Source organism: Thalia democratica, chromosome 4 (genome assembly GCF_965202585.1).
Source record: "Thalia democratica chromosome 4, ktThaDemo2.hap1.1, whole genome shotgun sequence".
Classification (NCBI taxonomy): Eukaryota; Metazoa; Chordata; class Thaliacea; order Salpida; family Salpidae; genus Thalia; species Thalia democratica.
In genome coordinates, this window is record NC_139168.1 from 49,978,937 (window position 1) to 50,051,025 (window position 72,089).

Consider the following 72,089-nt stretch of genomic DNA (forward strand, 5'->3'; position numbering starts at 1 on the left):
TCATAATGAATTTTTTTGATATCTTGAATCTTATGATATTTAGTTAAAAATTTTTTTTATGACTTTGAAAACTTTTTAAACTTCTTTGTTAGTATTTTGATATAGCATGTATAATAAACATGTATTTGAAAAATAGAAAACTTCAAAACAAATAAAAATATAAAAATTGAGAATATTTTACTTTTAAATATTTAGCAAAAGTAAATAAGACTTAGTACTTTTTGGTGGAATTCAAATTTTGAATATATAAATTCTTTATAACTTAAAAAAACTAACTGTTTACTTACTGATGATATTCTACAGCAACAATAAATGTTACCAAGTAAAATTTACTAAAGACAGGTACTACTTTACTTAAAGTACTTTTATATTTTTTAACTGATTTAAATGTTTGATTTTTCACACAGTTTAAAATAGAATCTAATAAGTTAAACAAAAAATATTTATTTTGGTGGAGAAATACTAAGGCTGAAATTTATTTAAATGTCTAAAAACTTAAATTTTATAAACAATGAATTTAATTCACTTAAGTGTACTTCAACTAATTGATATTTGACTGAAAAAATACTTGATAAAAAATTTATACGCTTTTTATTTTTTGTAAGTTAGTTGTATTTCTTGAAAGTTTTATAGCTTGTAATGAAATTCGTAAAGAAATTAAAATACGATCATCTATTAACGGATAATTTTTTCTACACATTTATAATAAACATTGTTTTAGGTATACAAAAGTTTTTATTATTTGTTTTTAATATTTAAAACCAACTAAAAAGAATCGTATAAGCAACACAAATAATGACTAACAAAAAAACAAACCATTACTTAAAATACACAATGACAAAACGAAACAAGTTTAGTGTACAACTTGAGAGAGCTTAACACAATGAAAACATTTTTACGTCATAAATAAAAGAACTTTAACAAAAGGAATAATGTAGGTTGACTTAAAAACGACTAATACTTATTTTCAATGATTCTTTTCATAAGAAAAACTTTGTTTAAAATGAAATAAATTAGTGAACACTCTTCAGTTTCCTAATTCAAAAAATAAAATTTTATAGCTGGTCAAAACTTATTTTTTTATAAGTAGACTTTTTCATACTTTTAGTTTTTAAATACAAAATGTTAAACTAAACTTTAAACATGTTTTTATTTTTCAAATTATAATAGATTAATAATCGAATGATTCTTTGAAAGACATATACAAATTTTGTTGCACATAAAAATTCAAAACGTTTTCAAGAGTTTTACTCTCTTTGCTAATAAACTTAAAAATAAAAAAATTCAAGTAAAAAGTTTATTTCAAAAAAAGATTACCGAATATCAAGCTTTTGACAATACTGACGCAAAAAAAAAGTTGTCTGCTAGTGTAAAATTGCCTATTTTCTACCCACTGACTAACTAAGATCATCAACTTTGGTAAACCTTGATTAAGATAAACTGTAAACATTTTCATCAAGAGTTGAATACGAAATATATGTAAGTTTGGATTGTTTTATTCTTTATTTATCTTTGTTTTTTCTTACAGTAAAAACTTTATTCTAAAAAAAATAACTTTTATTAAGTACTTACGTTGTGTTTATAAGGAGTAAGCATTAAGAACAATGTTGACCTTAGTAATTAAAAACATTACTGGTTTAAAAAATAAGAAATAGCTTAATAGTAAGTTAAGTATTTTAAGTTTTTCCTTTCAAACTCCTAATATTAGTATTTCTTAAAGCCTTGTTCTAGAGAGATATAACTAAAACTTTTCATATATAAAATAATTGTTTAAATCCTTACAACTTAGCATTACATTTTTTCTCTTAGTTAAATTTTTTCTTAGATTATGTATATTACTACACTTAAAAATTGTAACTTACTTTAACAAAACACTAATGCTTTAATATTTATCTAATTAATTATAATTTTCTTTCATTTTTAGTATTATTTGATCGCTCTGTATTTGTTTTTAGCTTTTTGTATCTGAAGAGCTGCTTTTTAGCAAAACGACGTTATACATATAATATAAACTAATAAAAAAAAATTTAATTTTTTAAACTAAACTACCAATTAAAGGATTATACTATAAAAAACATATAACATTTTTAGCACAAAAAACAAGCATTTTTTAAATAAAAAAATCTAATTATGTTTATTAAAGAATCAAAGAATGTTAACTTTATTCAATTAGTTTATTTAAAAAAATACTCTTTGTTGCACGCTTTTGATTTACTTCAAGAGTAACTATCAAAAATCTAAACTTGAACCTGAAGGAGAAAATTTATATTATTTTTTACATTTAATTTTTTCTTTAGAATAACTTTTTAATGTTAGTAGCTCAAAGTATTTTATGTAAAAATGTTGCGTGTAGCTCGATAACCGAGAGGTCTTTTTATAAACCAAGACCATATTTGTGAACTAATTCGTTTTCTTGCCACTAAACTAACATGCAAGTACCACATTAAGGTAGTTTAGAACAGCTTACTGCAGCATGTGATGCTTGTTTAATAATTTTTTCCTTTTTAAAATCGTTTCGTTATTAAAAAAACTTATTAAGTTAGTTTCGATGATAGATTATTGTTTACTGATTATATATTAACAAAAAGTATATTACAAATTTTTTAATTATGAAATTATTTATTAAGCAATTTTTCACTGAACTAACAGATAATATTTATGAAATCCTCAATTATACTAAATATCTTAAAACGATTATAGGAAACATTAAGGCTTTACTTAAGTTTACAAACAATATTTATAAACATAACAGAAAACAAAACACTAACAAAAAAGAAAATTAAAGAATTTTTTGTTATGTAATTAAATAAAGTTTGTAAACCATCAAAACTTTTTTAGCGTGCGTTAAAACAGATTTAAGATTCGCACAAGATGTGTCTAAGCTTAAGAGTCCGGTGTTGGCGGACCGGATCCGGAGCAGCCGTAAGTCCCGCTCCCTTCTTTTTTTATTTTTTTGTAATCTTTTTGATCCTGACTTGAATATTGGTAATTTTAAACTGTTCTTTATTATTTATTCTTTATTGTTTATACTTTATAGAACTTTAACTGAAATACCATCTGCTTTGTTTGAATTTAAGTTTTTTAAATTTTAAATATTTAAATTACCGTTACGTTTAACTAGTAAAGTTTTTGCTTTAAATTTTTTCGATAACGATATAAACTTAAAGTACTTCTTTTTTATTTTACAGATCTGTAATTAAAAACTTTAGAAAAATGAGTATCAAGTTAAAAATTTCTCTCAATTAGTTTTTAATAGATTATTTGTTTGAAATTATTATCTTTCTTTTGTTTGTTGGTGATGTCATGTATTAGTTTAAAAATTTTGGATGGATTTTTAGTAAAGATTTTAAGCCCGTTTTGACTAGAAAGTTTTCTTTTTAGATTATTATAAGTTTACTTTTAAGAAACCGAAGAAGATGAAGAAAAGAGAACCAGAATGAATTTTATTTATTTTATTTTTTGTTTGAAATTATGTATTTTCATTTATTACTTGTTTGTTTTATTTATTGCATCACAGTACTTTTTAATTTATTATCATCATTTATTTTTATTCTATATGCACAGTTACGCATAGCCGATCCCGGGCCTTAAATTTCATTGTTATTAAGTTTGCTTCTATACTTTTTGTATTCTTGTTCTTTTATTGGAACTAATAGAAAATTTCATTTAATGGTTTGTATAACCTATTTTGTGTTTTATAGACAAATATGCTTTTGTATGCCTTTGGTTATTAATAGTTTTGATTTTAACTTTAACTTAATCTTTTAGTTTAAACTTTTTAGTTTAAATATTTTGTTAGTTATTTGTATAACTTTTTTCTATTTTATTGCTAATTTTTGTTTTAGTCATTTAATATTAAGTTATAGTTTATTGAACGACAAAAAACGCTCAAAATATTAGTCCTTGGACCTGGTGCACGAAGAGTCTCTTAGGTTATCGAGTCGCACACCAATTGGATACCTTTAAACGTCTTGCCCAAGACAGTAGTTATATTATTTATTAAACTAAAATTACATATTATTTATTAAACTAGTTTTAGTTTAATGAAATGTTTTAAATCATTGTTTTAAGTTAAAACTAAAAAATATTAAAGTAAAACATAACATTGAGTAGTTAAAACGTGAGTTTTTTTTTCATTGTTATAATTAAAAAAAGTTAATAAAAATAAAGTATTTAAATGTATGCTAGTAGTAATTTAATGCTAGTAGAACGAAATTAGAAAGGTTACACTAGAGTCAAAGAATAAAACTTGTTATAAGACAAAAGTAAAGAGCCTTATAACTTGATTTAAAAACGCCTAATAATCTAGCTACCTAATAATATTTTTTGAATGATACTTTTATCAGATAACTTGAATTAGTTAACTTCTTTAAAAATGTTTTTGAAATTAAAATTTAAAGTTTGTATATAATACAGTTTGTTTCAATACTATATTATTAAAAAAACTTTAAAAACAAAAAAAAAATTTTGCTCCTAAATTCACTTTTAGATACATAACAACTTTACATCGTGATGATAAATTTTGTTGATCATAGTTTTAAATTAATCAAAAATAACTAAGACCTTTAAGACATTTTGAAAAACTTAAATGAAATATTTTTTAAGATAAAGCCAATAAACCTATTACGGTCTTGTGGAACTTAAAATAGTTAATGATATATTTTAATGTTTTTTTGTATAAGTTATTATTCATAAACTATTACACTAAAGTTATACTTTTACTTAAGCAGCAGTTTTTATTTTAAGACAAAGTCAAATTTAATAACTAAAGTACTTAATAAATTACATAAGTTATAAGCAAAAATGAATATTTAATTCTAAGAAAATGTTATACATAGTTTTTTGGAGAAGTGTTAAACATACTGCATTTTATAAATACATTTTCTAAAAAAGGCAATATAGGCTTTTTAGTTCTTTTAAAAAAAAATAAGCTAATGGCTATAGTCAGTTTTATTTTGTTTATGTATCAATTTATTTTTCAAAAATTTTGCTTAGACTTTAATGTTATACTTTAAATAAAATTTAAAACATCTAATCAATTATTTTTCAAATTAAAAACAAAAACACTTTAATTAAAAATAAGTTTTAAAAGAAAAAAAACAGCTTGTTAGTTAAAATCAATTTTACTTTAAAGCTTATCAAAATATTTTAAGAAGTACTTGGAGTTAAATGGATGTTAGCGATAGATTTGTAGCTTTACATCACAAAGAACAACACAGTCGATCTAATAAAAAGCAAACATCATGAGTTACACTAATTAAGACAGCTTGTGTAAATATTGTTGTATACTGTTGCTGGACTTTATCAAAGTTTAGTTTTATTTGTAAACGATTTATGTAATATTTAATCAACCTGTAACGTTCAATTATTAACTTAAACACATATTCACAACATTTAAATTACTCTTTCAAAAAACTACATTACTTTATTTCAAATAAAAGTTTACTTAAAAAATACTAAATTAATAGTGGTTAATTCCGTAAATTTAATGTAGATATCATTATTTTGTAAAAAAATATAGTATTGACATCCCAACAGCTTTTGTTTAACTAAATAATGGCAGGTAAAATATTTGGTAAATGGAAGTTAGAATCGAGTGAAAATTTTGATGAATACATGCAAGCAGTTGGTGTGTGCTATTTTTTTGTTTATTGTAGTACTACATTGTAAAGTATAAGTTTTTTATTTCGGCTTTTCGTTTTCAAGGAGTATTTTTGGTTAACTTTTATTTAAAAGTCGATTAACACATTTATTAACTTAAATTACGTTATTGCTTCTCAATTATATACTTTAATTAGTTTTTTGCCAAAGTAACTACTTTATGGTATTTTGACTTAAATTTATCTAAAATTAGAACATTAGCCATTACAAAATACTCATGTAAACTTATAAATAGTTCTAATCGAATGCAAAATTTCATTTAAGATTTTAACATTAAAAATTTGTTCGCAAGTTCTAAAAGTAAACAAAAGTAATCTTTTTTATAATTATCGAAAACTTTATATGGATAAAAATAATCAAGGCAAATACGTAAATCAAGTACACAACTTTTCATAACTTATGAATATTCATATAAAATTTGTAAACACCATTTTTATAAGTTACTTTTGTTTTAATAACTCTTTGTATCTACGTTTTATATTCTCTTAAATCATTTTTTTAACGAATTTTAGGAGTTAATATAGTGCTTCGTAAAGCCGGAGCAGCTTTGTCTTCCATCTCAGAAATTAGTGACCTTGGAGATGGCAAGATAAAAATCAACACTCAATCCACTTTCAAGTCATCTGAAGTCACCTTTGTACTCGGAACAGCCGTTGATGAGAAAACGATGGATGGTAGACAATGCAAGGTTAAAGCTTAAATGCGTTATGATAAAAAAGAATATGTTTAACTATAGAAAGCTGACACATTTTTCCATTACTATAGTATAAAACGACAGTTCTTAATATTGTTTTTGAAGAATATATTGGTTTATACTGAAACAGAAAGTATGTAAAAAAGATCAGAATATTCTTTACTATTTTCTTTTGAAAACGTTTTTATTTTTTAATAAGCTAACTGTTTTAAAGAACTTTTAACCTTGTTTAAATTTACAAACACTAGAAATAGATAAAGAAGTAAAAAATATAAATAATAGTCAACATTGAATTGGGATGGAAACAACTTGATACAAGTACAAACTTGGGGTAGTAACAAGTCTGCAAATCAAAAATGGGTACACGATGAAGCAACGGACACCATGACACTTGTTAGCTATAATTATTTTTGATATTTTTGGAACTATAAACTCTTTTGAATTAGCCAGCTAAAAATTTATAATTTTTTTAGGTTCTCGAGCACAAAGGAGTGACTTGCAAGCGTAAGCATGTCAGAACTTAGCTTAAATTAGTTTAACTATTGAGCTGCGTAAATTAAACCATAACTTTCTTTTTGTTTATAAGTACTTTAATACTTTTTTTGTTTAATGAATACATGAAAACATAAATCAATAAATGTTTATATAATATGGAGGTAACTGTAATAATTTCTAAGGCACAAACTTACATTTTAAATTAGTTTAATTAAAATAAAAGATTATGAGAAATTTAAGTTTATTAACATATAATACACTAAGTACATAAGATAATTATTTTAATTACAAATATATAATTTTCCAATGAAGATAAACTTCATTATTAACTTTATTAATCTTGACCCTGGCATTGGTTTTGATCAATTTGAACATTGTTGTGTAACCCGTGAATTCCTTCTATTAAACATTTCTGTTTCTGTTAGGAACAAAAGTTTAATTTTTTATAAATATTTTACTGAAAAAGTATTTTAAAACATATGTATGTACGTTGAAGAGATCACAGAGCTGTAAGTTACTTAAGTTCAGTGTCAGTATAAATCTTAATCATGTTTGAAATGCTTATTAATAAATTTTTACTAAAAAATACGAACGGAATAAACTTGTTGAAACATGATAACATTATTTTTAGTGCTAGTTTTTTGAACAACGAACTTAAACTGTGCTAACTTAAAGCCAGTAATATTTTTAAGTGTTTTTTTCTGTAGTTTAAATATTTTTTGTTAAAAAACTGTAAACTAACTTGTCCATCTTCAACTGCATCAGCTTCAATTTTGAAACGAAATTCTGTATTTTCATTTGAAGTTACTTGACAAGATAAAATTTTAACTATTTTTATATGTCCTCGTTCTAGACTCTCAGAAGGCATTAAAAGCGCGTTCATCTGTTCCATTTCCTTATTTTCTTCTTTTATATCAGCATTTAAAGATTTTGTGATCAGCCACTTCAGTTTCTGTTGGATAAAAATAGAGTAATGTCTTTTTTACAATTTTACTTCTTTAAAAGAAATATTTAAAGTAAAGAGATAAAATATTAGAACTGTAATTTTACTAATTTTTTTTGTATAGTATAACGTCATCTTTGTTTATTTATTCATTTGTATAATTTCAATACTATTATCTGATCTAGTTTGTAAAAGTATTACGTATAATTATACATTTACTTATATATATATATTTATAATATAAAAAAACAACCAATTTTCAATTCGTTTACTTAGTTTCAATGCTTTGTGCATCTCCTCAGAACGAAATAAAGAACAAAGTAATATTTTTAAACAATCACACAAAAAAACGAAATGGTGTGACGTTTCAACTAAAATTGAATAATTTTAGTTAGCCTATTTTACAAACAACTTATGTACAAGTTAATAACTTATTTTTCCTTTGTTTGTTCTTGGATTTATTTTGTTGTTTTTTTTGTTATTATTTAGTGGTTTTTGTTCTTTTTAAATACATGTTTTGATTATGGAGGCAGGGTTGCTGCCTTTCTTTTCTTTTATTTAATGATAGATCTTTTTTAATTTTTTCAATCTCGTACTTTTCTAAGCAACATAAATGGCATGTTTTATTGTTTTTCGGTTTTGTTTTGATTCTGCAGAGTATTTCCCATTTTAAATTATAGTCTTTTTTTGCGTCTTTTAACTCCCTCTACTTATTTATATATGTATATTTAAAGGTTACAAAAAGTTCTGGTCGATAGTGCTCGAAAAATTAAATTGGAGCTAAATATTTATCTAATTATATAAAAACTATATTTTATACAGCTTAAAATTTTTTTCCAAAATAACATTTCTAAACTTTCCTAAAAAGCATAAATTAACAATTACAGCGTATTATTTCAAATTCAGCTAATCGTACAATAAACTGTTCCATTGCTACGTCACAATTATTATAAAAATTTTAAAATCTAAATTTCTGTTTACCATTATAATAAACTGTAATTTACAGAGGATCACATGAAGTTTTACATTTTATGTGCGAAACAGCTGTATAAATTATAGTTTTTAAAGAATTAGATAAATATATGTATATTTATGTATATATGTATGTAGCCCTTAGTGTGGGCTCTGTGTTGAAAAATTTAATTTATTAAGTTAATCAACTTATTTCTATCACAGATGTTCTTGTGCTAAAACTTTATTTCAACTAACGGCGTTTCACTGCTCTCAAATAAATTTAAGAACAGATCTACGGAGTCTCAAAAAGTTCTAAGAATATATGTTCAACTTATTTCTATATATTTTTTATATACATATATTATTTATAAAGAAAGTACAATTTCAAAAATTCCAGAACTTATGTTTCATAAAGACAAAAAAAAGCTGTCTTTATGTAACATATGTTCTTGAATTTTAAAAATCGCATTTTCCTAATAAATTGTTCAAAAGCCTTACAATAGGGCTCTGTAGAAAGTGATTAATTTTAAATAATCACCTTATTTTCAATATATACATACATATATAACTAAAATACACAAAATAAACTTTTGCTTCGGACAGCTCTTTCTGCGTTTAATACGCGTCTTCAGCCAAGTTATATTCGATGAAAAGCTAACTTGTAAGTACAGCAATAAAATTACAAAAAATTAGGTATTACGTAATAATAGAATAGTTAGTTGATTTTAGACAAAATTATTATCAGATTTTTTAGATAAATTGTTTTCGATAATATATGCAGCCAGTTTGTAATTTTTTTTTGTTTAGAGATTTAGATTTTTTAACTTTTGAAATTTTGACTTTTTCCGCATTGCACAATTTACATCCGTTTTTTAAGCTATATTTATTTTTCGTTCTCGTTAATATTTCCCACTATTTAAAAATTAACTTTGTTATTTTTTAGTTTCTAAATGTACTGCGATAAAGTTGTCGTATTTCTATGTTTTTCGTATTTGAAGCTGTACTTGTGCTTTGTGTAGCGATTTTTGAAAGATAGTCCAGTAGAGCCAACATAAAGCTTAGTCTGGTTTTCAGTTATAACTGTCGCTTTATATATAATATTTTCCATTAGGCAACTTCCATTTACCGGGCATTCTTGTTTTTTACAGTCACACATTCGCCTCTTTTTATCCTGCGTGTCTAACATCTTTCGATTGTATGCCATCATAAGTTGTTTCATGTTTGGCATGCAGAAATAGGACATTTTTAGTGACTTCCTGTTAAAAACTTTACAATATGGGTGGTTTTCAGTAAAGTTTTTGTCCAAAGCTCTAGGAAGCGCTTCCCGACCCGCGTTGCCACACTTTTGCAGAATGGAGCTTTGAAATATAAAATATTTCTTCTCCTTCTTTTCTTGTTTGTACCCTTATCGTTTTTGTGACTATAGGCTAACTCGTGATCGTACCCACTTTCTCTTATAGCTTCCTGGTATTCGTGGGTTGTTTCCTTGAAAATGTTTTGACTGCTAGAAATCTTTTGGAGGCGGTTATTAACTGCAACCGGTCTGGTCATGTCGACAAGACGATATGAATTCACTCCTCTTATTTAAACAACCTTCCTTTTTTAACGCATACATAACGGCTGTTGATTCTTTTAAGCACAGCCTACAAATAGGGTTATTATCATCTCCCAAGTTAATTTAAAATCAATGTTTTTACGCTTTAGGCCGCAAACATACTTTGAAAGCTCAGCCTCATTTTCGTATACACCACCTTTAAAAGATTTTTTATGGTTAGCATACCGAAATCTGAACTGAGTGGAGCATAAGCCGGTGTGGAACTTCTTTTCAAGGTCAGAGTTAACTGTTGCCCTGTAGATAATGTTCTCTGAACGGCAATTGCCCCCTTTCAAATCGTATTTACTGCCACCAGCGCACTTACACTGGTTTTTGATTAAATTACTTTTGGTTAAAATCCTTTGATTGTGTGACTTAATTATCTCCCCAAATTCGCCATGCATGAATAACTTATTCCGCATATTACGTTTGTTAAATATCTTTGATAATGGGTTATTTTTGTTGAAATGTTTTTTACTAGATTTATAAATTCTCTGCCGATATTTGTTTTGATTGAACTACAGAATGGGGGATTATACCAAATTATATTTCGCTTTCTTTTATTTTTATTGGTCGTTTTGTTTTTTTGCTCCGTTGTTTAAAAATTAAGTTTATTATTGTAACCGCATTTTTTCATTATTAATTCGTAATCGTGCTTTGTCTTTAAAAAGTTTTCTTCGTTGCTTGATCTTTTATTTAAACGTTGATTAATTACTTTTGGTATTTGTTTTATAATATTTTTTGGGTGACTAGAACACTTATTTATATACATAAATTCTGCGTATTTTTATAAGGCATTTAGGAGAGATCATACAAGTTAGGCTTCACATCTAGGTAGTCAGTCGTCAACATTGGTGATTCAACAGTGACTCGTAACCCTATAGACTTGAAGAAGGCGTGTGTTTGTTTTTCTAGCCTTTCAACTTTAAAGCCAGAAGAATTAGGCAGTACAGCTAGACCATCGTCCCTGTACAACCCAACTCTTAATAAACCAAAGATATTTTTCAACCCGTCTAACAAATGAAGTCCTACGAATTCACATAATTCTGCACTCATGAACGATCCCTGGGCTACATCAAAAAGAGAGCTGGTGTTATGTGCTAAAACTTTTGTTGAAAGGCTAAAAAAACAAACACACGCCTTCTTCAAGTCTATAGGGTTACGAGTAAATGTTGAATCACCAATGTTGACGACTGACTACCTAGATGTGAAGCCTAACTTGTATGATCTCTCCTAAATGCCTTATAAAAATACGCAGAATTTATGTATATAAATAAGTGTTCTAGCCACCCAAAAAATATCATAAAACAAATACCAAAAGTAATTAATCAACGTTTAAATAAAAGATCAAGCAACGAAGAAAACTTTTTAAAGACAAAGCACGATTACGAATTAATAATGAAAAAATGCGGTTACAATAATAAACTTAATTTTTAAACAACGGAGCAAAAAAACAAAACGACCAATAAAAATAAAAGAAAGCGAAATATAATTTGGTATAATCCCCCATTCTGTAGTTCAATCTAAACAAATATCGGCAGAGAATATGCTAACCATAAAAAATCTTTTAAAGGTGGTGTATACGAAAATGAGGCTGAGCTTTCAAAGTATGTTTGTGGCCTAAAGCGTAAAAACATTGATTTTAAATTAACTTGGGAGATGATAATAACCCTATTTGTAGGCTGTTCTTAAAACAATCAACAGCCGTTATGTATGCGTTAAAAAAGGAAGGTTGTTTAAATAAGAGGAGTGAATTCATATCGTCTTGTCGACATATGAAAAAGCTCCTCTTAAAATACAATAAACTTTGAAGTTTTTCAAAGTCACTTAACTGTGTTTTTTGTGAATTTATAGTTGTTTGATTAGTTAGATCAGTGCTTCTGAACCTTTTTCTAGTGGCGGAACCCTTTTCCAAAGTTCAACTTTTCCGCGGAACCCCTAATTTAATTTTACATAAAATGTTTAATATAATATTTCCAGCAAAACTAATATAATTTCAGTGAAAAACGAATTTTTAACAAAACTATATCATTGTTAGAAATCATTTGTAATAGTATTAAGTCGAGTCAAACTTAAAGTGCGCCAGAGGCATTAGGTATTTTATGACTCTATTATAGATAAACGAAAACAAACATGATTAATCGCAACGTCATAAAAATCTTTCCTTGCATAATAAAAACAAAATGAGAGCTACAAACAATAACGAAATGAAGATGAACCTAATCAAATTCACAGATTACTGTAATAAACGGGTAAGATGCTTAACGAAAAATAGATAAAAAGCATTTAGTGCGAAACTTGAACTTGTCTCTTAGCAACAAGCATGTCAATGCGCGGCTGGATTTTGAATAGACTGAGACGGAGACAGGCTTTGCTTCGTTTTAATGTTTGTTACATGCGAAAAGCCGGACTTGCAAAGATAAGTGGTGGTGAATGGTAAAAGAAACTTTACTGCACGCTCTGCTAAGACGGGGTACTCTGAAATTGTACATATCCAAAAATCTAAAAGCTCCTTACCTTTGAAACTAAATTTTAAATTGCTATCTTCAGATAGTTGCAGCAATTCGTTTTCTGCATCTCTAGGAAGATTCACTTCTTCTGAAGCAATATCACTCATAAAAGGATTCAAAATCCATAAATTTCCGATGCAAACATCTTCAGGAAAATAATGTTGAAACTTTATAGACAAAAGATCAAGGTGGTTGTATATTTCGTCAGAGAAGTTGAATTCTATGCATTTTTCATGGGCCTCATCAAACCGGTGAAACATCGCAAAATAACTATTGCTAACCTTTTTCTTCCAAAAGTTAATTCTATTTTTTAACGCCTCAATCTTGTCTGTCATGAAAAAAATGGAATTTTGCTTCCCTTGCATGCTTAAGTTCAAAGCGTTCAATTTTTCAAAATATCGGTGAGATAAGCCAGCCTGGCCAGAAAAAACATCACCTTCAAAGAACTTTACTAATTTTAAGCCTTCATCTTTAAGAAAGATGAACACCTGTTTCTATAATTCAACGAGACGAATTAGTGTCCGCCCCTTCGACAGCCAGCAAACTTCGTTGTGATAAAGAAGTCGCAGATAGTCAGCATCTAAACTTTCACATAGGTATTTGAAACATCTGGCCTTTGTGTCACTTTTATTTATAAAATTAACAGTTTTAATCGATGCTGAGTGAACTTCTTGTAAACAAGAAGGAAGATGTTTTGTTGCCAAATTTTCTCAATGTAAAAAACAATGCATTTATTTAGCTTCAATTGCTTTATCCTTCATTTTCCTCAGTACACCATTTTTGGACTCAGTCATAGACGCTGCACCGTCAGTACAAATGCCGACACATTTATTTCACTCTAAACCCTTGCTGATGAAATAATTTTCGACACATTTTATTACTTTAACAGAAGTTGTTTTTGTATGTAATTCTCCACAAAATAATATATCTTTGTTGAATCCTTCCTGCCCACAATATCTAACAAAATGAGTAACAAGGCTTTGCCGCTTACGTCAGTGGACAGTTGAAGTTTTATGATTTATGTTTTTTTTTTCTTTCAAATTTGTTTTTTAAATTTCGAAAGGCTTCGCGGAACCCCTGAGAGACGTCGCGGAACCCTAGGGTTCCGCGGAACCCCATTTCAGAAGCACTGAGTTAGATGGAAAGATCAATTTTTGTACTGAATTTTTGTTATGCTTAATATTAAGTCATACTGTTTTGTGTTTTTTTGTATAACTTTGCATCTCTGTTTAGTAAAGTGCTTGTTATTTAAAAATTGAACTAGCTGATGATTGAAGCGTTTAGCTTTATGAAACATATGTACTAGTGTTTTAAAATTGTATAAAAAAACCATTGAAAAGCCCATCAAGTGGGCTCTGTAGAAGGTGTTCAAGTTTGAATCAAACACCTTATTTTATAAAATTTTTTTTTTTCATATAATTAAATTAGAAAAGTCGATTTAAAAAAACTAGAACATACGTTTCACAAAAACAAAAAAATATTCTTAATATTAAGCTAGTACGGTTTGAAATAAATAGCACTTTGCTAAACAGTGATACAAAAGTTATACAAAAAACAAAAAGCATTATGACGTAATTATAAAATATTGTACAGTACAAATATAATTATGCGGGTATGTTTTTTTGCAAAAATGTTTTTCCAGGCTTCCATAATTAAGTTCAAACAGGGTTTGAAAACAAACTTTAAAGATCTCTTTTAATTAAAAGCATTGACTCTGTTAAGTCTCTAAGAAGGGGCTATTTGATTTTCTTTAACAGTATCTTTCTATGTAGTTTTAAATGGCTAAAGTTATGTTTTCTTGGTATTTTTTTGAAAATTTAATCTCGTTAGAATGATGGTTTTTGTTTGTTTTTATATAAAAATATAACTTGAGCTTACATTTTTGCAAAAATTTGTCTAATGTCTGTTCATTAAAGGTAGTTTATTTTTTTGAGACGTTTAATTTGTATCACATTTTGGCTTTTTCATTTCTAAACTATAAGGGGAAACTAAAACTGTATACAATGAAGATTAACTTGCTCATTATTAAATATCATATTAAAAGATATAGAGTTGCAGGCAACAAATGACGATATAAGAAGCTACAAAAGATAAAACTTTCAATTATAAAAAACTATGACAAGATCACAAAATTAATTCTGCTGACTCTAAACTAAACATATAAGTTGACATATTTCAACCAGAATATAAAAAAAAATTTCAAACATATGTTTTTGTTTTTAACAACGACATTCTATTGTTATTTGAGTTATATCTAATAAACTTAGCATACATTTAAGCATGCTGACATTTTTAATTTGTAAAAACTTGAGTAAAACTTTGTAAGATTATAGTTTGAATGTTAAGCAGCGTTTTATTTCAAAAAAATATTTACAGTACCTATTATTTAAACTATATATATGTTTTTTATTTTACTGAACTAAAACTAAGTTAAACAAATACCGTTGCTTCTTTGGCACCGCATTCTTGATAGTCGTCTTTTTTTTCAATTAATTTTCTTTTTTTTACGTAACTACCACTTCCCAAACAAATTACTACAAGAAATGTAGTTATTAACAAAAGTAATTTCATTTTTCTATAAAAAATACAACTGATAATGTTTTGGGTTATTTAAAAGTTATTTTGTTACACTCTTAATTTTCATGTAATTTAAAAAAACTTATACAGTTGCTCCTTTTTTTTCTAGAGCTATTAAGAGAAACTAAGTTTGAGCTTCTATAGTTAAAACTACAAAGTTTTGGTAGTTTAATTTTTAATACTAAAAGAGAAGTTTAGAAATAGCATAAATAAAGCATAAAAGCTTTTTACGAACTTAATTTTTATTCAAACAGTCTCTTTAAAAAAGTTTTCACACTTGTTTGCTGCTTAAATACGAAAAACAAAGAACACAACTTTTTAGAACTCCAAGAAATTAAAAAAAAACATAATAAAAACAATGTTAGTTGAAAAAAAACTTAAAACTACTAAAAGATCTTACAGTCACTTAAACTTTATGCATAGCAAATAAAGTATTTACTAAGAAGGAGTTCCAACAACTACGTATTAAGTTAAACAAATAATATTTTTTAAATCTGTATAATACATTATTCCTAAGAAACCAACAAATAAATTGTCTGTAACTATAAATAAAGAATAAAGTAAAAGTTAAAAGCTAAACGATATTTGAAAAATATGGTTAAAATAAATATACATTTATATTTTGGACTGTTGAATAACTATTAATTGTTTTTAAGATTTTTTTTTAAAGTTTTTTATGCAATCATACGTAGATTTCAATGAGTTTCTGAAAAATTGATTTGTAGTAATGATTACTTATTTCGAAGTAGTGGTTGATTAACAAAAAATGCTTATTTTTGACACAAAAGCTATTTAAAACCTCGGATTAAGTTATACTATTTTCATAAGTGTTTCGGTCGATTTTATTTTTCAATATTTTTGGCTCGATGATAGAAAAATTATTTTTCACATCATGTGCTTTGACCATATAATTGAACGTTTACTTCTATATCGTATTGAATAAACTATTTTTATTATATACTTATGTTATGTTTTTAAGCTTAAAAAGTATAGTAAGGAATTTCAAATTAAAAAAAGACCATTAAAGTTTATTTAATTTTTTTTTTTTCAACAGTTTCTTTAATTATCAGACAAACAAAAGCTTTAAAATATTACACAAGATAAAAAAGAGAAAAAGGAATACGACAATAAAACTCAATAAAGTTCATAGTTAGAATGTTAATGTAATTTATGTATTTATTTAGAAAAGTTAATAAATATTTAAAACTTACAGTTGTTTTATCTGACATCCAAAGAAAATAAACACAAGTTAATAAATAGTTTTGAAACAAACTAAATTTTATTGCAGTATCATATTTAAATTAATTATATATTTATATGTAAATGAAGAAAATATTGAAACTATCATTAAAGTATGATAAAAATAATTCAAAAAACTTACACTATATTGTATAGCAGTGGGGTTGTGTTGTATTTTTATTGGTGGTGCAGAAAATAAATAAAAAATATTGCTAAGTTGCCCGTGCTCAAGTTACCGGTGCATAAGTTCCAAGTGCTCGAATTGCCAGTGCTCGAGTTGCCTGTGCTCAAGTCGCCTCTGCTTGAGTTGCTAGTGCTCGAGTCGCTTCTGCTAGAGTTGCCTCTGCTCTGCTCAGCTTTGTTTTCAATTTTGTTTATAATAGCTTGTGAAATGATACTTATGCCTGTACTGTTTAAGAGGATTTTCAATTTAGCTTACATACCGCACGATATTGATTTTGTGGTAGTTCTTTAAGAAATTTTGCTCTTTTGAGTTCATTTACGGCAGACAGCTAAGATGGTCGTTGTCTAAAATAAAGTTTTATATGAGTCTTTGTTCTAAAAAATAAATAAAACGTTATAGATATTGAATTTTTTCATAGAAAATTATAAGATGGTGCAATTGCGGCAGTGCAACACCCCACGCGACGCCCCTGCTGTATAGTATAATACGCTAGATGACTAATGCGCAACATTTGGCTTAATTCTTTTTTAAAAGTTAAGTGAAATTTAAAACTGTTTGAAAGATTGTAAAACTTTTCGTAATTTAAAATAATAATGAGTTATGATAAAAAGTTATAAAAAGTTGGTTATTCAAACAAAAAATTATAATAAAAATTCAGTTAGTATATTGTTGGTAGGGCTATCCTTCTATTTCCAGATACGTGTGTGTTTAGTTTTGGTTTTTCTGTTTCGATGAGCACTGATTACAAACTATGAAGTTCACCTCGAGCGCACCTTTTGAAGACTTTGAAATTTATATTGATTTTAGATTCCTGACAATGTATTTAGTGATGCAAATGATCAAAAATAGCACTGCTTTTGTCATTACCTTTGTGATCAGCAAATCTTCTAAACATTTGACGCGATGTCTCCCAAACATATGAGATTTCCTATTCTACAGAGCAGGTATACTTCAGCATGAATTTGTGTCAAATATTTCTGAACACTTGTTTTTAATGCTGAAATATTCAGACACTTTATTGGTGGTATATGGTGGTAATACTTTTACATTGTTTACCCTAAAAGCAAAAAAATCGATTTTAGAAAAAATTGGGAGGTAATAAAAAGAGGACAGCAGATGGTAATAACTCTGTTTGTAGACTGTGCTTAGAAGAATAAACAGCCGTTGTGTATGCATTGAAAAAAAAAAGGTTGCTTAAAAAAGAGGAGTGAATTTGTATCGTCTTGTCGACATATCAAAAAGCTCCTCTTAAAATTCAATAAGTTTTAAAATATTTAAAGTTACAGTCACTTATTTGTAGTCTTGTGAATTTTATTTTTTTGTAGAACAGTGCTTAATCACTTATACGGACACGTTGGGCAAAATTTTTCTGTAAACGTGTCCGGAAAAGTACAAAAAATCAACTTTTTCCTATAATAATATTACTGCTGTATATAATGCAATGCATAATAAAAGTGTTATGGTAAAAACAAATACATAGTAATTGTAAATAACATATAATAAAATGATAAATAATAAGAGCTAAATTTGAGGTTAATTAATTTATTTTCCACGAGTACAGCATCATCGGAAAAGAGAAGATCACGTATTGTGTCAATCTGCATATTTTACTTTGCTCTCGGACTTACAAGGTTGGAAAATCGTTAATCAGTTCTTGTAAGGAGCTTAATACTAGTTGTTGAGGAACCAAAAGCATACTTTAATAGCATTGAAAAGAAAATTCCAAACAGAGTTGGAACAAGTACGCAGTCTTGCTTTACCCAACTTTTGATTTCAAATGTATCAAAAACACTACCATCATATTGGTTGGTTGCCTTTATGGTTGTGTGAAAAGATTTCACAACGTTAAGTAGATTAGGAGGAAATCATATATATATATGTTTATATAAGATGTAACGTTAAAAGGCGTTAAATCCTGGAGATCCTGAAAATATCCATATCAATAGTACTAATAATAGTGTAGATTATAATAATCAACGTATAACTAGAAGTATTTCTAAAATGATAAAAGAAAACTTAGAACAAGTAAGTAATAATAGCGCTAAAAGTATGGCAAAATGCATAACAATAAAACTATAAATAAATATTCAAAACCAATTAACCCTAATAGTTAATTTTTAAATTTATTTATTTACAAAGGCAACAATGTTTCACCCCAAAGGAATCTTCAGGCCTGCAAAATAAAATAAACATAAGATGATGGACAACTTAAGAAAATACAATAATGCAAAAAATTATAATTGAATTCAAATTAAATTAAAAAAATGTATTGTGTTATCACTAGATAATTAATTAACAAAATTTAAAATTTTATAGTAACGAAAAAGACTTTTTAAATTTTAAGTATGATTTATACTTACAATAGATGATTTGTTCTATATAGATTTGGATTTAGCTTATAACAACACAAAACAAAATGGCGTTTAACAAATAACTTTGTCTCCAAAACCAAAATTGTCGAGACCTGCTGTGCCCAAGGAATAACCCTTGCATATAACCCTAATAGTAATAAGTTAAGTAATATGCCTAAAACATGTAATTGCAGTAAATTAAATAAAGATAACTGCCCATTAAAAGGTAATTGTTTAATTAAAAATATAATTTATAAAGTTAAAGTTGAAAGTAAGGGCCCAGATAAAATTTATATCGGAAGTACAGTAGGTAGTTTAAAGGATAGATATGCTAACCATAAACATACTTTAAAAAATATAAATAAAAAACAAAGCACGCGTTTATCGGATTATGTCTGGAGCTTTTTTCACAGGTACGGTAAAAGGCCAAACATGGAGTGGAGTATTGTTTCAAAGATCAAGCATGCATCCAACGGAGTAAGAAGAATTTGCCAAACTTGCAATACAGAAAGAGCAGTAATTGCAGCAGAAGATAAAGACCTAATTCTGAATAAGCGGCAAGATTTATCGAATATTTGTCCCCACAACCGACGATTCTACTTTAAATAACTCTATCTACTTATGTACTAATTTATTTCACCACACTCACATTACAATCACAAACACTAGCAAGTTTAATACTTCATGTTTTTAAGCTGTATAAATTATTGACCAATTTGTTAAATTTATTATGACGTAACATTTCTGCACAACTCAATTTAATTTTCATTTTAAAAACTTGCCTATTCTTAGAACTTTTAGAGGTTTGTGCCCACTTTTATTAAATTTGTATTTTTTGTAGACAATTTTATAATTTTGTGTTTTTATCCCAAACTTTGTTTTTAAACCATAAATTTCATTTATAGTTACTACATACATAAACACTATACATAATTATACATGCTTTTTCTGCTTTTTTTTCTAATGTGTTTTAATATTTTAGATCTATTACTCCGTAGATCTGTTCTTAAATTAATTTGAGAGCAGTGAAACGCCGTTAGTTGAAATAAAGTTTTAGCACAAGAACATCTGTGGTATGTGTATATATATATTTATCTAATTATATAAAAACTATAAATTATACAGCTGTTTCATACATGAAATATAAAAATTCATGTACTACCCAGCAGTGGCGTAGCGTGGTGTTTTGGTCAGGGGGTGCGCAATTTTTTTTCTAAATCCCCTAAGTTGCAACTTCTGTAATTAGCTATAAAAAGATGTTTTATAAGTAATATAATTGAAATAAATTCATTAAGTAAAATAAGTTCAAAGCAACTGTTTTAAAAAATTGTTATTTATTACAAAATTAAATTATTAAAAAAAGAATAAACTTTATTAGAACTACTTATACTTATACAAATGTAAACTTACTTCGGGGTCAATTTTCTGGGAAATTTAAAAGATTATTAAAAATCTATCTTCTTCTTCATTTTTCAAGCAATCTTTATAAATTTTAGAAAATGATCCTTACTTTATAAAAAAAAAAAAAACGTAATTTATGAATTTTGATAATTAAAATAAATAAAAATTTTATAAAAAAACTTTAAAATTTATTTTTATTTTTCATAAAAAAATACATTGTTACTACAATTTTGTTAAATTCACAAGTAATGTTATTTTATTATTGTAAAAAGATTAAACTGTTAAAGTTTGAAGAAGATTGCTTGAAAAATGTAGGAGGAGATAGATTTTAAACAAAATAGTCTTTCTCGCTGTTTTAGTTTTCCCTTCCCATAGGGAACCTATTATGCGGCCCAGCTTTGACTAGTCATATCTCAAAAAATAATTCGAATTTTTTATAACAATAAAAAGCACCTTATTGCTTAGATAAATTTTTATAAGATAAGATCAACTTCTAAAAAACATGGCTTACCCCCCCCCCCCCCCTATGGCCTTAAACTACAAATAAATAGTCAACTAAGTATAACAATTAATGCCTCTAAACATTTTCTCTGTGCGTTTTCTAGATAATTTTCAATATCTATTTTATATCAACAAATAGAATTGTATTAAACTCAAAATAACTCATACTTTTAGTTTGTTGCAGCTTTTAATATACTATCTCTATCTTTTATATAAAAATGTTAAATCTTCAGTATTAAAATTAAAAGTCTTAAATTTTTAATTTATTTGTAGAAAAAATCTAAAGAGCTATTTTTTTTTTGTTTTAACTTCTACATTTTTGGCTATATTACAATATAAAACTGTAAAAATATATCTTAACAAATGAAGAAAATCTGAAATATAAACAAAAGCTAAAATTTCATACCACTTGAACTGCAGTCTTGAGTAATAGCAATATCTGGTGTTGGTCTGCTATTTTTCAATTCAAGTTTTTGAACTTCAGATAATTTTCCTATCTGACATATATTTAGATTTGCAAAATTCCATACAATACTACTTTGCATATTTTTTTAAAATAATAATGTAAAAATTAATGAAAACAGATTTTTACTTTTTATTTAGTATTATAAAACAAATTTTCAAAAAACAACCAACTTTGAAGATATCAGGACTGCCTTGCCACTCTTTGAGTCAAAATAACTGTCCTGAGTTAGTTTAAAAATATCATGGGTCATCATAGGCATTTTAAATTATTTTAAAGATATTTTTTATTGTTTTTAAACTAATAGAAACTAGGCTCTTAAAAAAAAAGCTTTTAAAACCACTAAATCTACCCTGAGTTAACAAAAAAACAAATATATCCTTAGTCAGCCTGAGCTTAAAAATACTTAATTTTATAAAATATTAAAAAAGTTATCCTGGTTTTAACTGAGTCATACTAAAGTTTTCCAAAACTTCATAGAATCTTGAGTTATCCTGAGTGTGTGGAAAGATTTTACTAAATGTTTCTGATACAAAACAAAAAGTTTAAAAGATAAATTTTTGAAGGTCAACCTTTTCCATGCTTTTAAAAATTCACAAGAAATATAGCTTTTCATTTATCTTGAAAGTGGTTTTTCTATAATCTTTAGGGAATAGCATTTTTTAAATACTACAAATAGTGGGAGAAAGAAATTTTTTTTAAATACCATTTAAACTTGATTTAAAATTAAAAAAATTTAAAATTAATCAATTAAGTCTTTAAGACTAAATATTGATTGTAAAAAATCTGTTTTACAAGTTGCTATAATATTATTCATGATGTGACTGAAGAAATTTTAAAACAACTAGCCACAAAAATTGATTAATTTTTAAACTTTATGGCTGATAGAATAGCAAAGTTTGATTTGTTTGTTATCTTAATAAAAAAAGAAACTACTTTTAATAAAAATTTTAAGTTTAGGGTAATTTAAAGAATACTTTTTGTACAGTGAGATTAAAACTGCAATCACAGTATGAACTGTTTATTTATTATTTGTTTTAATTTTTTTTTTTGTTATTTATCTTTTAAATTATGTTGCTAATATTTTTTGTTCTTATTATCAATTTATTTTTATTTTATTAGCAGTTATTAATTGCTATTTTTACTACTATTTGTTTATTCTTGAATCATTATCACTATAAAACAGGTTTAGCTTTATGGTTTGCTAACAAAATGTTAGCATTTGTCCTTGTAGAAAATTTTCTCATAAGGTTATACTACTGCGGTGCACTAACTGGTTGCGTACTGTTTGAGTGTAAATTCTTATGAAGTTAATGAAGTTATAAAACTTTTCCTTATGGAGTTTTGCATCAACATTGGTGCACATTTGAAATTACGCACCGAATCAGTATACTGGGTGATTTCCCTAACTTGTCACTAATTGGTATTTGAAATTTCGTTTTACTTTTCAGATACTAGAAAAACTTAGTTGAAAACCGGCAAATTAATCAGAAAAAATAAACAATAAAGAATAAAGATATTACATTTTTTTTTACTTCTTTTTTTTTTGGGTGGCATGCATGCGCCAGCGTCCCTCCCCACGCTACGCCCCTGCTACCCAGTAAGCTACAGTTTATTATAATAGTAAACAGAAACTTAAATTTTCAAGTTTTTTTTATAATAATCGTGACGTAGTAATGATACAGTTTATTGTACAGTTAGCTGAATTTAAAAATAACACGCTGTAGTTGTTAATTTGTGCATTTTAGGAAAGTTTAGAAAGATTATTTTTGAAAAATGTTTTAAGCTATTAGAAATTTTTTTTTGGACTGTTGGAAAAGTTTTATAAAATACTCGTGTTTGCCGCTTAAATTTTGTTTTGATATTTAGTTGGTTCTAATTTTGTTTGAAAAGTGTTTTTGATAATGGATACATATGTTTTGTCTTTCGTTTTTCTTGTTTAGTGTTACGTTCTTATCTGATTTTTCGATTTCTATTTTTTCTAAGTTACAAAGTTTGTAGCCGAATTTAGTATTGAATTTTGATTTTGTCCTGTTTAATATTTCCCGTTTAGTTTTGTAGTCTGTATTGTTATCTTTTAAATTCCATATGTAGTTCGCTAGTTCTGTTGTGTGTCTTTTGTTAATATTGTTGAAAGATGATTTGTGGTTTCTGTATCTTTGTGTAAAAGTGTTTCCTGTGAATCCTATATATTGCTTTGTTGTTTTATTTATGTTACTGTTGCTTTATATATTATATTTGACACTAGGCATTCGTTATTTAAAGGGCAAGGTTCTTACGGCAATTACAAAGTTTATCTTTTATGGTGCCTTTATCGTCTATATTGTTTTTGTTTAATATTTTATTGTTGTGAGCTATTATTTTACTTCTGAAATTATTTGTACAACTGTAAGATATTTTAATTGTGTTTCGGTTGAATGTTTTAGGGAATGGGTGGTTTTCGACAAACGATGTGGTATTAGAAAAAAAAGAAATCAAAGAATCAGATAAGAACGTAACACTAAACAAGAAAAACGAAAGACAAAACATATGTATCCATTATCAAAAACACTTTTCAAACAAAATTACAACCAACTAAATATCAAAACAAAATTTAAGCGGCAAACACGAGTATTTTATAAAACTTTTCCAACAGTCCAAAAAAATTTTCTAATAGCTTAAAACATTTTTCAAAAATAATCTTTCTAAACTTTCCTAAAATGCATAAATTAATAACTACAGCGTGTTATTTTCAAATTCAGCTAACAGTACAATAAACTGTATTATTACTACGTCACGATTATTATAAAAAACCTTGAAAATTTAAGTTTCTGTTTACTATTATAACAAACTGTAGCTTGCTGAGGAGTACATGAAACTTTATATTTCATGTATGAAACAGCTGTATAAATTATAGTTTTTATATAACTAGATAAATATTTAGCTCCAATTTAATTTGTCGAGCACTATCGACCAGAACTTTCTATAAAGCCTTTAATATGTATATATATATACCACAGATGTTTTAAATCAAAGTTCTTAGAGCTTTTTTGAGACTCTTAAATTTGTTTAAGAGCAGTGAAACGCCGTTAGTCGGAATAAAGTTTTAAAACAAAAACATATGTGGTATATATTCCGATAAGCTTAGCTTATCAGGATCTCTAGGATTTAACGCCTTTTAATGTTACATCTTATATATATACATATACAGTTTATTGCAAATATTTGAATTTAAAAAGAACAGTATATATGTTTCATAAAATTAATAAAGTTGTTTTTAATCTTCAGCTGTAGTTTAAATTCAACTACACTCAGCTTTAGTTCGAACAGTAAAGATATATTTATTTGATTATATAAAAACAATAGGTTTATACGACAGTTTCGTTTATAGATATATTACCTCATCTACTCATCAGTAAAGCTAAAGTTTATTAACAATGTTTACCATAAATTTTCGAATTCTTACTTTTAGTTAAACATTGTTAATAAACTTGAGCTATACTGATGAGTATATGAGGTAACATATCTCATATGCGAAACGGTCGTATAAACCTATTGCTTTTATATAATCAAATAAATATTTAGCTCCAATTTAAATTGTCGAGCGCTATGGACCAAAACTTTTTAAAAAACTATTAATGTTATATATAAATCATTTTGTAAGTAAACTTAATATTTATTTTTAAGATCAGTAACTTTTTTTAGTTGGTATAAATAGTATGTGAATGTGTTAGTTTTATTTTCCTTGAAATTTCCGTAATTGTTGCTATTGTCATTAAACTTTTTATATTTCAACATGTTCTCAAAGTTAGTTTATAAAATTTTTCTATTACTTTACAAAATTAGTATGTTTTAAATTTTCAAAATTCTAAGTATTTTGATAGGTTGAAAAAGAAGAAGATTTTACTCTCCATCTTACAGTAATACTTTTGGGCGGGTTAAAAGTGTTGGAAATATTTGGGTGCACGACTATTCAAATTCGGAAAATTCAAATTCCGACAATTCAAGTTTAAAAAAAATTAAAACGGCCACAAAAAAATGTAATGTATATTTGTCAAAAATAAAAAAATTATATGTAGGTCATATTAATATCTACAAGCCATTTTTTGTTTTTGAAGAAAGTTAAACATTTTTGTAATATTGCTTAAATAAAGTAAAAAACATAGTTATTTTTAGTAATGTTAAAATATTTTGAAAAGTATTTAAGGTTTTGCAAAAAAAAGAAAAAAACGGCTTGTAGATATTAATATGATTTACATATGATCTTGATAAGATCTACATATGTATTTTTTTTTTCAAATTTAAATAACTTCTTGAGATATAGTTTTTTAAATATTTTTCTAAGAAATTGAATTGTCGGAACTTAAGTTGTTTGAATTTGAATTGTCATGTAACCGACATATTTGTATTACTGCTTCCTATGCATGCAGTTTAAAATCGATACGTTTGAATATTTTGATTCATTTTTAACACATTCATTTACTTAAAAATCTTTACTAAAAACTCATTCGAGCGCATCGATAAAAAACTGTACGTAATTGAAGCAGTCCAACAATTTAAAGCCGCCCAGATTTTCTATAGATATGCTGCTACCTACACTTAAAATTAATTAAGTAAACCGACTGTCATTTAAACATTTTAAAACAAAAAATAGCTTAAATGATTGATGTTTAAGTAACCAATTTATCTTATATTAAATACTAGTGATCTATTGGATCTTTTTTAAGCGTGTATTTAAAAATATAAAACCATACTATTTTACAACATAAAATTTCTGAAAAACACAAACTCTAAGTAGACGATCTACATGAATACTAATTGAGTAATATTGTTTTTTATAAAGCTTATCATTTTTAAAGTATAATGTTTAAGTTTCATGACGGTAGTAAAGGTAAAATATTTAGTATTTTGAAAATAGTCAACCTCGTTTTAAATTTCAAAAAATTAAACCTGCCAGTAATTTGGAAAATTCATCTTTTGAAACTTATTTGCTTTTAAGATTTTTAGCAAACGAAGTCTTAATGCAAATAAAAGCATTTTAAATATTATTTATTCTCTATTTAATTATAAATATCCTGCTACTAATACAAGACCATTACAGTTCAGTACTAATATTAATTTGTACTAGTATTTACTAAGATTTTTTCAATACTTATTTATTTTCGCAATAACCTAGCGTTGTTCATGAATGGATGACTTATGTTATAGCTCTTAGAAAAAAAAAAGACTTACGGATCTTTTCGATTACAAGTTTGATAAAAAAAAACATTATAGGAACTATAGATTACTGAATACATGATTTTTTTCTTTATGATACAAGATATAGACATCTCAAATTCTTCCATTTAGTAAAAAAACTAGTTACAAAGTAAATTAATGACAGTTAGACCTAGGTTTCGTTAACTATTCAGTTAGTTAAGGTTGTTTAAAGCGATTATAAGTTTAGTGCAAGACTGTTTTTAGTAAAAACTTTAAGAACTACCGTACTTATTTAAAAAATAGAACCCAGACCTTTTTGATCCGTTTTGGTACAAATTTTGTTAAATTAAAGGATTACTAGTCGGTTCTAGTAAAAAGCTTAACAATCTATTAGATCTTTTATTTACAAAAAGTACTAAATTTTTGTCCAATTAACTGCAATAATCTTCTACTTTAGGATTCTGAGATATTATTTATTAAAAAAACACAAATTTATCCTGGAATATATTCCCTAGAATGTTTTTGATAAGACGTTAAAAGGTATCCAAGTGGTGTATGACTCGATAACCCTAAGGTTTTTTCCTTCAACAGGTCCTAGAACCAAATATTTTAGCGCTATTTTTTTTTCGTTAAATTTATCAACATATATACAATATAAGTTTCATGTTAAGTTTTCTTTTTTACATAACTTCAAACTGAGCTGGATAAAAAGAGATTGTTTATTTGTATATAGATAATTGCAAACTTATAACTAATTATCCTTTTAAATTTAAACAAATTTGGTTAATACTCAGAATCCTAAAAAACACTCAGGTTTCGAAAAAAAATTGAATTGTATGAACTTAGATTCTGAAAATTCTATCTGCATTTTAAATAACATAGAAATCAAACTATTTTTACTAGTAGAACTTTTAAATGTACTTAATGCATGAAAAATCTGGCCGACTTTTCTAGGATTGTTTATTGATTAGTTTGAGAAAAAAAAGTTCTAGCAGTAAACAATCTACTAGTTTTGCATTTGAATTAATTTTCATACTTTTAAAAATAAGTAAAAAGCATCGCAAAAATACAAGTATATAAACCTTAAAATATTATGTTTTATTTTTGAGGCACACACATTAAATACTAAGCACAAAGTATTTTTTGATTGAAATTATCAAACTGATCACTACATAGGTTGTATTTCTAGTTATATGGTGCTTAACAGGTTGTAAATTACAATTTAGTGACACCTTACCAACTGTTTTTTGATAGCGAAATAATAAAACCCAAGTACTAGTAGATACAAACTAAAATTCTTGCTGAACAAATTTGTTATATACAAATGTGAAACGATAAAGTTATCTAATGGAAATAGATCAAGGGGTTGATTTTCAAGGTGATACAGATATTTTGAGAAGGTTTAATCACCACAACAGTTTTGCATTAGTTCATTCGCACGGTGACGATTAAAGAAAATCTTTATGATATCAGATGATATAGAATAAAATTTAAATACCTAAGCTAGTTGCTAAAAAGTATCATCTTATCACATTAAAAGCATATAGTAATTTATATTGCTTGTAAAAGTTATCATATACCTCTTTTCAAAAGATTGATACAATAATTACAAATGAACAATTTGTTGCTAGTGATATTTAAATATATATTTTTTATTCTTTGTGAACTTTAAACGTTTGTTTTACAACATTTTTAAAGCTGCAATAACTAAGTATATGCACTACCTTATAATTTGTGACAAGTCTATAAAGGTAATGATAAGTACACAAAAGAATTTTGTAATTAAAAAAAACTGTAAGGACTATCTGCTCGTTCTCCGAGAGACTTAATAAAAGAAGAATTTTCGATTGTAGGTTAACTGTTTAAAGTCAAGCGCCGCGAGAGAAGCAATAATTCACTTTTTGTTCGGGTTGACTATCGTTTTTGGCAACAATAGTTACAATTAAAGCAAACGCTTTTTTTGTTTAAGCAGGCACTTTTTAGATTCTTTGTGAACAAAATTTCAATGTTTTTTAGAATCGTTTATTTTTTGACTTAGTAACAAACGAGACCTAGAAAAACGTTTCTAAGAACGTGTTACGGTCTAGTTGTGATCTAGATTGTATCTTAGATAATTACATTACACTTGTCGGCTTTCGTTGATCGCTTACAACTGTTTTTTTTTTGAGCAGTACATTTCTACGGTGTGTCAATTGACCCCTGTAAGAACCGCGGACAAACTAAAGCAAGTGTATATTGATTTGTATCTATCCCAAGCTTCGTTTTTTTTTTTTGACAACTGCTTCTTAAGAAGAAATTTATATTGCAGTTTAACCAAAGCGGGCTTTTAAACGTTTTATACGCTTTAGTTCCTAGCTTTGCTCTGACTTCAGTACGAATTGCTGAAAACTGAAAACAAACGCTAATTCATCTAGTAAAAGTTTTCGTGCAAAAAAAAAAAACCGGCGAGCTATGACTTGTACGTGTGTGAGTGTTATTTTAATTGCTTTATTTGTAAATTCTAAAATAAATTTGAGTGCTGAATCTATATTTTTAGTATTATTGATAGAACGTAGGTAAGTAAATTTTATATTGTAAGTATTAGTGTATTTATTTTATTCTAAAATAAGATTGTATAGTAAGTTATAAGTTAACTTCATTAAGTATAATTTAAAGATTTACTTTTTAGTCTATATTAAGATTGTTTATCATGTTATATACTAGAACCACTATAGATTAAACAAAAAAAGTACTATTTAGCTTGTATAATACTTTACATTAAATAACATTTTAAGGCCACTAATTAAATTTAAATAACTACTGTCTAGTTTATTCACTAAAAAGTTATTAAACTTTTATTAAGCTATATTACTACTAGTAAAAAACCTAAGACGCTTTCGGCCTCTAGCCTTACAAAGCTAGTTTCTAAGCACGCTACGCGTGCCCAATCAGCTGAAAAGACGTCAGGTACTAGTAGGCATACTCGTGCAAGTAATCCTGAGCTTAACATAGTTCCTGACCAACACAACGTGTTATCAGACGATTTAATAGCAGAGGATTATAAAACAACTGCCGATCGATTGAATTTGAAATAACAAAATTATTCATTTACTTTTATTTATTGTATAATAAACATATAAAACTATTCTACTAAAACTTAAGGTGTGCTCAGTCACACAACCTTTTCATAAAAGCAAACATAAGCATCTTTTGAGCAAACTTCTTGAAAATTTGTTTTAATAACTTCACTATCATTCAACTGATACCAATCCCCTTCACCGACTTCGTAACTCTGGCTAGTTTCTGTTGTGTTAAATTAAAAAAATTATCCAGAAAAGCTTTAAAACGTAAAATCACTCTTTAAAATTTTATTACCTTGCGGAATATTACCTATCAGTAGTTGAGCAAGTTTGCTAACACCTTTCCGTCTTTTTACAAAACTGTTATAGTGACCACTAGCTGTAGTATTACCGTGATGGCAGATTATAGCGAACAGTTCGTATACAATCCGTCCTTTGCTATCTGCATACTCCTAATGGAATGTTGTTGAGATACTAATTCATTAAATTTACAAAATAATTAACTGTTTATGATTATTCTTTATAAAAGATCCGAATCGATTAGTTAAAATAAATAGTTTTCAATAAACAAAATACTTTTCAAGTTGTTTTTGAAAATTATTTTTTATTAGAACAATGTATAGTATAGTATAAGGCAGTGGCGTAGCGTGGTATTTTGGTCAGGGGGTGCGCAAATTTTTTCTCAAAAAATCCTCTAAATTAAAATTTTTGTAATTAGCTATAAAAAAGCTTTTTATAACTCATATAATTGAAATAAATTTAACAAGTAAAATAAGTTTCTTAACTGTTTTAAAAAATATTTATATATTACAAAATAAAACAATTAAACAAAATTATAAATTTCATTAGAATTACTTATACTTGCAAAAATGTAAACTTACTAAATAAAAATTGTTTTTATTACTTACAGTAAACTTTATATCTTTAAAAATTAATACATTAAATAAAACGAAAGTATCTGTTTTATTTACAAAAAAAAATGTCAATCTTTTTAATATACAATACAATAGTGATAACAACACCTCATTGCACATAATTTTAATAAAGTTACACAGAAGTTAAAATAGACCAACTTTATAACTGTTATTACAGTTTATACAACTATGTAAAATAGTTAAAAGTATACTTTTTAAATTTAATTCATTTGATTGTATTTGTTTAAAATAAAAATCACAAACAAAGTTTATTTCTCATAGGCCGACACGCTTATCTTGTATGTTTACAAAAGTAAAGTTCAGAAAACTAGCAGTAGTCTTAACAATGTAGCATAAAAAAAAATTTGTAAAATTGTTTAATTTTTCTTTAAGCGTGACGTATTTTTGTAAACTTTTTGTAGAAAGATAATCTGCCGCAAGGTTATACTACAGCGGTGCGCTATATTAATTGCGTGCTTTTTTAGTCTGAATTCTTATGAAGTTAATGAACTTATAAAATTTTTCCTTATGGAGTTTTTCATCAACATCGGTGCGCATTTGCAATTACGCACCGAATCAGTATATTGAGTAATAACATATACTTTCCTAACTTGTCACTAATTGGTATTCAAAATTTCGTTTAACTTTTTGAATACTAGATAAACATAGTTAAAAAAAGGCAAATTTAGCAGAAAAAATAAACTATAAAGGATAAAGATATTACATTCTTTTTTTGGGTGGCACGCATGCACCAGTGTCCCTCCCCACGCTACGCCCCTGGTATAAGGTTATTAACGAAAAATATAGATAATTAAAGAAAATTTTCAAGAAATGATTAAAAATGTCAAAGTTTTAAAGCACAAACTAGAAAATTATTGCCAGTATATATTTATACACGTATATTTCTTAGACTAGCTTCTATATGAAAAAATAATTCAACTTAAATAAAATACAGAAACTAACTTTTACATCATCAATACAATATGGAGAAATATCGAGCAAAGGTGGTAAATCAACGTGAATATTTAGTTTTTTTATTTCCTTTGCCGTATTCTATTGAAAATATTGGTTTAAGTAAACATTATTTTATCATAATTAAACAAAATGTCTAATTTACAAAGTTAAAATAATCAATAAATTTCGCGCTTAAAATTGAAGTCTTTAACATTTTAGATCTATATATAACTGTATGTAATATAGTGTACCTACAAAAAAAAATTAACACTATTAAAAGGTGATGACGAAAAAAGATAATTGAAAAAATTGTTCAAAGTTTGAAAAAATAGTTATAGTTTATAACAAACCAAAATAATGTTTACAAAAGCTTATTTGCATTATTTGTCGAGTGTGAACATTTTGTTTTAAAAATGCAAACTTATAAAAAAAATCAAGTATAACAAGTATTTGAAATCTTATTAAACTAACTTCGATCACTATTATAAAATAATGACAACAAAAACTGTTTTTTATTAATTCATTTTATACTTCTCTTAAACTGCTAGATACATATTATTGTTATAGTAAAATACAGTTTTATTAAACAAAAAGACTTACAGTTTTAAAAATATTAAACTCAAACATCAGCACTGGAGGTGGTAAACTAATTAGGTTTTTAAACTCATGCTCAGTGTTTTCTGCTGTAAAATTCAAGTTTTTTAGTTTAGTTTTATTTTATAAATGTCTACTACTAATTACGAATAAGTTATATGAGAAAACCAGGATTGCAACTTTTTGAAAGATTAATAGCAAGATTTACTAAAAATTATCATAAGTATATTCATAAGAAGTCAACAACCTTTTTTATTCGTTTACGACCCTGTGCGTGTGCCTTTTTAAACATAAATTTATTAAATTTAAGTTTTTTTATTTTCATTAAGTTTATAGAATAAACTTCATAATTTTGTGTACAAGTTATTAAAATTTTATACTTTGTAAAATAATGTTACATAAGAAATACCTTTTGAGCATTTTTCACAGTTTGTCGCCAATGTTTGTGTTCTAAAACTGTTAGCCAAAACTCGTATAAGTGAGTTTTCCTAAACAAATTATTTTCAGATAAGTAATATTTTTATTATAAAATTAAATCTTAATTAAAATGAAAATTCAGCTTAATAATTAAGATGAAAAAACTAACTGTTTTCATTTACGGCATATTAATCTACAAACATTTTACAAACAAAGAATTGTATTCAAAACAATAAAAACACAATTTAGCGTCAAACTTGAAAAAACTAGTACAGTGCTTCCTAGGATATCCGGCCATTTTTGGCAAGCTTTTTGTCGTAAATAAGGCCGGATTAGCCTTTAGCCGAGTAAGAACAAAAAAATGTTTTTTTATCTACCTCATTTAAATTATGCAACGTATATAATTAAACGTACTTTTAATTATCTGTTAATTTAATCTATTTAAACTTCCTTCAACAAACCAAAGAAATAATATAAACGAAAAAAAAACAAAACTTTTTGATCTTTAAAATTAAACTAACGAAAACAAATTACATCGTAAACAGTTAAACTAATATTGGTACTCTTTCTGAAAAAAAGAAAAAATGGAGGTTTGTTTGACATAACTTTCTTGTTTCTTAGTATAAAAATCACGTAAGAAACACTTTTTGGTATGGTTTCTTGTTTTTGTTTTAACGGCCGATTGTGTACTAATGCTAAGGTATGCTCTGGCAACATCCTTAAATACAACCCGGTTTCATTGCAATTTAAAATTTAATGTTTGGATGGCCCTCGGTTTGATACTTTTATATTTGTAAATGCGAAAAATAAAAATTATACCATGAAATTTATTATTTTAAGAATTATCACGTTAATATAAACTGCTTGCTTAGTTATTGAAATCAAATTAGACATGTATTTATAGTAAAGCATTGATCTTAACTGAAATAAATAAATCTACTTCTCGACTAAAACCGACAGGATAAACGAGAACCGGATAAGTGAGGAAACACTAAATCATATTTTTACTAGCACCTCATATGAAGAAAACTTTGCTTTGTATCTTAAAAAATACTTAGTTCGTGTACTTATATAATGCCTAAATGCAAAATAATATTAAAAAAATGTTTAAAGTGTCATTCAAAAAAAAAGTATATAATCACTTTGATCATTGTTACGCTTTCCATTCTTAATGTCTTCGGTAGGTCATCAAATTTTTTAGAGTGAACTAAAGGTCCATTTATTCGATTATCATTGTTATACCAAATCTCAAGACTAGTTTGAAAATTTTCTAAACTCTCATTGTTATCAAAATAAATTGTTTCTACTTTTTGATCGTTACCTAAAAAAATTGTTAGTTACAAATTAAGACAATAAACCAATAAAAAATACAATAAATGTATATAAAAGCAAGTGGAATAAATAAAAACAAGACTTTGGAACTTACAATTCACTTATTTTACTTTCTAAAAACTATTTTTTATGAGAACTTTCTTAGCCAAGCTACTCTTAAAAATCCATCATAAAAGAACGATGACAAAATTTTAATTCAAAAAGAATAGTATTTCTGAGGAAACATTAATCAGAAGAAAAGAGACCTTGCATCAAAAGTATAAAGATGAAATTATTTTAATTCAGAACTTGATTAAAAAACGTAATATACTTTATGTGTATCGTGGTTACGAATGTATCGAAGAAGGTCAACAAAATGTAAAAATATTAATTGCTGTTTATAGACTAGTATTTTGTGATTCACCGGATCCAGAAATTAGGGTTAAATTATTTTTTATACCTAGGTTCAGCTGGATTGAGATACTTAATATTTTAAATTGCTTGTAGTATAATGTCTCTAGGACATCAACTTATACCATCAATTATAACTTCTACTTGTTATAAAAGTTTGAAGTATTTATTTAATATGTTGATAATAAATTCATTTACATGGTGAAAAAACTTTTATTAAAACTAGAGATTCACATGATCTGGTATTTACTATTTGCTATAGACATTAGTTTTATTGTTTTTATCAATGTTCCAGCTCCTAGTAAATTCAAGTGAAACTAAGGTCCTCATGATATTAAAAACAATCGAACTTTACCTTAGATAGAGAATACTATGCGGTTTTAAGGTGTATGATTCTTTTGCACTTATAAAGAGCAGATAATAAACAGGTTCAAAGTTTTTGAGCTTCAGCACAAACTTAATAAAAGTCTTATATTGTATAAGCTTATCACTTAGTTGATAATACTTTATTCGCAGTTATTAAGTGTAAGCTTATATTAAGTAAAAGCTACAAAAAAGCACGCTTACAATATATGTTTCTATAACATTTAACTCCAATATTATACAACACATAAAAACATTACATTACACAAACTAAACTATATAGTAAAAATTCATACTTGTAAACATATATTTACTTTCAGTATTTGAAACGTTTTTACGTTTTTCTTTAGTTTTTTGACGCAACTTTTGCTTTTGTAACTTTTTTTGTTTATTTTTACTGAAACTTTTTTCGTCAATTGTATTTTGGATTAGATGATGCACATTCAATGGCAAAGAGTTAAAGTTATTTTCAACCTTGTTAAGCTGTTTTTAGAAGAAACTTAAGTTTTTTATACTTTAAACTATTCTAAAAATAAAACAAACCCCTAATAAAGCTTTAGTAAAAACAAAAAAATTAATATTTGACAGCTTAAAAATATGTAAACACTTTTTTAGTCTTTCAGAAAACTGCCCGAATATTTTTATTATATCAGTAAACTGTCCCTTACTATTACTAATATTTTTATTTAATTAAAGTGTTTTACAGTATAATTTTTTTAGTACATCTTAAGAATTTCTTTAACTAGTTTATAAACATGAAGAAAGTAGAGTATCTTATAAATCAGTATATAAACTAGATTTGCTTAAAAAATTAAATACAAGGTTGCCAAATTTTTCAAAACTTCCTCCAGGTTTTTGAAAGTACACATTTTGGGTCTATTTTTAGTTTGAAATTAGATTTAAGGTAAAAAACTGTGTTAAATAGTATAAAAACATTGAACAGATACTGTAAAGCTACTTTAAATGTGTTTCTTAATAGAAAAAATTGATGATGTCAAATTTTTTTTTGATAGATTTTTTGTGCCAAATCGAAATTTTACTACTTGACATATAAATATTGTTTAAAATTCTGGGTTTTTCCAGTTTTTTTAGCTTAAATTGTCAAATTCAAGGTTTTTCTAGGATTCCATGTTTTTTGGCAACCCTGTACATATTAATAATGAAACTAACCAAACCACACTTTTTGCATCTTAAACAATTTAGACTTCTTCCACCAAATACTTTGTTTATAGGACTTATATGAACTGAATCTATATTTGATTCACTTAAGTTGTCAGAGTGTTGAAAATTTATTGAATTTTTGATAGAATCTTTGTGAGCCTGTGTATATAAACATCAGTTAGTGTATTGTAACTAATTTTCGCAAGTGCTATCAGTTAGTTAAAGCTACATAATATACAATTGTAGTTTAACAAACCAGACTATAATTTAAAAACCAAAATATTTTAGTTGTTTATAATTATTGCAAGTTTACTGTCCCTACGATGGACTCAGTCACCAAAACCTAGGCCACTTAAACAGAAAGACACATAGCGAAAAAATGAAAATAATACAACAATTTCATTTTGTTTAAACGAAGATAAAAACATATTTTATTATAAAACTTATATATTAAAATAAAAATAAAATTTTTAACCACAAACTTATACTTATTCAGGCTTTGATATAGAACGATTAACATGAAATATTTAAATACATTGACTAACGACAAAAACCTTATTAAGTTATATTAGATTAAGTGGCTTAATCCCCAAGCACATTAACAATAGACTGACCAGATAAATACTCATTGAACACACTAAAAAAGGACTCATCATTAACAGAGGAAAGGCGCTACTAATAAAATTGAACTATGGACTAAGCTAAATTTTAAATTAATCAACGGTTGATAGAAATTAGTTATTAATTTAAATCAAACTTTTTTAACTTAAATCAAATTTCTTAAACTTTTTTGCAAGAAACTAATTCATTTGGAAGTTTGTTCCATATTTCAACTGACCAATAAAAAAAGAATTATGTCAAGCCTCATTATTGAAATGATGTTTGCATGTAATTTTTTTGTTATTTTCTCTCAGTAAGTAATTAGTTCTATAAGCTTCAAAAACTGATTGCATATTAATTGTAATTTAACCTTTAACTAGTTTAAAAAAGGAATGAGGTCAAATTCAAGTCTCCTGTATTCATAAGATTTAATATTAAGTTTTGTTAGTATATCAAGGTAAGACGTACAAGAAATATTGCAGCGGTTGAAGACTAATCTGGTATATTTTTTCAACAGATTCTATATAGCTAATACCTTTTTTAAGTATGGAGAGCAGATTGGTGTGTTATATTTCAACTTAGGACGAATGTACATGAGAAACAACTTGTTAAGGATGTTTATATCCGTAGACTTAAAGCTCTTTAAAACTTGAAAAGATGTAGTTGATGCAATATGGTAAAGGTGATTAATATGGTGGTTCCTCTTTAAAGTTTCAGCAACAAAAATTTCAAGATCTTTAAACACTTTAGTTGAAAATAAGTTTGTATTGTTTATTATAAATCAAAAGCAGAGATAGTAGTGTTTTTTTTGAATATTTAGAACTTGAAATTTACTAGGGTTTAAGTTTAATTTTCTTTGCTTTAGACAATTGTAAATTTTATTTAAGGAATTATGTAAAGTTGTGTTCGATTGGCTTTTTTTTTTGTTTCAAGCTATATAATTTATGTAAATAGTAAATAATAGAGGGCCAATAACCTCTCCTTGAGGGACTTCACTAAAAATAGGTAAAAATTCTTAAAATGTGTTGTTAATTACTATTATTTTTATGTTTACTTTTTTAAGTTAATGATCAACTTATTTTTATTTTAAAATATTTGTTGAACTAAATAAATAAATTTTACATTTTTACGTTGAGCAATAATAAATTTAAAATAATAATATAATCAATCTGTCCAAAAATAAGATGTTATAAAGTAAATCTAACAATGCAGTATTATTATTTAACTATCAACAAAAGCTTGGTTAATGAAATCAAAAAAATTAGGTAAGTCAAAACTAATCAAGAAGCCTTGCTATAATCCTAGTAGGAGCAATAGTTTGGGTATTTATTAATATACACACTATTTTATTTTATCTTTTCTAAAAACCAAACCATCTTACAGACAACTTCTAGAAACACAAGTTTTTGAAAAATTTATGGTACAAAGTCGAGACTTTATAAATCGTTTTATTAAGTAGTTTATAGTAGTTTTGTTTTTAAATTCTTTAAAAGTTTAATTTTATTATTGTCAGTTTTTGTCGTTGGTTCGTTTTAGAATGATTTTAATCTAATAATTCTTAACAGTAACCAGTAATGCTCTCTAGCATTAACATTTAATTAGTTTTTAAGTTATATATTTACTTTTGATTATTATGTTATTTTATATTTCATAAACTTTTAAACGCTATGATATAAATATGCTGTTTTGATAGACCTTAGTTGAAATTGTTTCACAATAAATAATAATGAAATGTGTTTTGTCAAATTTTTTGAATATATTTCTTCTACAGATTACAAACTTCCTTAAAAGTTTGATAATACAGTAGACTACCGCTTAAGTACGCAAATTGAACCCGACCAAAAAGTGCGTACTTAGCACGGGTAGTGCGTACTTTTTGACGACATAGTATAATATGAAACTTTGTTGTTTGTTTTCTTTCTTACAACTAGCCACCAAATAATTAAGCCAAATAAACAAGTCTTTTTATTTTAAATAATGTTTAAAGCGATCCAAAATTGCTTTCGAAAAGCTGGTCTAAAAATTCAATTTGTCGATCAAGAAGATGACTCAAGTCCTGTAAAGGAGGTAGATGTTGAAGACCTTGTTCACCTGTTAAACCAAGTGCTGCTATTCACTTTAATGATGAAGAAAATAATGAGATGGCTGCAGGATCTAGTCAATATCAATTTCGTGGGTACACCAAGCTATACACTGAAGCTGTGGAAACAGAGTGTCAGCTCTCTAGTGAAGCAGCACTTGGTATAGCTCCTGAGCTCTGTCACAAGCTAAAAAGCACCTATGAAAACGATCAACGTTTGCTAAACAAAGCAGCCTTATCTGAGCAGGGCTCGCACAGAAAGAAAACCAAGCAGCTCACACTTTTTGAAATGATGAAATAAATCCAAGATTTTTTTTTATTCTGAATAGATTGCTAGTTAAGCTAAGTTTAGTTTTATTTATAAAAAACTATAAGAAATATGTAAAAAATTTAAAATATTTTTTTTATCTTTCTGGATAAGTGCGTACTTAAGGCGGGGTGCGTACCAAAAAAAGTGCGTACTTAAGCGGTAGTCTACTGTAATTATTCATATCTGTATTAATTATTTTTTTCAAAACATACTCCTAAAGATCAATGTATTTACTTATTGCTGCAGTAAAAAGTAACTTTATAAACCTTTGTTGCTAAATAGGCAAACCATACTTTTCTTTTGCAGGTTCTTGAAAGTTTGTCGTTTTGATGTAGTGTGAATGAATAAATAAATTTAATTATGTTCTTAAAACTGAATATTATAGTTTATTTTTCTAAGAAACATTTATTGTTCTTAGTCTCAATCAACATTTTTAGTTTATCCAAAACCTAAGAAAAATAGATATTGGTAAATTATAGGAATGTTTAGATCTGTTATTGATGATAGTTATATAGGCTTTGCTTCCAAAAATTAAGCACAACAATAATACAAAGAATATGACAAACTCAAGTTTTTCAAAATTATTTAATTTAGTTATAAAATGTAAATAAAATTCTATAACAAACTAAAACTCTGTATTCTACAAGCAAAGAAAAGAACGAGTTTTTATGACTTATTATAATTTATCCTTCCTTTTTTTCTATATTGTTAATTAGAATTTGGCTTTAGTAGTTTTAATTTGCCTGTATCTGTAACATTGGGACTTAAAATAACAAAATTTTACACTGACAAAAGGGAAAAAATTTGAATATTATAAATACTGCATTTAATTAGCTATAAAAGATTAAATTAAAAGTAAAAATAAAATTTAAGAGACCCGAAGAATAAGAGGATAGAAAAAATTTAATGACTCTTATTTATTATTTGTTGCTATATTTAATGTTTTGGTTTGTAGTGATCTTTAGTACATAAAACAAACTAGCTTTGTGGCCACTAGTGTACATCTATTTTCCCTAAAAAATGAAAATTTTGTATCAGAGCCTAGCCCATTTTTTTGTGCGTGGCAAATCACATCTAAAAGAAAGCACAAAAAGAGTTTTGTAGCTATAAGCCTCTTACAGCAAAAAACTTTTGAAAATTTCGCTCCAAGTCAGTATATTTGGAAAAGGTCGATTTTTTTTATACTTGTTTTAAATTTTTGCTATCAAAATAACTTGTATAGCATATTGATACTTAACTCTAAAAAGATATTTTTTAAGTTATTTAGATTTTAAACATTTATTCAGATTTCTATCGCTTTAAAAAAAACATTAACCACAAATATTCGTAGAGTTGAATTTTTCTAAAAAATTCGAAAATAAAAAAAATCACTTTTTTTTTTTCTTGAATTATTCATAATTCTGAGGTTTAGTACTTCCTTCCTATCCTCCTCGATAGTTCGTAGACTGTCTTGATACGTGTCTTCATTTATCGACGAAGTTACAAAATGGCTGTACAATTTAACACTTGTTTGGCAGCGTCATTGACTACACTCATGTAATTTATTATTTCTTTTGCACCTAAGTAACCTTTGTCACTAGTTCATCATTCTAGCGGTTTAATAAAAAAAAAATGACTGCAGTCTAGGATTAAAAAAAAGCATAGAATTACTTCCGAGAAAGTCTGGTAAGTCTCGCTTCTCATTAGACCAAATAGGACGAATAGGTAACTCATTGTTTTTTATAAATTTTTTGGGCCTATCCTGATTGATTTAATGATTTAAAGCATTTACATCAGCAACCTTAGCTTTGACTAATTTACTGGTATCATAATCAAAAAATAAAAGGAACTAGTTTTTCAACAAGAGACCAGAGATGGTTTTTCATGGTACTTAACGCAGAGTATGCACATAACTTATCAGTACTTTTGTATTTTTGAATTATAACTAACAGATCCAAGTTGTTACCAGGAGCTGCTAAAGCTACAGTTCAATTGATCTAATAGGGGAAGGTAGCAGTTTATACAAAAATTAACAAAACGTTTCAGTTTTTTTAACAAGTGATGTCTTAAATCGTTTATAATGAGTTCTGTTGTGAAAGCAAAACTATTTTATTAGCGTAATTGATTTTGCTCAACCATCTAGCCCTAGAAACAGATCCAGGACGTTGAGAAGTGAAACTTTGCAAGGGCTGAACTCGAATGTAAATTAAGGCTAGTTTGATAACCTGTTTATATTAATCACGCAGACAGGGCAATTGAAAATATTGATATTTTTGACAAATTTCAGAAGTAACTTCAGAGTAATTTTAGTTATATATAATGAATTTGAAAAGTCTAACAAAAAATAGTTACGTCATAAAGTATAAAAGTCTGTTTAGAAAAATTTTGAAAAATAGAATAGAGTTGTACTGAACTAACTTGAAGTAATTTATAAGAAAAATTGCTAAAACAAAAACATTTAAAAAAGTAGAAATTTTTACCTGAAACTAAATTAAATAAAAAGCACATTAAAAAATACGACAATAACGACAACAATAATACTACTAAAGACCCTATTTGTAAAGTTTTAAATTGTAAAAATCTCTTTGTTTGCAAATTTTTGGCTCGCGAGTTCTAATAAACAAAGATTCTAGAACTGAAAGATGGTAGGTGTTTCTAGCTCGGGATAGGATTTCGAACCTATTATCCAGGTAGTTCTCGGCACAAACAGGGTTGTTGAGGAGGTGCTGATGAATAGATGACTGTTCACCTTTAGGCTTCACGTTGTCATTAAAAATAAACCTTTTAAGCTTTTTCGTGACATGCACTGCGCACAAGGAGGTTGCAACTCTTTACTTCACAAAAATCAAATTTCATATATCTTCTGGAACGTCAATTTTAAATAAATTAATCTTCTTTTTGCTCTTTTAGTTTGCTTTTACTGTAAAAAACTAATGAAAGTACAACACTTGATTTGGTTGTTCATATTTAAAAAAACAACTGTAAAAAGAAATTTATAGCTTGGATGAAATTCTACAAAATAAAGCTAACTCAAAAAAAGATACCCCACCCCTCATTAAACTTATAAAATAACGATACAGAGCAAAATTTACAAAAGTGTTTTGCTCTAACAGGCTTATAGCTAGAAAGCTTTTTTTTTTGTGCTGTCAATTAATGTTATTTTCCCCGTAAAAAGGATGGGCTAAGCAAAATTAAAAGGTTGGAGCCACCTTGGGTGCATCTATTGCCCCGACCTTTGAATTTTGCTTTGCCAATCATTTTGTATTCACAACTAGCCAAATTTGACTAGAGGGTAGTGGTAAATACTCAAATTAAAATTGAAAGTAAATAAATTTGAAAAAAAAATCACTTATTTAGATTTATTTAAGGTTGCCAAAGGTTTTTTGTAAATTTTTTTAAGGTTTTTTAAAAACAACTTTTTTAGTCCATTTTTTGTAATAATTACACTTAGTTAAAAAAAAGTTCTACAAAAAATATAACAACATTGAAAAGATACTGTAAAGCTACTTTAAATATGTTTATTTTAATGAAAAAAATAATATTAATACATTTTTGTTTCGTCTGTTAGATAATTTTTTTAAATCCAATTGAAATTCTATATTTTACATGTAAAAATAGTTTATAAATCCGGATTTTTTAGTTATTTTTTCGAAAAATTTCAGTTTTTCAAAGGATTCTAGGTTTATTGGCAACCTTGTATATATTAATTTCATTGCTTAATTATTGATAACTAAACTATGCTAACATTTTATACATAATTTATAGATCATTGATTAAAATTAAGTTGTATATACAAATTACTAACATCTAGGTTTTCTTGATCCACCAAACTGAATATAATTTTGAAAAAAGTAATACAACTTGCTTGTTTGCCAACTGAAAATTTTCCACTCCTTAAAAATATACATTAATTTAAAGTTATAATTTATTTAAAATTATACATTTTTAATAGATAGTTGTCAAATATGCACAAAGACACTTTTGCATAAATTGAAATCATTTTTTTTAAACAAATTTTATTTAAAAAATTAAAAATCCTAACCTTTACCCTTGAAAGGTTTTTTTTTTTAACTATTAGTTTATTATTATATTTTTTAACTATCACTATTCTCTAACCCTTATTCCGTAACTTTGTTTATTATTATAATAACTTTTTAATTTAAAATATTTATATACATATTTTTAAAAACATTTTTGTTTTATTCATTATTGTAATTATCTTTTACTGTTTGTGTAACCCTAGCCCTTGGTTGGTATTTTTTTGTATAAATTTTCATTATATTACTAATATCCTTAATTAATTTATTTTCTAATCGCTTGCAAAAATGACCCTTCATGTGTCCCTTTGTGCAAAAGTATCGTCAGGGATATTTGGCCTGTCCCCATTTTTAACTACAGTAGCACTCTTTTTTTTTTGCTTTTTAGATCACTTAAATATAATTTATTAAAAATGTATTCCTGTTACAAATTTATAAGCTTTTAAAATTTATGCACAATAGACCATTATTTTTTTAAATAACAAACATTTTACTTTATAGTATACAGCAGGCACGTGGCTTGGTACGTTTCTGTAAATCTACAGAAACGTATACTTATATGCAAAAAAAACTTGCTTATATTTCAGCTTAAAAAGACTCTGCTTTCTTAGCTTTAAGTATTCATTTAAGCTTAGTTATGCACTCCTGAGAGATAATTTCAACATGTATGTATTCTCTAGCGTTTTTAGTGTCGTAAAGATTAAACAAATTAAATACATCAAAATTGTAACATTTAGCGTGTTAAAGCTTTTAATTTGACAAAAAGCTGCATGCAAAATTGATCCTAATGGAAGCTGTAGCCTAAAAAATCAAAATCATACAATTTTATGTTACAAAAATTTGCATAACTTGTTGTTACTATTGACTACGTTAAATGTTTGATTAATTGAATATAAATGTTTTTGAGTTAAATTAAGATTTTTTTATACTTATTTTTAATGAATGTTTTCAGGGTTTACACAGGTGGCAACACATAAAGAGTCATAGGGGGTGTGGAGCAAAATAAATTAACTTGTATACACTTATCACTCGTACTTCAACATTCCATTTTCAATGTATTAATATAACTGCAGAGTTTTAGATTAAATTCAATATCATTAGAGGTAGCTGTGTTCCCGCTAGGACGTTATCACGCGTCATTTCATATGTTTAAATTTTTGTAGATTTGTAATTTTTTTGAGCTAGCTACGTCCCTGGTATACAGGTTAGAGAGTGGAAACCAGAGGAGATTGGCATGCCAACTTCCAAGGGTTTGTTTAGGAGGGTAGGAGGGTCAATGGTTGACTCATGGCTAACAGATCTTTGGCTCTGAATGCGAGCACTCTTAGCCCGAGTTTGAATCCTAGTGTCTGGAAGACACTCTGGATTTGGACTGACCCGTGACATAGTTTAAATTTACTTTAATAAAAATTATTTAATAATATAAAATACAAAGCAGTTGAGATAAATTTATATACTAAAAACTTAATAGTAAACCAATTTGTAACAAAATATAAAAAACTTAAAATGAATAAAGTAGTTAAAATTAGACAAAAATTACAATAAAAAACTCAGGTATGAAAAAATCAATAAAATTTTATAAACTGTTATAAAATTTTATACAATGTTAACAAAATTCAAGAAAATACTTAAATTTGTCTAAAAACAATTTAAGTATCTTGCTTATAAAAAAAGTCAATAAAATTAGTCACTAGCACACTGGAAAAGGTGGTTCTACTGGAAGACAATAAACTTCACTCCAATTCTTTCCTCAGAACTCAGACTACTCTCTCTAACAATGGCCAAGCTTACAATAGTCCTTGCCTTGACTCAAAACTATTGTTATAGCAACAATTTCAAATTTCTTATACTATCACTTGTCAACATCTCATTTGTTGTTGTTTTTAGCTTTCCCAACAACAAAGTGTTTCCAATTAAAAAATAGAAAATAGGAATTGAATAACGTATCGTTACATTACCTTTCCTCTCTTTTTTTTTTTTTTTTTAAAACATGCACCTATCTAATGAAGTATTGTTCTCAAAATAGTAAAAACATATAAAAACACGCTAGTAAAGATGTGCAGTAACATCCCGCTTTCCTTCCTCACTCTCTTTAAGGAAAGAAAAGAATACATAGGTAACAAAAAACAAAATATGTATAAATAACGTCATACTAAGATTATCGACAAAATAAATAAACCAAGATAACAATCATGGCGACAAAACCCATAAAATCAAATACAGTTACACATAACATTACGGTCATGTAAAATGTCAAACTTCTGAACATAAATCAATAAATTCCATAGAACAGCAATTAATAAAGTTTTCATTTTTTTGTTGTGTTTTAGGGAATTTTTTCAATGTTTACAGTTGTTGTTAAATTTGCTTGGTTACTGTAAGTTACACAAGCAAGATTTCAGTATTTATTAAAACTTCCCAACACAATAAAAGCAAACAAAAAATTAGTTTTTTTATAAAATAAAATGTTAGAAAAAAATCTTTATTTTTGATATGTTTTTTTTTTTGTGTGTTAATAAAATAATCTTAAAGCCAAAATTTAAGATTTTGTTTCAAAAATTGTCATAAATTTAACAAGCAATAATTGTATTTAATAGTTCAACTTAGATACAAAAAAGTAAGAATAAATAAAATAAAAGTAAAAAAATCTTATTATCTTGTTATAAGTTAGTTTATATTTAGATAAACAAATCAACTCAAAAACAAAGCACATTTAAAACATAGAATTTTTTTTATCCCAAATTACATATAACTAGTTTAAATTTTTTTAAATAATTATAAGGATAAAATAGCTCAAAAAGAAATATTAATAATTTTGGATATTAAATAAAAAAAAATAATTGTTACAGTCCAAACCCAAAATAATCCACCATACCATTGACCATGTCCTACTCCTCTGAACTATGGGTCTCTGCATAATTAACTGGCCCATGTGGTCTTAAATTATAACTATTAATACCTTCCAATTCATCAGTAAGATTTAACGGACCAACATAAGCTTTAGTATTTCCAATTGATACTTTCACAACCTGAGAATTTTTTATTATGTACAAAGAATGTTCTGTTGATTTATTTCTTACCACTTTGTATGGTCCTTCATACAACTTATCTAATTTCTTTCTGTTATTCTTTTTCAACCAAACATATCTACAATTAAAAAGGCCTGGCTGATAAAAAGGTGCATCATTTTTAGTTTTTCTTAACTTGCGGCTGACATCTGCCATGGAATTTACAAAGACCGCACATTCAAAAGGAGATGGTCTGGTGATTTGATGAATTTCATCGACTTCATCAAAAAGAAGTCGGCCACTTAAATTTAAAGAGCATCCAAATGCATACTGGGCCGGGGTGTAAGGGGAACCTTCAATAAATGAGTTGTTAATGGTGCAAGTAATTAATGGGAGGTGAAGAGCCCAATTTGTTTTGTCTTCAAGTGAACGAAAAGCCACATTGATTGTTCTATTCTGTCTTTCAACATAACCATTTGTCTGAGGCGTTCTTGAAGAGGTAAACCTTTGCTCAATTCCCAATTGTTTACACGCCTCTTGCAATAAAAAATTTTTAAATTCTTTACCGTTATCTGAAAGAACAACCTGAGGTACTCCATAATGCCCTACCCAGTTTTGTATAAAGGCATTCCTAACAGTTAGTGCTGTTTTATCTGGTATGGGAGCCGTTACCAATAACCCAGTTGCTCTATCTTTTATCATTAGAACATATTGATAGTCAACTGACTTATCCAATGGACCTATAAGGTCTAAATGTAAAAATTGGAAACGTTGCGTGTTATTGGGAAAAAAACCTATGTTTGGCCTGTTATGTCTAGAAACTTTTGTCTGCTGACACGTGGCGCAGTTATTAACCCAGTGACTGATGTCATTCCTTAATTTAGGCCACCAGAAAGTTCTTGCTATGGCTTCTATGGACTTCTCAATACCCAAGTGAAGCCTGTTATGGGCTGCGTTGTACGCAGTCAGACGCAACGACTCAGGCAATATGACACGTTTAATTCCATCTTCTATAAAGAAAGCCATGTTTTCGTTTGTTGTGAACTGGACTTCTTTCTTTAAGAGGCGTGCTTGGTCAATAAGGCCTGGCTCCCTCCTTTGGAAAATTGCAATTGCCTCCCTATCCAAAGTTTTAGGGCTAACAGATTCTACATCTGAGCTTGAAATATCCAAATCATAAACTTCTGGGGTTATTAATTGCTCACTGTTATCAAAATCATCTATGTCCAGCTCACTGTCACTAGAATCAGATTCCGAACTACACAAGTAATCCGGATCCTCTTGGTGTGCTCTAACATGCATGGCTGTAATCTGAGGCGGCCTGCTTAGAGCATCTGCAACTGTGTTGTTGGATCCGGCTATGTGTGCTACTTCTGGATCAAACTCTTTTATCAGCATGATGTACCGTTGTTCCATAGGTGACTGATCTTTTAGATTATTGTTAATGGCCCCAACCAATGCCTTGTTATCCGTCCTTATCAACAACCTCCTGCCAAGAATTCTATATTGAAAGTGTTTCAAGCTTAAATAAAGGGCACGAAGTTCCTTATAAAAAGTTGACCTAACAGTCTTAAGTGGTGGCAATTTCTTTGAAAAAAATGCCAAAGGACGCATCTCCCCATTCTTGCCTTCCTGCTCGAGGACTGCGCCAACATGGGTATCAGATGCATCTGAAAATAGCATAAGTGGTTTGTTATGATCTTCATAAGACAAGGTAGTCGTATGTGCTAAAATAGCCTTTGTGTTTTCAAAGGCTTGAATAATCCTATCTTTAAGGTTAATTTTAGCACGATTAGTAGATTTTGGACCTCCAGATAACTCATTGAGAGGTGCAGTTATTTCAGCAATCTTTGGAACAAAACGATGATAGTAATTCGCAAGACCTAAAAAACGTTTTAGGTCTCTTCGTGTGGTGGGAATAGGGTATTCCCGAATAGCCTCAACCTTTGAGTCTAAGACATTAAGTCCTTCAATGCTAACAGAATGACCTAAAAAATCTAGTTTTGTTTTAGCAAGATTGCATTTGTTTGTATTTAGATATAATCCATTGTCAGACAATATCTTAAAAACTGTCTTCAAATGAGAGATATGATCTTCCTCAGTTTTGGAAAAAATCAATATGTCATCCAGATAAATAAATGTAAAAGTTTGACAAGAAATAAAAATACTTTCCATCATCTGCTGAAATCTGGTAGGGGAATTTTTCAAGCCAAACGTGCAACGTTTTGGAATGAAAACTCCTTTATGCGTGATTATTGCAGCATACTTTTGAGAACTTATTTCTATTGGCAAGCTGTAATAAGCTTCTTTTAGATCCAGGGTAGAGAAAACACATGTACCTCCTGGAATGATTTCAGACAGTTCGTCTATACGAGGTAGCGGATAAGATAAAGGACGTGTATGTGAATTTAGAATAGTGTAGTCAATGCAGACACGATAAGTCTTATCTTTCTTGGGTACACAAGTAACTGGAGAAGCACATGTATCCCCACTACCCCGGACTACAGCACCTCTCTCTAATAGATCAAAGAAATGATCTTTAATTACTTCTCTTGTACCACCGCATCTCCTGGCCTTGGTCATTTTAGGACAATAATTATCGACTATTATCTCTAGGGAATGATTGTGCTTTGGTGGTAAAGTATAGTCAGGTTTCTTAGTAATTTCTGGAAATTTAGCAAGTAAGGCCTTACATCTTTCTTCGAAAAAATTTTTGCCTGAGTTTATCAGTTCGACACTGTTGATTGATGCAACTACAGGGCTGGGAAAGTCTGAAGCCACAAGGAGTTTTGTCTTCCGGCCTGAAATTGCTGAGCGTAATTGTGACTTGGCTAGCAGTATTTCTAATTCATTCGCTTTTAGAAAATCAAGTCCAATGATACCATAACCCCTTGACTCTGGAGTTATCCAAAAGGTATGTGTGAAATTACCTAGTTCACTAACATTAACTTCTATATCTGCACTCCCAACTGGGTGAATTACTGAGTCGCCTATTCCTTGGATACTCTTGCTATTAGGGAGAAAATATTTGTTAATACCATTAGTTAAAGATTTCGGTAAAAGTGATATCTCACTTCCAGAATCAATTAAAAATAAAACATTTGTATTCAAGTCTGCAACAAACTGGAGATTTTGTGGCAAATTATTAGGGTCAACAAAAGAGTTTTTGACCAATTTGAAAGTCCAGCGCAATGGACGCTCGGGAGACTGTTTAACAGTCTCTGTAAGAGGACTTTTAATCCCGCCATCTGATCCTCTCACTGCGACGAAGACGGGAAGTCGTTTTTTGTTGGACGTTGAGCTCTGATACCTGCCATTTCACACGTCCCCGGGGCAGCGCATTCATAGGCGTTATTCCCAAACTTTCTATGTCTGTGACAGAGAGTACTTAAAGTCCCATTGTTGCCTGTATTGTTGTGATTGCTATTTTGTCTGCCTTGATACCCATTGGCAACAGGGGTATTGTTTTGGTGTGTCCGACCCTGGAAATTATCTATAGGTTGGCCAATGACTCTAGTATCAGGAATAAAATTACAATCTTGATGGCCAGAATAGTTGTTTGCATTATTTTGGTAACCAGAGTTTCGGTCTATATGTCTATAGCTATTCATGTGGTAGTTAGATTTACTCTTTCTTTGACTTGGTCTATTAACATTGTAATTAATATTTCTTGATGCCTCTATACTACGTTGGTGGTTTGCATCACAAATGTCCCTACAACGACGCTTAAAATTTTCTATATCTAAGCTTAAGATTTCTCTCATTTTACCTTTTAAGTGTTCAGGAGCTAGGTGAATGTATAAAAACTTTCTTAAAGTGTTAGAGTCTTTCATTTCTGCCTCCCACTTCGTGACTTCTAGTTCCAAAGCTTGGCCGTTTAGATTGTTGAAATCAGGTCTAGGCAGAAGAACTCTACCAAGCTGACCATCCCTATTTGACAAGTAATCAATAAGACTCTTGTAACTACGTCTCCCATACTCGACAGTAGTGTAAAAATTTCTTATATCTTTATGTGGCCAGACTGAAGTCAAAATTTGGTAGCGCAATTGAGAGTCAAAAATTTCAAGACTTCGGCACATATCTTCAAAATAGCTTATTTCATCTCTAGGGTTAGCGGTAATATCTATATTAATAATAGATTTAAGTTCAGAGATCCTATTGCTTAAATTGAATCCCCTATAACCACCCCCTGGCAAGTTAAAGTCAACAATGTTATTGTAATTTGAGTCAGGCTTGGAAGTTGTCCTCATTGAGTTATTATCAATATGATTATATTCACCCCTGGCATTCATTAACCCATTGATTATTTTAGTTCTACTAGGACAGGTCTGCTGTAGAGGATCTCTGCAACTGGCTTGCATGTCAAGCTCAAGTTCATGTGCTTCTTTGTTTATTGACAGCAAAGTTTTTCTTCTTTTTTGTAACTTTAACTCTTTGAGACGTTTAGCTTGACGCTCAATTTCTAACTCAACCATCTGTAATTCTTGCTCAGTTGTTGCAGATGCTAAGTTGTCTGAGTTTATGGCGTGACTACTGTCTCGTACCTCACTGGACACTTGGTAGGGTAGACAGACCTTAGTACCTAAGTGGGGAGAATTAGATATGTTGTGATACCCACCTATATTATGCATGCTTGAATTAACCTTGATGTCAGGCTGAAACTGGCCCACTATGGCTTGTTGACTGTAATTTTGATTGTGATTTATTTTAGTATTACTATTAATGGTATGTGGTATATAATCATTATGGGTATCATGCATAAAGCTAGCCATGGTATGATCTGTTTGAAAATGTTGAGGGTCTTTACAACTTATGCTGGGGTTTGGTAAGTTGTCTTTTTGTGTCAGATGTGACTTACTTTCCCCTACTATTGTTTGTACATTGTTAATATCATTTTTAGTAAATAACAAATTGTTCTGAGTTGTGATGGCCAAATCTGAATTTGGTGAAAAACATGGATCAATTTGACTGGTATGGTAAGACCCACTTAAACTTATGTTAGGCTGATGTGTTTGACTGACCGAAAGGTCGTTATTCTTGTTCTCGAGGACGCCAATGAAACCAGAGGAGGTTGGCATGCCAACTTCCAAGGGTTTGTTTAGGAGGGTAGGAGGGTCAATGGTTGACTCATGGCTAAGAGATCTTTGGCTCTGAATGCGAGCACTCTTAGCCCGAGTTTGAATCCTAGTGTCTGGAAGACACTCTGGATTTGGACTGACCCGTGACATAGTTTAAATTTACTTTAATAAAAATTATTTAATAATATAAAATACAAAGCAGTTGAGATAAATTTATATACTAAAAACTTAATAGTAAACCAATTTGTAACAAAATATAAAAAACTTAAAATGAATAAAGTAGTTAAAATTAGACAAAAATTACAATAAAAAACTCAGGTATGAAAAAATCAATAAAATTTTATAAACTGTTATAAAATTTTATACAATGTTAACAAAATTCAAGAAAATACTTAAATTTGTCTAAAAACAATTTAAGTATCTTGCTTATAAGAAAAGTCAATAAAATTAGTCACTAGCACACTGGAAAAGGTGGTTCTACTGGAAGACAATAAACTTCACTCCAATTCTTTCCTCAGAACTCAGACTACTCTCTCTAACAATGGCCAAGCTTACAATAGTCCTTGCCTTGACTCAAAACTATTGTTATAGCAACAATTTCAAATTTCTTATACTATCACTTGTCAACATCTCATTTGTTGTTGTTTTTAGCTTTCCCAACAACAAAGTGTTTCCAATTAAAAAATAGAAAATTGGAATTGAATAATGTATCGTTACAGAGTAGTGGACTACTTTAAAAAGTCAAGTGAAAACTTATTCAAAATGTACTTCAAAAATATTAGTTCATTTAAGTTCATATAAGTTTATTAAATTAGAACTGTTTGTATTTAAAACAAGGTTGGCAAAAGTCTTTTTAAATTTTTTCCAGATCTTTTAAAGAACAAGCTTTTTGGTATATTTTTAGTACCGACCTTAGGGGCATAGGGGGGTCCACCTTGATTTTTACAAATTGATCTTATTTTATAGAGTTCTATCTGAGTTATCAGACACTTTTAACCGCTTGAAAAAATTCAAAGTAATTTTTGAAGATATGAGCGATCAAAGTCAGTGACCTCAATAGGCTTCTAATGAAAGGCACAAACTAAAAACGCAAATAAAGACCATTTCAGTAAAAATCTATCTCCTCCTTCATTTTTTAAGCCATCTTCTTCAAATTTTCATAGAAAGTATATTGCTAAATTTTAAAAAGATCAAATGCAGGAATTTTATTAATTTTGAAAAACAAAATTTTTATTAAAAAAACAATTTGTTTTATATAAAATTTTTACTTATTAATATTCTTATAATTTCAATATTCAAAGTCTTTTAAACAATAAAAGGAACATATCCTGAAAGTTTTAGGTCTCATGCTCAAAAAATCAAGAAAAAGATAGATTTTTAGTAATTTTTTAAATTTCAGAAAAAATTGACCTCAAAAAACTTGCGGTCTATATGTTCTTTAAATCGGAAACTTTTTATAAAAACTAAAATGTCTTAAGGTTAAATAATATTTTTTAATTCTATAAAATCTGGCTTGTAGTTTGTACTTCAAGATTTCATATAAGATCCAATGTTATTTTTATTAAAAAAAAATTTCAGACCCCCCTATTAAGGTTAAAGGCTGTCTTAAATATTATAACAACATTGATAAGATATAGTAAAGCTACTTTAGATGGGTTTTTTAATAAATAAAAATTGGAATTATACAAAAATATATACCTTTATGATAGGTTTTTCTGGTCCAATCAAAATTTCATCACTTTACACACAAAAATAGTTTAAAATTCCAGGTTTTTAGTGAGTTTTGTTAAAAATTCTTGTTTTTTATTATTGTTTTTTCAGGATATTTTATTTGCTCTAATTTCAGGTTTTCCAGGGTTCAAACGTTTTTGGCAACCCTGTTAAAATACTTTCATAGGAACCTAATGAATAGCAGCCTGGTAACTTTGAATTGTACATAAATTTTAGAAGCACAATGAAAATTTTAAGTGCTACCACATTAATTGATTATAAAACAAAAAACAATAACTTACTTTTCCCCTACTATCTTAAGAAGGTTGTGATTAGTTATTATTTCTTTTGTCTTCTTGTTCTTACTAGAAGCATTTTTGTCACCTGCAATCTGATAACTAATCAGTAGTTGAAGTAGCTCTTGTGAAATTTTTCCAAGTGGTGGACTTTTATAAGTTGTCTTTTGACTACCTTGAGGGTCAATTGAATTCATAAGTCCAAGTTTATTCTTTTTGTTTTCTTCTAAAAGAAGAGTAATGAGCGTATTTGTTTGGCAAAAACACTGTATTTAATAATTCACATGAGTAGGGAATAATTCTATTAAAATAAAAATAAATAAGCTTATAGAACATGAGTCAAACCTCAATAAAAAAATTGCACTGCCTCTTATTTGAAATTTTAAATAATGTTTTTAGATATTGTCATTTTTGTAAAAACTTTACAACACAAGTTTATGAGCTGCAACTTTTTTTATTGCAAATTATCTTGGAAACTTGAAATTTTGCAAAAAATATATCTACTTTTTTCTTTTTTGAGCTTAATACTTCAAATTTTTAGAAAACACTGCTTAATTAGTTTAAAAACTGAGAAGTTGGAACTTAATTATTTTTAGTCAAATGAAGGAAACTTATTAAACAAAATGTAAAAGTTAAGAATATTGGTTAAATATTATAGGAGTGAATTTATAATGAAACAGTATTTTTTAAAGTTATAGATTGTAATTTCTAATAAAAACTATTGAACTCACAAACTTAAACCTGATATATCTAACTATATTCTTCAATAACTGTAAAATGTACTTGATAGCATAGACAAAAATTCTACAGAATAAGACAAATGTAAAAAAGGTAGAACCCTCTATGACTTTGTTACAAAAAAATAATGCTTTTTTAACTTCTATGCTTAAAAAATAAAGTAGAAGTTTTCACAGCAGGCATTTAATAAACAGTTTTGTTGTTAATTATTTTTATTACTTCTCATTTGGAATAGTTAGAAAATTTAAATATTTGAAATATTTCAAGTGAGTAAATCAGGGTTACCAAAACTTGTTTTATAAACATGCCCTTGGCAGCAACTTGAAAAATAATTGCCTTCATTTATTAGACATACCAGATTACTCATTTACTTTTTACAGCTTCAACAACTAATGCCTCGTGATAGCCAAAACAACCCCTAAAAGGGCAACATTGTCAATTTTTGGAAACACTGGCCTAAATAAATATAACTGTAATATTGTTATTAAATTAAAACATTTTATACAGCTAGTAAATTCAAACAGTCTTTCAGATTAAACAGTTAAAGTTCCATTTGTAATTACAATCAAATACCAAGAAATACCATGATGTATTTATTAATTTAAAAGCATCACCTTGTTAATTTTTATTTTCAACTAGTATTAACATCTGCATTATAAAATTTGGTTGACTTTTTTCAAATTTAATCACAAAAAACTTTTTCTAGACTATTCTTAATTTAAATCGCTTTAAATATTAAAAGTATTTATTTTTATTTCTATTACATAACTGTTTATCATACAATTTTCTTACTACTAGACGCATTTATTGAAAATATAAATATGTCTTCTATTTTTAAATATTTATATTTTACTCTATGTTGTGTTTTTAGAACGCTATAGTAAAGTGCTTTAGTTAAACATAAAGAAAATAATTAAGTTTTTAACAAATTGCTAATTGTTATTTCTAATTGCAACATTATTCATATTACAATAATAATTTATTAGAAAACTGGTTCTAACCTGTATAATGCTATTGTAGTAACAGTTATTTAATCCATTGTTCTTAATTCCAACCGGATGTGGATAACTTTTTAAGTCAGTCATTTAAACTTCCTACTTTAATAAAGTTACTACAACAGAGACAAAAATTTCTAATTTTGTGACAGTAACAAAAATATTAGTAAGTAGAAAGTATAACTTCATAAAAAACAACTATAATATAAAACTAGATTTAATTTCAATGTCTAAGTTATATTTATACTAAGTACAGGGTTGCCATTAGTTTTTAAAAAGATTCTTTTAAGCTTACTTCCAGATTTTTCAAAGTACAAGTTTTTTCAATATTTTTTAGTATAAAAACTAAATTAAGGTTAAAAGTTTTATTTGATAGTATAAACTTAATCAAAACATACTATAATGCTACTTTAAATGTGTTTTATTATAAATAACATATAATTAGTTTTTAAGTTGAACATTTATTTGTTTTCTAATCTAAAATTCATAAACTTAATGCAATGTATTTCAAATTCCAGGGTTTTTCAAGAACTATTAAATCCATGCTTTTCTTGGTTATTTTTCTTAAATATTGAAATTCTAGGTGCTTGTAAGTGCAGGAGCAGTATTCCAGTAGTAAAATATGATAGATTATAATATCATTAACTTTTAATCTTTCAAGTTATAAAACCTTGTTTTTAGTTAATCTCAAAATTTAAATCAACTGTTAAAACTATTGAAAAGTCTTGTAGTATTACACTTAAACTATGTAAAATAAAATATTCAATTAGAAGTTATAAAAATAACTTATTTAAAAGATAATTCTTACATAAAAACACTATTGTATTTATTTTTGAAAAAAAAGAGCTTTAATTTTAATCAACTGTATATTTTAATTAAAGTTTATCCAGCTTAACAAATAATTAAATTTTAGTGTTTTAATTTTTATCCAGTTTTTCCTGTGGATTTTTGTATAAACTAAATATTACAGAATTTTCCAGTGCATTGCATGAGTAATTGTGAATCCTAGTTGTAAATAACATTTTAGCTTGATCTTGTAGAACTTGGTGGTTGCTCTCAACAAATTTGGTTGCTTTTTACAAAGGGCAAAAAAAAAGTGAATGCAAACATTTGTAAAACTCAGGGTTGCTACTCATTAAGTCGAAAAAGCTGTTCTGAGTGACCAAAAACTGTCCTGAGTCATCTGAATTTTTTCATAACCTTTGATTAAAAAAAATCAAAATTAATAATTATAACTCTCTCAACAAATTTGGTTATAAAATAACAAAGTATTTAAACTTAATCAAATACATCTCATTTAAAATCTATAAAAAAAAAAATCTAATTGAAAAATCTTAAAATTGTCATGAGTTTTTATAGAAAAAACAAAACTAACTGAGTTTAGAAAAAAATTATCCTGAGTTATCCTGACATTTTTAAAAATTTCAACCTATCTAGAGTTTTCCTGAAAGTGTGTCAACCCTGGAGCCAGTGTGTAGAAGGGCAAACCTGGTAGACTAAGATTTCTATGGTCAATATCAGCAGTAAGGAGTTTAATAAGAATGCTTGCCATTTTAATATTAAAGTTTTTACTTTTAATACAGTGCTTCCTCACTTAGCCATATTTTGTTCAGCTAAACAGTGCTTTACTACAAAAATGGTACATGTCTAATTCGTATTCAATAACTACTTAGCAAGCAGTTTATAGTAAGGTGATAATTCTTTAAAAAAAAAAACTTGATTTTATAAATTATTGTTTTTTTATTGTAGAAAAACATCAGACTTACTCTTCCATATACAACAATAAACAGTAATTATAATTTTTGTGCTGAACAAACATTAGAATATCAAACCAAGGGCTACTACCAAACTTCAAACTGATGAAACTGGGTTGTATTTAAGAATGTTGCCAGGGCGCACCTTCGCAACCACTCTTTCAGGTTGCCACTCTTAAGAGTCAAAACTCTTCCCTGAGTTTTTTTCAAATTCTTAATTTTTTTATGCTTCTGGCGTAAATTACTAATACCTAATGGTAATTTTTCTTCTTTTATAATAAAATGAAGGTTGTATGTGTATGCTTTTGCATTAGATGCTAACTAAACTTATGAGTTTTTTTTTAATTTATCTTAATCAACATCCTCTACTACCCAATCTTTAAAATCTTCATCATGCAGCCAAATTTAACAAAAAAGGTTTTTAACTGCTTTTTACTCATATTTTAGAAAGTTTTTAAATAAAATCTGTAAAAAAAAACTGCAAAATATAGTAAAACATTCAAATGAAAAATTAATTACCAGTACAGCTACTTTGGTAATTAATTACAAATAAAAATCTAACCTCTATTGTAAACGTAAGACAACACTAATCTATAATCATTTTTGATTTTTTTTACTGAAAATAAGTAATTGAAAACAAATAAAAAATAACTTTATTAAAAAAATCTGGAATGATAGTACAACATTGTTTTATCAAACTACATAGTAACTAAAAATAAAAAGTTTATTAGAACTTTCAATGCATAGTTAACCACAAATTTCATTTCTCAAAACTGTTTGTTGTTGTTTAACTTTAGTCATAATAAATAAAAATTTAAAACTTAAAAATAAACTATAGTGTTAACTCTAAGAATATTGAAGAACTAGCCGCAAGTTCTAAATAAGTACTTAAAATAAAATAAAACTAATTTTTTTGAACAAAAATATTAACTAAATTAACTAATTATCATTCTAGATTTAGAAAAAAAATTCCTGAGATTTAGAAAATATCTTATAACTTTCCTGAAATTTTTAGAAAAAATCAAAACTGTCCTGAGTTTAAAAAAAAATCAAAATTCCCTGACGTTGCAGCATTTAGTGTAGTATTCGCCAAGTATTCGATGTAATTTTGTTTCGGAGAATTCTCATATAAAGAGTCAAAGTTGGTCTAAAAAAATGGTATGGGTGTCTTCCCTAAGGTCTGTAGTTTTGCAATTCAGTCTTTGATTTTGATTTTTTGACGTATTTTTTTTCAAAATGACGTCACAAAAAAAAAAAAAATTTCGTTATAAAAAATAGTTTCGGAGAATTCTCATATAAAGAGTCAAAGTTGGTCTTTAAAAATGATATGGACGTCTTTCTTCAGGTCTGCAGTTTTGCAATTCAGTCTTTGATTTTTAATTTTTGACGTATTTTTTTCAAAAATGACGTCACAAAAAAAAAGTCATTTTTCGTCATAAAAAACTAGTTTCGGAGAATTCTCATATAAAGAGTCAAAAATGATCTTTAAAAATGGTATGGGCGTCTTTCCCAAGTTCTGCAGTTTTGCAATTCAGTCTTTGATTTTTATTTTTTGACGTATTTTTTTTCAAAAATGACGTCACAAAAAAAAGTCATTTTTCGTCATAAAAAAATAGTTTCGGAGAATTCTCGTATAAAGAGTCAAAAATGGTCTTTAAACGAGGTATTGGTATTGTATATTCTTTTTGTTGTTAAGTACTTTTTTACGTAGATAAAAAAAAATTAAAATACATGTTACAAATAGTTTACTACCATCCGGCTTTATAATAAATTAAAAAACTAAGCTTTTAAAAGCATTTTCTTAACTATAATTTAGTTAGAAATTGGTTTGTTTTACTTAATTATTAAAATCAATCAAAGTTTAGCATTTAAAAATCAATGAATTTTAAAATAAACAAAATTTAAGTAGCTATAGTTTAGTAAAAATAAAGAGAAAAATAAACATCAGTAATAACTTTTTGTAGATATAAAGTTGACTTAAAATGTAAAGAAACTTTTAGAGCAATTAATAAAGAACTGCTTTAAACAGTAACTTTTATTTTAAGACACTTAATTTGTTTTCAGAAGTAAATAATAACATCAAAAATTGAAAAAATAATACAAGAAGGAGTTTTTGATTGAGAATTTCACCCCTTCAACATAAAACTCTGTAAAAATTAACTACTACAGGAGAATTTTTTGATATGTTTGATCTTTTAAAAACGTGACCATAAAAAAAACACCAAAAATCTACTACTTTGTTCAAAAATAAAATAAATTTCAACGACGTAATAAAATAAAAAATAAAGTTCTTCTAAATACATTTAAATATATACAAACAAAAAAAAGCATTACTTTAATAGCAGCTATTTAAAAAAATCAACACTCTACTATAATGCAACGAAAAGTAAAGAATTCCAAAACGAAAAAGCTGACACTTTCTTCACATTTAAAAAATGTTTTAGTGTCAAAATTATATATATATCTCAATGTAAATAAACTATCACACTAATTAAAAAACAAGGCACTCTAGTTTACATTTTAAATAATGAAAAACAATCTTCATTAAAAAAATATTTACACTTATACACAAAAATCAACTGTAATTTATTTTTTTATAACTAAAACAAGGCAAACCTGTTCACATTTTTAATAATAAAAAAAATCTTTAGCAAAAAAATATCTACACTTATACACAAAAATCAACTGTAATTTATTGTTTTTCTAACTAAAACAAGGCAAACCTGTTCACATTTCTAGATTGTATTTTAAAACTAATAAATAAAAAAGGCACACTTGTTTACATAATAAATAAAAAAACTGTATTAATAATCATTTATAAAAACTGTATCTAAACTAATATACAAAAGCTAACTTGAATCTAACTAATACACTAGTTAAAATCAATGCAAGCCTGGTCACATTTTAATAAAACAAACTGTATGAATTAACAAAATTAACAAAAACAAAGGTATAAAAGAGGAAATTCAAAGTCTTAAAGATTGAAAAAAATTATTTAACATAACTACAAAAAACTATATATATACACAATTACTAAATATTTAAACATTCTTTTATATATTTAGTTGAATACTATTAATTTATGTTTAAAGTGTAGAAATTTAAGATAAAAGTTTAAAAATACTTTGAAAATTTTATAAACATTTGTTAATTAAAAGAATTAACAAACTTGCTCAGTTAAAATTTCAGCAGATGGAAATGTTTTTGAACCACACACCTGTTAATAGATTTATAACAAATGACAATCTTTTACCATAAATATTCTTAAACAATAAATAATGTTAAAATATAACATATTAGAAGCTGCATTTATTGATATTTAATACACTTTTTAAGAACTTACTTTTGTGATGTTTTCATTCTGCCCTCTTTGCTTGATTTTCTTTTCAAAATCTTTTCCATTCTTCTTCCAAACACGTAAAAATTTTTCAATAAATCTTCTCATAAATTTTTTGGATCTTTTTCCTTTAATTATTGTTTTTAAGAACACTTCTGCAGCTGTTCTAACACTACAATTTTCTATGTGATATGGTAGAGAACAGTCAATAGCTGTCTTAATAAATAGCTCCTCATCACAAAGTTGGCTCAATGGTGAAATATATTTTTTTGGCATTTTATTTGGTTCTTAAATGGATCTATAATTTTTTAACAAGTATTATTATTTTTATATAAAAAGCATAATGTTGCTAAAAATATACTTTTAGAATTTAAAATACTTATAAATTGAATTTAATAAAGAAAGTTTAGATTGTTTACAAAAAATGTTTACACAAAGTTAAGTTAGAGTTTGTTTTGCTGTGGCAACCAAGAACCGTAGAACTATGGACTTTAAAAAATAAGTTTTTGTATTCAAAGCAGAAATGAAAAAGTTTTGATAGTATAAGAAGGTTATAGTGATATAACATTTAAAAAAGCTTTAATAACTTATCGCTGATTAATTAGAAAAGTTATTTATAAATAAATTATGAAAAAAAATTAACATATAAATATATATAAAAACAAATTATACAGTAAACTTCCTTTATTCTACCAACATATGTTTCTGTGTGTCAACGAATCAACACACTTCAACTGGGTTCTGTAAAAAAATAATTACTGTAATGAGAGAATAGAAGCATAGAATAGAATATGTGTATACATGTTTTCATTAAAATAAGATATTTTCTACAGATAATAGTTATTAATAGGTAAAATACTTAATATTAAATCCGACTGTTATAAAACTATATAATATTTATGATTATTAAGTCTAAAATAAGTAAAGTAAGCTAGATTAAACAACAAAACAACAAATTATAATATAAACAAACAACTCACGTTAATGGGAAAGATAACTGATTCAAAATTTATTGTCGTTAACTAATGAAAAATATATTCATTTCAACTAATAATTACGTCACAATGTAAACGAGGTTATTTAAACTATTTAATTTGTATTGCAAAGATCATTAATTTAGTTTTTATATAATCTATTTTGAACAAAAATAAAACATTAACCATTAGATAGTTGATCAATAAAATTTAATAAAACTTAACGACGGTGAAGGCAATAAGAGTCACAGAAACTCGATGTAACATGTATATTATATATTGAATGTTTGTAATGATTGAATCAAAGTTATATAGAATTAGGAAGCAGATTTAGTTCAAATGTAAAAATCAAAGTGAAAAAATTAAACTTTAAGAAAAAATCAAAACACAAAAAAACAAAATTGTTATTAGGCTTACGATGTAAAACAACCGAAAAACTCGTAGTCGTCAATCTACAAGCGGTTTATCATGCTTTCATATGAAGCAACCATTTGCTGGCAATGATTAGGTTAAATTTGAGCTTGTCTCACGGCAAACGAAAGTCTGGACTTCTGTTCTGCAGACTTTCGCCGATGTTTATTGTTGATTATTTTTATAACTAGTTTTAACTGTTCAAAATATAGTTTTAATTGTTTGCTAACAAAAGATCCTAGTAAAGTAACTTCACTGGAATATAAATAAAAACAAATTATACAGTAATCTTCCTTTATTCTACCAACATATGTTTCTGTGTGTCAACGAATCTATTATTGGCCTAAAAATTATTATTATAATCAATTTAGGTCAAACAAACTAATTTAAAAGTTTAAAATTAATCTGAAAAACTAAAGAGCTAAAAGAGGACGGAAATACTTTTTTTAAGAAATAAATTTAAATTTTTTTAATCTAAAACGTCATTAAAACAAACAAAAACTGATTTGCAAAACTACAAAACTTGATAAAGACTCTAAATCTTTTCCTATCACTTAATATTCATTATGAGGAAATACAATTAAGAAATAATTAAAAACGATTATTCTTCTATGACTTAATTTTAATAGAATCGATAAACAAAAAATCTTAAAGAAGGAGCCTATTCTGTGGTGGATAATTAATTTTAATATTTTTAGGAGAAATCTTCGAAACAAGTTTTTTAAAGCAAAAAATGACTTTTTTTTGTGACGTCATTTTTGAAACGTTTTAAAAAAAATCAGAAACTGATTTGCAAAACTACAAAACTTGAGAAAGATTCTTAAGTTTTTTTATTACTTTATCTTCATTATTAGGAAATACTTTTAAGAAGTGTATTAAAAACGATTACTTTTACTTAAATTAATTAAAAAAAAAAAAAAGTCAAAAAAAAAATTCAAAAATAAAAATTTTGAATAAATGCAAATGCCCTATACTATGATAAATTAACAATATTGCCTATTTATAAGAGTATTCTCCGAAACAAGTTGTTTAGGGCGAAAAATGACTTTTTTTTTGTGACTTCATTTTTGAACAAAATACGTCAAAAATTAAAAATCAAAAACTGAATTGCAAAACTACAGACCTTAAGGATGACGCCAATACCTCTTTTAAAGACCAACTTTGACTTTTTATATATGAATTCTCCCAAACTATTTTTTATGACGAAAAATGACTTTTTGTGACGTCATTTTCGAACAAAATACGTCAAAAATTAAAAATCAAAGACAGAATTGCAAAACTACAGACCTTGGTGAAGACGCCAATACCATTTTTAAAGACCATTTTTGACTTTTTATAGGGGAACTCTCCGAAACTATTTTTTTATCGACGAAAAATAACTTTTTTTTGTTACGTCATTTTTGAACAAAATACGTCAAAAATTAAAAATCAAAGACTGAATTGCAAAACTACACACCTTAGGAAAGACGCCCATACCATTTTTAAAGACTACTTTTGTCTCTTTATATGAGAATTCTCCGAAACTTTTAGATTATAACAATTGTTTTTTTTTTTTCTTTGTGACGTCATTTTTGAAAAAAAATACGTCAAAAATTAAAATCAAAGACTGAATTGCAAAACTACAGACCTTAAGGAAGACGCCAATACCTCTTTTAAAGATTAACTTTTACTCTTTATAGAAGAATTCTCCGAAACAAAGTTTTTTTAGGATATCAAATATAGAAAAAAAAATACTACTATTGTGACGTAATTTAAGGTAATTTAAAACTTGTATACTTTAAAACAAAGACTGTTTTCTGAAACTTCAGACCTTCTAGAACATCAAGGTACTTTTTTTTTTGGTATATACTTAGCTTTTATATGATAAATTATCTTTTTAAAAAAACTTCGAATACTTTGCGAATACTTGGCGAATACTTGGCGAATACTACACTAAATGCTGCAACGTAATTCCCTGAGATTTTCTATAATTTGAAAATTCCTTGAGTTTCTTGAGTTCCCTGAGTGTGTACGAGGCTGAAGTTTGATAGACATTTAAATATAAGATTTTTAACACATTCAATTTTTTTACTTACAGTCATTACCGCACTATACCGCTCGTACTTTTTTTAGAACAATGAAACTCTAGAACCTTGTTCCATGTGCGTAGAACTACGTCATCAACTAAGTAAATTAACTTTTTACTAATAAAAATAAAATATTTATGGTACGCCGAAAAATATCGAATTTATTATTGAAAAAATAGACGAAGCTTAGTAAACTATCTTTAAAACCGCTCGTACTTACATTAGAACAATGAAACTCTAGAACCTTGTTCCATGTGCGTAGAACTACGTCATCAAAAAAAAATTAACTTTCTAATATAAAAAATAAAATATTTATGGTACGCCGAAAAATATCGAATTTATTATTGAAAAAATAGACGAAGCTTAGTAAACTATCTTTAAAACCGCTCGTACTTACATTAGAACAATGAAACTCTAGAACCTTGTTCCATGTGCGTAGAACTACGTCATCAAAAAAAAAATTAACTTTCTAATATAAAAAATAAAATATTTATGGTACGCCGAAAAATATCGAATTTATTATTGAAAAAATAGACGAAGCTTAGTAAACTATCTTTAAAACCGCTCGTACTTACATTAGAACAATGAAACTCTAGAACCTTGTTCCATAAGCGTAGAACTACGTCATCAAAAAAAAAATAACTTTCTAATATAAAAAAAAAAATATTTATGGTACTCCGAAAAATATCGAATTTATTAACAAAAAAATAGAAGAAGCTTAGTAAACATTGTTTAAAACCGCTCATACTTACATTAGAACAATGAAACTCTAGAACCTTGTTCCATGTGCGTAGAACTACGTCATTAAAAAAAAATTAACTTTCTACTATAAAAAATAAAATAGTTATGGTACGCCGAAAAATATCGAATTTATTAACAAAAAAATAGAAGAAGCTTAGTAAACATTGTTTAAAACCGCCCATACTTACATTAGAGCAATGAAACTCTAGAACCTTGTTCCATGTACGTAGAACTACGTCATCAAAAAAAAATTATTTTTCTACTATAAAAAATAAAATATTTATGGTACGCCGAAAAATATCGAATTTATTATTGAAAAAATAGACGAAGCTTAGTAAACTATCTTTAAAACCGCTCGTACTTACATTAGAACAATGAAACTCTAGAACCTTGTTCCATGTGCGTAGAACTACGTCATCAAAAAAAAAAATAACTTTCTAATATAAAAAATAAAATATTTATGGTACGCCGAAAAATATCGAATTTATTATTGAAAAAATAGACGAAGCTTAGTAAACTATCTTTAAAACCGCTCGTACTTACATTAGAACAATGAAACTCTAGAACCTTGTTCCATGTGCGTAGAACTACGTCATCAAAAAAAAAATTAACTTTCTAATATAAAAAATAAAATATTTATGGTACGCCGAAAAATATCGAATTTATTATTGAAAAAATAGACGAAGCTTAGTAAACTATCTTTAAAACCGCTCGTACTTACATTAGAACAATGAAACTCTAGAACCTTGTTCCATAAGCGTAGAACTACGTCATCAAAAAAAAAATAACTTTCTAATATAAAAAAAAAAATATTTATGGTACTCCGAAAAATATCGAATTTATTAACAAAAAAATAGAAGAAGCTTAGTAAACATTGTTTAAAACCGCTCATACTTACATTAGAACAATGAAACTCTAGAACCTTGTTCCATGTGCGTAGAACTACGTCATTAAAAAAAAATTAACTTTCTACTATAAAAAATAAAATAGTTATGGTACGCCGAAAAATATCGAATTTATTAACAAAAAAATAGAAGAAGCTTAGTAAACATTGTTTAAAACCGCCCATACTTACATTAGAGCAATGAAACTCTAGAACCTTGTTCCATGTACGTAGAACTACGTCATCAAAAAAAAATTATTTTTCTACTATAAAAAATAAAATAGTTATGGTACGCCGAAAAATATCGAATTTATTATTGAAAAAATAGAAGAAGCTTAGTAAACTATCTTTAAAACCGCTCGTACTTACATTAGAACAATGAAACTCTAGAACCTTGTTCCATAAGCGTAGAACTACGTCATCAAAATAAAATTAACTTTTTAATATAAAAAATAAAATAGTTATGGTACTCCGAAAAATATCGAATTTATTAACAAAAAAATAGAAGAAGCTTAGTAAACATTGTTTAAAACCGCTCATACTTACATTAGAACAATGAAACTCTAGAACCTTGTTCCATAAGCGTAGAACTACGTCATCAAAAAAAAATTAACTTTCTACTATAAAAAATAAAATAGTTATGGTACGCCGAAAAATATCGAATTTATTATTAAAAAAATAGAAGAAGCTTAGTAAACATTGTTTAAAACCGCCCATACTTACATTAGAACAATGAAACTCTAGAATCTTGTTCCATGTGCGTAGAACTACGTCATCAAAAAAAAAAAATATCTTTCTACTATAAAAAATAAAATAGTTATGGTACTCCGAAAAATATCGAATTTATTAACAAAAAAATAGAAGAAGCTTAGTAAACATCGTTTAAAACCGATCATACTTACATTAGAACAATGAAACTCTAGAACCTTGTTCCATAAGCGTAGAACTACGTCATCAAAAAAAAATTAACTTTCTGCTATAAAAAATAGAATAGTTATGGTACGCCGAAAAATATCGAATTTATTATTGAAAAAATAGACGAAGCTTAGTAAACTATCTTTAAAACCGCTCGTACTTACATTAGAACAATGAAACTCTAGAACCTTGTTTCATGTGCGTAGAACTAATTCATCAAAAAAAAAATTAACTTTCTAATATAAAAAATAAAATATTTATGGTACGCCGAAAAATATCGAATTTATTATTGAAAAAATAGAAGAAGCTTAGTAAACATCGTTTAAAACCGCTCATACTTACATTAGAACAATGAAACTCTAGAACCTTGTTCCATGTGCGTAGAACTACGTCATCAAAAAAAAATTAATTTTCTAATATAAAAAATAAAATATTTATGGTACGCCGAAATATATCGAATTTATTATTGAAAAAATAGAAGAAGCTTAGTAAACTATCTTTAAAACCGCTCGTACTTACATTAGAACAATGAAACTCTAGAACCTTGTTCCATAAGCGTAGAACTACGTCATCAAAAAAAAATTAACTTTCTACTATAAAAAATAAAATAGTTATGGTACGCCGAAAAATATCGAATTTATTAACAAAAAAATATAAGAAGCTTAGTAAACATCGTTTAAAACCGCTCATACTTACATTAGAACAATGAAACTCTAGATCCTTGTTCCATGTGCGTAGAACTACGTCATCAAAAAAAAAAATTATCTTTCTACTATAAAAAATAAAATAGTTATGGTACGCCGAAAAATATCGAATTTATTATCAAAAAAATAGAAGAAGCTTAGTAAACATCGTTTAAAACCGCTCATACTTACATTAGAACAATGAAACTCTAGAACCTTGTTCCATGTACGTAGAACTACGTCATCAAAAAAAATTATTTTTCTACTATAAAAAATAAAATAGTTATGGTACGCCGAAAAATATCGAATTTATTAACAAAAAAATAGAAGAAGCTTAGTAAACATCGTTTAAAACCGCTCATACTTACATTAGAACAATGAAACTCTAGAACCTTGTTTCATGTGCGTAGAACTACGTCATCAAAAAAAATTAACTTTCTACTATAAAATATAAAATAGTTACGGTACCTTCAAAAGCACTTAAATATTCGAATTAAAGTCACAATCTATTTATATTAATACACATGTAACAAAGTAAATAAATATTATTTTATTAATGTACACGAATAAAGAACTGTATGATTACGCTAAAGAAGCATTGGTACAAAAACAAATTTGAAGATTTGGTCAATAACGTTTTTTACAACTTTTAGTTTTAATTTAACTTTGGAAAAAAAAAACATATATATATGCGATAAATATTAACGCATAATGAACTTAAAAATCACTAAAATTAATGCACACGAACAAAGAACTGTATGATTACGCTGAAGCAGCATTAGTACAAAATTATATATTTGAATATTTTGCATCAAGTTGTTTAACAACATCTCTTTAAAATTAACTTTGAAAAAAAGTAAGAAGATGTATATATGTATGCAACAAATATTAAGGCATAATGAACTTAAAAAATACTAAAATTAATGCACACGAACAAAGAACTGTATGATTACGCTGAAGAAGCATTAGTATAAAAATATATGTTTTAAATAATGTTTTTAACAACTTTCTGTATAAAATTAACTTTAAAATGAAATAAGAAAATATATATTTGCATTATGTTTTAATGCAAAATAAACCAAAACAAAAACAATAGGTTTTGCAACAAGATTTGAAATAACCATGTGCAACGGTGCATAAAATTAAACTTGTAAAAAAAAACAATTAATCTATCTGTTAACAACATGAAGAATCGTCATGAAGACTTTGAACTTATTCGTACAAATCGCAGTAGTAGGTTTTATTCTTTAAAATATCAAATTCTGCTCTTGTTTTTTGTAGGCAACATTCATGAAACCAAATGCTGCAAATGTCACATCGAATCTTTAAAAAATAAATATTATAAGTACAAGTGTTGTCACTGAGATTGATATAGAAGTATAAATTCAGTTTATTTCTTTAAAAAAAAATGTTATCTTTTCTTACCCATCGCACTGGACCAGGATAACCAATTAATTGTCTTGAACTCACATAATGGCGAAAGCAAACGTTACAAAAATTGACATCAACAACTAAAATAATATTTATTATTATTTAGAAAACAAACTTTATACAAATACAATATTGTCTGTTAAGTCATTTTTTTAACTTACATCCTTCATGGAGAAGTCGCACACCTATTTCTGTTCGCTTTTGTACTATATTTTTCTTACTTTTAGTTGTTAGAGTAATCGTATCTGGTAAATTTGGGTAATGCTGTATGATTTGTTCTCCAGCCTACATGTTTAAACTCTTACTTATTTTTTGGATATAACTTAAACTAAGCGAATTTAATAAAAATAAAACAGTTTATTTATACCTCAATGACATGTACCCCACAGTTTACACCATCAATTTGTGGATTATGCCTAATGCTTACAACCTTAAAATTCATAACATTTTTGGTTGACATGTTTAATCTAGCTCTCTCTTGTCTGAAAAAATTAAATAAAATTAATCTTTATAAGTTCAAAATAAAAATTAATTGTCACGATGAAATACTTACATAATGTGTTCTTTAAATGTTTCTCCATCAAGCATCTCTCCAGCTTCGTCTTTCTGAGGGTCGAACACATATATGTTTCGTTGTATTATAAACTGTTAACATACACTAAATTTATTATGTTATAATCAAAAAATATCTTTTGTACTTTTTTTCATAACGTAAATCCTATAATGTAATTAAATTATTCATGTTTTGTTTTCTATATCGTTCACAAAAACTAAAAAAATAAAACAGATTTGTTTAGATAACAGCTCAAATTTACTCAAACCTATTAATGAGTTAAATTAATTGCTAACATATTCAAATTTACTATACTTGACAACAGTTAAATATTAAATATGTATAACAACTATTGTATAAATCAAAATACAAAACGACAATAGAATTAATATTAATAATAAAGACAACTACTGCTTAAAAACACTGTTTCATGATATAAATCTTAATATCTTCATGAATGTTTAACTAATTTTAAATTGAAAATGTCAAAAACTAACTATTCCGATCCAATGATTTCCATATACATGTGCGAAACTGATGATGTCATTGTTTGAAATCTAAAATTTTTCGAGATTAATATTTGTTTCAATTGAGTTAAATAAATACGAGGCGTAAGAACTTACAGCTTGTAGAAAACATTTTTCAACTTTCTTTCCCTCATATAAAGCGGAAGTTTTTAAATTAGAGACAAACTTTAATTTCTTTGCCTTGATTGTATTTAATAACAATAAGAAGTATCCACGAATTATCTGTTAAAATGTTAAATTTGTTTATTTCATTTTAATTTTTTGAGATTTAAACGAAACTGAATATTAAAGTTTTATGGTAAATAGTTTTTAATAATATTTACTAACATTAACATTGAGCCACGAACTCCTTCCTCCGTTTTCTAGGTTGAGAGATTTCATGTTTGAGATAGTAATACTTTGAATATCTCCGGTATAAGCTCTGACCGTAGTTACCGCTCTTCGTAAATCATAATTCTTATCAGACTTCCAAATTTTTTTCAACTGTCGTTTTGTTTATATTATGTTATAAGTTTTAGATAGACAACTTAAAATACTAATAATATTTAGTAACCCTACCTGTTTATCTTTGTCTGTTGCTGTGTTCAGTACCCACTAAAAAAAAAGTGTGTTAATGTTGAATTAATTGGTACTTACTTCAATAGAATAATTTAAACTTACTTTTGGCTTTACATTACGATTTCTCCTTCTAGTTTTTACTTCATTATCATCGACCTAAAGGTATTGTTTTCTATTTAGAAACCATGGTATATAATTTATTATTATTACTATTTTATGTTAATCAAAGCATATTTCCAAAAAAAAAAAGGTACCGGCTAACCTTATTTTTAACGTTTTCTTTTCTGTTGTCCACATTCTAAAAACAATACAACACAATAGTTAAAAAATTACTTTAAATTTAAACTTAAGTTTAATTATCACAAAATAATTATGTCATCAAAAATTTTTTAACAAAAAACTGTTTAAGTACATATATAAAAATGTTCAAATTAACCTGACATTCGTTATTTACGTTTGGTATTGAACGAGGTTGTGGCATCTAAAAAAATGAATGTTGTCAGTATAAAAATTTTTAAGTTTTCTTTTTTTATAATAAATTCGATATTTTTCGGTGTACCCTAAATATTTTATTTTTTATAGTAGAAAGTTAATTTATTTTTGATGACGTAGTTCTACGCACATGGAACAAGGTTCTAGAGTTTCATTGTTCTAATGTAAGTATGAGCGGTTTTAAACGATGTTTACTAAGCTTCTTCTATTTTTTTTGTTAATAAATTCGATATTTTTCGGCGTACCCTAAATATTTTATTTTTTATAGTAGAAAGTTAATTTTTTTTTGATGACGTAGTTCTACGCACATGGAACAAGGTTCTAGAGTTTCATTGTTCTAATGTAAGTATGAGCGGTTTTAAACGATGTTTACTAAGCTTCTTCTATTTTTTTGTTAATAAATTCGATATTTTTCGGCGTACCATAACTATTTTACTTTTTATAGTAGAAAGTTAATTTTTTTTTGATGACGTAGTTCTACGCACATGGAACAAGGATCTAGAGTTTCATTGTTCTAATGTAAGTATGAGCGGTTTTAAACGATGTTTACTAAGCTTCTTCTATTTTTTTGTTAATAAATTCGATATTTTTCGGAGTACCATAACTATTTTATTTTTTATAGTAGAAAGTTAATTTTTTTTGATGACGTAGTTCTACGCACATGGAACAAGGTTCTAGAGTTTCATTGTTCTAATGTATGTATGAGCGGTTTTAAACGATGTTTACTAAGCTTCTTATATTTTTTTGTTAATAAATTCGATATTTTTCGGAGTACCATAACTATTTTACTTTTTATAGTAGAAAGTTAATTTTTTTTAATGACGTAGTTCTACGCACATGGAACAAGGTTCTAGAGTTTCATTGTTCTGATGTAAGTACGAGCGGTATTAAAGTGCCGTAATGACTGTGAGTAAAAAATTTGAATGTGTTAAAAATCTTATATTTAAATTTCTATCAAACTTCAGCCTCGTTGAGTGTGTGGCAACCCTATAGTACACAACCGGCTGGATGAAACAAAACACCAGAAAGTGTTGCACAACTTATTTTGTGAGTTTTATGGTAAAAAACAAGAGAGTTATGTTAAACAAACCTCCATCCTAATTTAGAAAAAGCTCTAATATTAGTTAAACTGTTCACAAAAGAATTTGTTTTTGTTAATTAATTTTAATCCTTGCAAAATTTTGCTTTGTTAAGTTTTTGTCTGTTTTAATTCTTTGGTTTGTTAAAGAAAACTGGAATAAATTAAATTAACAGATAATTAAATGTAAGTTTTATTATATGCATTGCATAATAATAATATTGCAGATTATTAAAATAAACAATAGTTTGTCCTTATCCTGCCTAAGTATTATCCGGCCTTATTTACAATAAATGCTTGCCCAACATGGTGAGGAAGCACTGTACTATAATAAAAACTGAAATAGCACCAAAGGGGTTTAAAAGCAAATGGTGTATAGCTGGATGAAAAAAAAGGGTCCATTAACCAGGGTTTAAGAACTCCTAAATTTTTATTCTTTCTATTTATCATTGAAATATGTTTATGAAGTTAGTAGTAAAAACAAGCATAAAGTTAATTTTATAGGCAAATTTATTAATTTTTCAAAAAACATAAAACTTTAATGTCAATTATTTTCCTTATCTTAAAAGCTATCTAAATTTCTTTTTTTATTTTAGAGAACCCACCTTTGTCTTTAATTAAAAAAAAAATTTGGTTTCGGGCTGGAATTATTTCATGGAGTCCCTCCAAAAATATTTTTTTTTTTGTTTTTTTTTATTAATATTGTTTTAGAACCAAAAATATTTTTTTTCTCCCTTATTTTGAATGTTATTTAAACTCTTAAATGTTTATTTTATAAATAATGTTAATATATCTTACGATTTGGCCCAAAGCAAAATGATGTATATTACACTATCATTTGCCTTGGCCATTTCCTAGATAAAAAATTGGGTTTTATGCGCGAATCGGGGCACACTTTTTAGCATTATTTGCAGGAACTTTTTTTC

General features: G+C 27.0%; 3 protein-coding genes across 6 annotated transcripts; 1 reads left to right on the forward strand and 2 right to left on the reverse strand.

The window, feature by feature from the left end:
* Window positions 1-5,556: 5,556 nt before the first annotated feature.
* Window positions 5,557-6,879, forward strand: LOC145833429 (sodium/calcium exchanger regulatory protein 1-like). Its single transcript, XM_082940607.1, has 4 exons — window positions 5,557-5,629; window positions 6,174-6,349; window positions 6,638-6,748; window positions 6,829-6,879. Exons 1-4 carry the CDS (start codon window positions 5,557-5,559, stop codon window positions 6,877-6,879), a joined length of 411 nt encoding a protein of 136 aa, XP_082796733.1.
* A 22,951-nt stretch (window positions 6,880-29,830) lies between these two features.
* Window positions 29,831-54,878, reverse strand: LOC145834582 (uncharacterized). 4 transcript variants are annotated; one of them, XM_082942049.1, is made up of 11 exons: window positions 54,767-54,878; window positions 53,034-53,253; window positions 42,704-42,791; window positions 35,939-36,088; window positions 35,065-35,251; window positions 33,826-34,004; window positions 32,676-32,754; window positions 32,273-32,355; window positions 31,682-31,771; window positions 30,100-30,256; window positions 29,831-30,027 (listed from the first exon to the last, which is right to left on the reverse strand). In XM_082942049.1, exons 2-11 carry the CDS (start codon window positions 53,222-53,224, stop codon window positions 29,897-29,899), a joined length of 1,335 nt encoding a protein of 444 aa, XP_082798175.1. In that variant the 5' UTR covers window positions 53,225-53,253; window positions 54,767-54,878; the 3' UTR covers window positions 29,831-29,896. The 4 variants fall into 4 exon arrangements, with proteins under 4 accessions (XP_082798175.1, XP_082798174.1, XP_082798173.1 ...); XM_082942048.1 differs by having other exon boundaries at window positions 35,083-35,251; window positions 53,034-53,293; window positions 54,767-54,877; XM_082942047.1 differs by having other exon boundaries at window positions 32,273-32,352; window positions 53,034-53,293; window positions 54,767-54,877.
* Window positions 54,879-67,736: 12,858 nt separating this feature from the next.
* On the reverse strand, window positions 67,737-70,140 carry LOC145833430 (uncharacterized). Its single transcript, XM_082940608.1, has 12 exons — window positions 70,030-70,140; window positions 69,856-69,891; window positions 69,696-69,749; window positions 69,594-69,629; window positions 69,363-69,518; window positions 69,132-69,257; window positions 69,006-69,065; window positions 68,509-68,600; window positions 68,323-68,437; window positions 68,117-68,240; window positions 67,950-68,035; window positions 67,737-67,847 (listed from the first exon to the last, which is right to left on the reverse strand). Exons 1-12 carry the CDS (start codon window positions 70,072-70,074, stop codon window positions 67,737-67,739), a joined length of 1,041 nt encoding a protein of 346 aa, XP_082796734.1. The 5' UTR covers window positions 70,075-70,140.
* Window positions 70,141-72,089: the final 1,949 nt, after the last annotated feature.

Bases quoted from the DNA above. Each gene is read 5' to 3' on its own strand.
- LOC145834582 (XM_082942046.1), bottom strand. From the start codon at position 54,850: ATGACTGACTTAAAAAGTTATCCACATCCGGTTGGAATTAAGAACAAT. The intron at 42,792-53,033 runs GTAAGTTATTGT...TATATTTTTAAG, and splicing joins CTTAAGATAGTAGGGGAAAA to GAGTGGAAAATTTTCAGTTG. The intron at 32,755-33,825 runs GTGATTATATAC...TAATTTGTTTAG, and splicing joins AAAGCGTAACAATGATCAAA to GAAAACTCACTTATACGAGT.
- LOC145833429 (XM_082940607.1), top strand. From the start codon at position 5,557: ATGGCAGGTAAAATATTTGGTAAATGGAAGTTAGAATCGAGTGAAAAT. The intron at 5,630-6,173 runs GTGTGTGCTATT...AACGAATTTTAG, and splicing joins TGAATACATGCAAGCAGTTG to GAGTTAATATAGTGCTTCGT. The intron at 6,749-6,828 runs GTTAGCTATAAT...TAATTTTTTTAG, and splicing joins CAACGGACACCATGACACTT to GTTCTCGAGCACAAAGGAGT.
- LOC145833430 (XM_082940608.1), bottom strand. From the start codon at position 70,074: ATGCCACAACCTCGTTCAATACCAAACGTAAATAACGAATGTCAG. The intron at 69,519-69,593 runs GTAGGGTTACTA...ACAAAACGACAG, and splicing joins CAACAGACAAAGATAAACAG to TTGAAAAAAATTTGGAAGTC. The intron at 68,438-68,508 runs GTAAGTATTTCA...TAATTTTTTCAG, and splicing joins ACATTTAAAGAACACATTAT to ACAAGAGAGAGCTAGATTAA.